A 71,026-nucleotide genomic window follows, 5' to 3' on the forward strand; every position below is an offset into this window, starting at 1 on the left:
TCAGTCTCTCCTGCTGCAGCCTCCACCTACTCCTCCTGCTGGGCGTGTACCCCCCTCCCCCCTTTTCTCCACAGCCTCCAGCTCCCAGCTTCACCAGATAGCCACCACTCCCTCCTGCCCAGCCTTGGCCTTCACAACATCTCAGGTGAGGAACCAGCTGAAGAAGATGAAGGCGAGGAAGGCAGCGGGTCCAGATGGCATCAGCCCCCAGCTCCTCAAAAGCCTGAAGCTGGGCAGGGTCCCCCAGCTATGGAAAACATCCTGCCTGGTCCCGGTGCCAAAGACCCCCCACCCGAAGGAGCTCAACAGCTTCAGACCAGTGGCGCTGACGTCTCACCTGATGAAGACCCTGGAGAGACTGGTCCTTGTCCACCTGCGCCCCCTGGTGAGCTCCTCAATAGACCCACTCCAGTTCGCATATCAGCCTGGCATCAGTGTGGATGATGCCATCATCTACCTCCTCCACACTTTACTCTCCCACCTGGAGAAGGCGGGGAGCACTGTGAGGATCATGTTCTTTGATTTCTCCAGTGCTTTCAACACCATCCAGCCCACCCTACTGGGAGACAAGCTGGAGCGGGCGGGGGTGGCCCACCACCTCACCACATGGATCCAGGACTACCTCACAAACCGGCCACAGTATGTGAGGACACAGGACTGTGTGTCTGACGTGCTCCTCTGCAGCACGGGGGCCCCACAGGGAACTGTCTTGGCTCCCTTCCTGTTCACCCTCTACACCTCGGACTTCAACTACAACACCCCTACCTGTCACCTGCAGAAGTTCTCTGACGACTCTGTGATTGTCGGCCTCATCACAGGCGGAGATGACCGGGAGTACAGAGAACTTACTCAGGGTTTTGTGGACTGGTGCCAGCAGAACCGCCTCCTGATCAATGCGGGGAAATCCAAAGAAATGGTGGTGGATTTCGGTAGGCGCCAGCACTCTTCACCTGCACCAGTGAATATCCGGGGAACAGATGTTGAGAGAGTCTCAACTTACAAGTACCTGGGTGTTCATCTGAACAATAAACTGGACTGGTGCGACAACACAGACGCCCTCTATAGGAAGAGTCAGAGCAGACTCTTCCTACTCAGGAGACTGAGGTCTTTTGGGGTTCAGGGGACACTCTTCAGGAACTTTTATGACTCGGTGGTTGCATCGGTCATCTTCCAGGGAGTGGTCACCTGGGCAGGCGGCGTCTCGGCCCGGGACAAGAAGCGGCTGGACAAACTGGTCAGGAGGGCCGGCTCTGTCCTGGGCTGCTCCCTGGACTCTGGGGGACAGGAGGATGTTGGCCAAGCTGTCATCAATGCTGGGCAACCCGGACCACCCCCTCCAGGGCACCCTAACAGCACTCCACAGCACCTTCAGTGACAGACTGTTACACCCTCGCTGTGCAAAGGAGAGATTCCGCCGTTCCTTCTTGCCTGCTGCTGTCAGACTCGTTAACAAGAACATTGTGTAGTCTCTACAAACTGGCGGACATTAGTGCAATTGTGCAGTCCTGCACCTGAGCTCATATCGTGCAATACCCAATATTCCCCACTACTGTAATACCGTGCAATACTCAACATTCCCCACTACTGTTAGTCTAGTTTTATTTTTATCCAATGCTGTTCCTTACATTTCACTACAGCACTGCAGCACTGTCACTTAGAGTATTTTTTCCTCTGTACTATGTACAGGCCAAAATGAGTGTTCCTCATATTTTTTATGTAGATGTAGGTTGGTGTGTATATACATGTGTATGTACACATGTTACTGCGTATATTTACATAGGTTTGATCCTAAATGTTTGCCGTCAATGTTATACATTAATGGCCCCTGTGTGACCTATATCTTTGCTGCTGTAACAATGAAAATTTCCCCACTGTGGGATCAATAAAGGCATTCTTCTTATCTTATCTTATTTACTTCAAGACAATAATCAACTCCACTCAATCAACAGACTTTGAATGATTGATTAATCAATTACTGCATTCTCTTGTGTTCCTCTAGTCACAAGATGCATCTGATTTCCCATCTGTTTTATTTGTTGCATCTTTCTGTACCACATTTGATAATTCCAAATCCTTGTACAATGTCTGCAACAGTTCCTCTAGCTCGACGTCTGATATATTTTGCTTTGATGGGGAAGATTCTTGGTTTGACGTGGCAGCCTCTGGTTCCGTGTTTGTTTTATCTTTAAATCGCTTCTCTGTAGAGAAACATTAAAACAAAAAGATCAACATACAGAAAAAATAAATATACCGTATATTGGCATTAAAGTAGTGACCGACTAATACTATAAATTACTGAAATTTAAAAGTACACATTTACTAGGGCTGCACAATATATTTAAAAAAATTGACATGTATTAATTTTCCGATGGATTGGAATTTGACAACTCAGATGCAAACTTAAATGCGCATTGCCACCCGATAGTTGGTCATTATTGAGGGGAATTACAATTAATTAGCTAAGAAAACATTGAGCTTGCTTGTTTTGCAGCATAGAAAAAAATACTTCTTTCATTAAATAAAAAAAATGTCATTTCTTTAGGTACGTGTTGAATATTGCATTATAATCAATATCGCGACAGTGAACATATCGCATGTTTTTTCCAATATTGTGCAGCCCTAATAATTACTATTGTGTTAATCTGATATACTTTGTTCCAGTATCACTTAAAGAATTGGTCAGCCAGCATTTTAAAAACGGCTCTTACCCCATTGTTCTTGAAAGAGAAAGAAAACAACTTTGGCATCTGCCTCCTTGTGACACTCTCTGAATTCAATCAGCTCTAATATGTATTTGTTTATAAAGTCGCTGATGTCAGTAGGTTGAGAAAGGATTTTTGCTCTGAAAATGCACTCCACTAAATTTCTCAGCCCGAGTGGATCACAAATTGCAGGATCCATTTGGGTGTGTTTTTCAGTTCTGTTTAACAGTTGGGGTTAGACTACTATTTCAGTGCCAGTGCCTTTAGAGTCAGTCACATGATGTCAGCGTTTCATGATGTCACAGGGCTTTGGTCATACAGTCATCTCTCTCTCGCTCACGCTATATATATATATATATATATATATATATATATATATATATATATATATATATATATATATATATATAAAAAATGAACTCCGATTTATTTACTTCTTTTGGCAGCTTCCCTCTGCTCACTTGACAGCCAAATTTAGACGAGAGTCACTGTCACAAAGATGGACTTTTACGTAGTTTTAGTTTTAAAAAGTTGCTCGACGGCTATTTGGAAAAATCCAAAATAATTTGCGCACTTTGCCAAGCTGAATTCAAATACCATATTAGTTGTACATCTTTGGTGTATCGTTCAACAGTTGTATTTCACAGAAAAATATTATTCAAGTATGAAAGAAAGCTATTAGAGCAGTCTTTGAATGAAAATATACTTTAAATTTTCTCAATATTAATTCCAAGATTTTACTCAAGTGAATATCGGTTCCAAGCTTTTTAAAAAAAATTGTAGTTGAAAAATAAATGTAATCACGATTAATTATGGAATTTTTTTGCAATGAATTACCGGTAGTTAAAAAAATTATAATCGTTTGACAGTACATATACATACACTCTAAAAACAATTGGGTTAAAAATAACACAATTTTGGGTCAAAAATGGACCGACCCTCTACTTGGGTCAATTTGACCCAACTTTCTGGGTTGATTTTGCAGAAAACGAACCCAAAAAACAGATAGTTTTGTACAAAGCAACACTGCAAACTGTGCTGTTTTGTACAAAACAACTGAACATGAACCATGTGTAAATCCAGCCTACTTAGTGATCTCGATTTCAGACAATTCATCAGTCTCTTGTCAAGCACCAACAATGATAATGCTTCATAAACTTGACCTCCAAAGGAAACTACTCAGATGACTTTTTAGCACAGTAAACACTTTAATTGAGTTGGCAGGAGCATCAATGCACTAGTGGTTGCAGTTCTTTCGAGTCGAGGTTGTGAGGGTGGATCTCACCGAGCAAAAGGTTGTTTGATCTGCAAAACACCCTGTGACTCAAAGCGACAATACAGTCGTGCAGGATAGGGTAGAGAAAAGGAGCACCATGTACATTAAAGCATCACTCAGTCATCATAATAGATTCGGAACAGAACAATACTTAGCAACAGTTGGCTTTTTTCAAAACATACAAAAAGCCAACAACAAATGAACAAAACATAATGAAGTTAATTTTGGAGAGCATTTGGTTTGTAAGAAATGACGTTTTAAGACACTAGTATAGTGCCCCGTGGGCTTGTAAACCTGACATTATACAACATCTAAATTCAAAATCTGGTTTGATATGACATTAATAAAATGACTTGTACTACAAATACAAAGAGAACAGATTGCACCTGCCAATTTCTGCTACTGCTACAAGGTCAACTGTCCAAATGCATTTGAGCCCTTATTGGGCAATAAAAAAAAACACAAATAAAAACAAAACCCTGTGTGTATTCACTTCAATCATATATGTTTTATCTTAGTAAAAATAATTAAAATGTTTCATTGTCCAACTAACTGTGCATCAATTTGGAGTTGTGCCAGTTATTTCTAAATGCCATCTTTCCTATGTTTGCTTTAGAAAAGCATGAGTCCATAATAAGTCAGGTCAATATGTCATTTTCTGATATGAAAACTGGTTCAAATTCTCCAAACTTTTTTTTTTTTTTTAAACCAAAGGACGTGAGTCTGTGAATCACTAAGCAGCAAAGGCTCATGTAAGTTCGTCATCCATTGATTGTTTATTCCCGGAAGGTTTGAAGTGTGAATTTTCGGTCTTTGACGCTTCACCCAGCAGCAGTGGGGAAAACCGAACAATAAATCAGTCTTTGAGGGTTCGTATTGCACCAGAATAAAGAAGCAACACTGACCAGCTACCCACATTTCGGCTGCAGTGATCTCATTCCTTCATTGAACATTTTCCTCTTAGTTTCATCAGACAGACGCCCAAACGTTATGCTGCACCTTACTGACTCTTACTATAAAATATGAAGCTACTGTTTGGTTGAAAATGATATAATAATGTTTTGTCATCTATTGGCATTGAGCTATAGTCACAAGTTCAGAACCCTAATGTAAATTAAAGTACAGTGCCATGAATTGAGAAAGGATATTAGAACGCTTACACTTTATATACCTTAATGAGTGGGCTATAATTGAATATAATTGAATTATATCATTTTGTCAACATCATTGTGGCCATAAATCAGAATTCTATGAACAAAAAATATAAATGTTAGCTCATTTACTATTAAATGTTAGTTTAGCTCATGAAAAATGGGAGCAAAACTAAAAGTGCTAGTTTCATGAGCTAAAACTAATTTGTTAGGTATAGATGTAAATAATCTAATTATTGTACTTCTGTATTGTTTTTCTGACAAATGTTCATTTATTTGATTTTTTACTGCAAGGTCAAAGGGGATAGTCAACTCCCAAAATTTCTTTACAATTAGGGCTGTACAATATATTTAAAAAAATATTCAATGTCGCGATATTGGCCCATGCAATATGCATATCACAAACGTTTATTATGGAATTTTATGCTTTTATCTGAATTTGACCTGTCAGATGCCAACTTTAATGTGCATGGCCATCCAATCGTTGAACATTATCTCGGGTAATTACAATTAATCGGCGAAGAATTCATTGCGCTTGCCTATTTTCACGCATGAAAAAAAAAGTATTTCTTCATTAGTTTTCCATTAGTTAATAAAAATGTCATTTCTTTAGGTACATGTTAAATAGCACAAGGGAATTGATATAGTCAACAACAATATCGCATATTGCATGCTTTTCCAATATCATGCAGGCCTATTTGCAATATGTTCTATGCAGGCCTTGTCTAAACTTGACATCTGATTAATATTGTGTTTGTGGAATACGAATTAAGCAGCAAAATCCACCTGTTTTTATCCATCTCAGGGGGCGGCCATTTTGATACTTGCTGTCAACTGAAAATGACATCACAGTTGCTTAGGGCTCATGTAACAACCAATCACAACTCAGCTGTTTTCTGAAGCTGAAGACACACCTGTCCAATCACAGCTCAGCTGTTTTCTAAAGCTGAGCCATAATTGGTGTTATCTGAGACCTGAGCAACTGTGATGGCATTTTCAGCCAACAGCAAGTGGCAAAATGGCCGCCCCCTGAGATGGCTGAATACGAGTAGATTTTTCTTCCTCATTCATATTCCACAAACGCAATTGTCAAAATCAAAATGCCATATTTAGACTAGTGAGGGTGCATACAACATATCATCGTAAAGAAAATCTTTGGGTTGACTTTCACTTTAACATTTGACCCTGTATTGTCTGAAAAAATCTATCAGATAGAGCAGTGATTCTCAACCAGTTGTGCCGTGGCACATTAGTGTGCCATAAGAAATCATCAGGTGTGCTGCGGAAAATTATCCAATGTCAATTATTTGGACAAATATTTATTACTTTCTTTTTTATTTGTCAATTTTATGTATGCCAGGCACATACAGCAACAGGCATAACAATGAAATGCTCTTCCACTAAATGACTGAATGTAGAAAATTAACCTGTATATCTACTTTTTGTGAATCGTTTTGCTAAGTGGTGTGCTGTGATTTTTTTTCCCATGTGAAATATGTGCTTTCGTTCAGTAAAGGTTGAGAAAAACTGAGATAGAGAATGTCCATCCAATGCATAGTAATGGAATTTCAGACTTTGATTTAGGATTACTTGTAGGATGATAAACTGCTCAAGCTTGTGCCTGCAAGTTTGTGCATCCTCAGTGCTTGCCGCGCTGAAAGATGGGCAATGCTTAAAAGCAGAGGAATGTGCTTCATCTCTTGAGCCTTTAATATAAAGTCTAAGGTCATTTTTGCTGACCGCTTTTGATGACAGTGTATGTGCATTTGTTTGCGTTATACTGTATTTACTGTATATGAATCACTTCTAAAAGAGCAACTGTCTATCCTCTCACACTTAAAAAGCGCTAAAAGTACAACATACAATTGCATGACAAAGAATATGAAAAAATATCTCTAGGTCCAAAATATTTTGTTGATACATTTCCATTTCTGATTTAGTAATCCTCTATACACAGCATGGTTAATTCTACACGTTGTCAAACGATGAATAATCGGAGAGAATTTGGGTGGCAGAAAACAACAACTTGGCCTTCATGCCCAAAAATGGGCATGTAGTGCGTTTTGCTTTGAGAGACTTCAAAAGTCAAGATATTCATGGTCTTACAACATTTTACAAATCAAGCTCCCTTTTGTAATGCAAACATTTTCTTTTAAATTTTTGATTTATGCATTTTTTTTTTTGTATGTAAAACACCTGAATTAGGAGAAGAGCTTTCTTGGTGTTTGTGCTCCTTCTAATTGACTGCCTCTTCACAAGATAGGCAGCAGAAGAAAGTCATGGCCTTTGGAGTGCGGGTGCAGTTGGAAAAACTGTCACTCAGTCGTTATCAGCGTTGTTCTTTGTATCTGCTCAACTATCATGAGTCTTTCTGCAAGTCCAGGGGATGTGTGGTACGCTGCTGAATAAAATCGTCTCCGTATCAAGTGATCAGACAGCAGTTAATGCAACGTGGTGCCAGTCTTCTTTTGAGAGCCCCCTTCTTTCTCTTTGGAGTCAAAATGGCGATGATGGCCTCATCAAACACCGTCTTCAAGCCTTTCTGGGTTAGTGCCGAACACTCCACATAGCAACATGCACCAATCTGAGGAGTAGGAAAGAGGATGACTTAGCAGTCAGCGACCAACAAAAACAACCCTCAGTTGTCAACAAGTGAAGTAAACACCCTTCCATGTCCTATAATCAATATTCTTTTCGGGGTCACTGGGGACACGTAGCGCCAGTGGCAGAGTGGCTGTCGCAAGGAAGGTCTGGGTTTTTTATTCTTGGTTTCACCTTTCTATAGCGTCTGTTTGGAGTTTGCATACGCACTTCCATCCACAGTCCACAACAGTTGTGTAAGGTTAATACAATAATTTGAATTGCCCTTAGGTGAGGATGGGAGCGAGAACGCTTATCTGTCTCTTTGTCAGCACAATGGCTGACAAGCAATCAGCAGCTTCTGGGAGACTCTGGACATCATGAGTGCGACAGGAAATGGATGAATGGATGGACATTTGTCAGTGGGGTTGCATAGTGTGTTGCGGGGGTGAGGGCAATTTCCCCTTTCAAAAGGATTTTTTTTTTTTTTTTTAAAGTGGAAGAAATAGCCGAGTGTAAATTATTATTTCCATTAAATTTCGAATGGTGTTTGCATTTTTATGTATGATAATGGATGGGTTATGTGTGATGCCATGGCAACTCACGCTTCATTCATTCCAGCTTTTTTTCTACATGTGCAGCATTTGGTCAATTGACGATTTTAAATTTCCATTAGCACTAGGTATAAATGGTTGTCTGTTTCTTTGTGTTTTATGTACACCGCCTGTCACGGGATAACGTAAAGAATGGATGGATGGATAGACCAGACTGCATATCAAAAATGAATAAAATACTGCTTTATATCATGCTAAAATGACTTTCCTTTACATGGATCTGACTATCAGTGTTTGGAGGATTAGATTGGTTTTCTTTTATTTCTGGATGCAAGGACTGAACCATTTTTTGAGGTAGGTGTGGGCGATGTGAGCTAAAAAAAAAAATCTTGATATTTTATCAAAAACTCGATAACGATAATTCGACAATATGACGAGTGAAAGTTTAGTCGGTTTAAAATTAGAGGCGGACCGGCCTATAGACTGGTACTATTTTATTTACCCCCAGAAAAAAAAGGCGAATGACGGACGACGGAAGGGTACCCACGCTGCAGACAGATGACGAATAATGGACGATCAATTTTTAGTAAAATGCCCAGCTCCGATAACTGGGACTGGCTTATTGTCTGCATGCAACATTTGTTTTCAGGTTCGGTTGAAAACATACAGACCTCCTTAGCCAGTTTCAGGCCTTGCTCGGTCACTATAGGTTTCTCCTTCATATCATTCAGTTTGGCAATGGTCTTTGGGTCATCACGTAGATCAATCTGAGGAATGACCAACACACGTGGTAGTTATTACCATGCAAAATCCAGAGTTTGCCATTTCACACATTTCATCTTATTCAAGTGTGCAGGTGTACCCAATATTATGGCTGGCGAGACTACACACCAACATCTTCCTCACTTGGTTGATCGAAGTCAAGAGAATCATTCCAGCACATTCACTCTAAAATGACTCATACTAAACTAAGCTCCTACATATTTGTATACACGCATTAAGCTCGAATGGTCTTTTAGGATCGACGTCCTGGTTAGGACTCACCTGAGTGCCAATGAGCAAGTAGGGGACATTGGGTGCGTACTCCTGCAACTCAGGCACCCATTCTTCACGCACATTCTGGAAACTGGCAGGATTAACCACCGAGAAGCAGATGAGGAAAACATCGGTCATCGGGTAGGACAATGGCCTGAGTCGATCATAATCCTCCTGGAAAAGGATTCAATGTTAGAAAAAAAATATGTATGCCCATGAGTTACCTTTCTTTACTGTACCTCAGTGAAATGAATCCCTGCGAAATATTTCAGTGCTTACAATTTTGACATTTTCTCTTCAGTGAAGCCAGGTTGGTAAAGTTAACTTCTTAGTTGCTCAAGTGTTTTGTTCCACACACACTGCCGAGCTCCAGCTGTTTTTCCACATATGATGTGACAGGCTTGATGCTCTTAAAACTGTCAGCTGGATTTGAGTTATGAAGAGCAAAGAATGTGAAGACCTTCACGCGGGATTTACTTTCTCCTTCACCTTCACAATGACAGAGGCAATTTGGATTTTTTTTTTTTTTTAACTTGCTGTCCTTCAATGCAAGCTGAGCCACAAAGTGGCCGTGACACATTAGTTGCCATGCCTTCTGTTTTAGGTCAAATGTGTAAGCTCATACACACAAAACCATCCTTTGTGTATGTGATCAAGCTCTCTTTAAAGCATATTTTTTTCAAGAATATGTTCTATGCGGGCCCACTAGTTGAAACAATGCAGTATGATTAATATAAAATATGAGTCAAGCAGCAAAATCCAGTTGTTTTTAGCCATCTCAAGGGGCGGCCATTTTGTCACTTCTGTCGACTGAAAATGACAGTCACAGACCCTCAGGGCTCAGATAACGACCAATCACAGCTCACCTGTTTTCTGAAGCAGAGCTATGACTGGTCGTTATCTGAGCCCTAAGGGTGTCTGATGTCATTTTCAGTCGACAGAAGTAACAAAATGGCCGCCCCCGGAGATGGCTAAAAACGGGTGGATTAAGTCTTATTCCACAAAGGCATTATTTATCAGAATTCCTTGTTTCAAGTGGGCTTGTATAGAACATATTCTTGAAAAATATGTTTGGGTTGACTTCCCCTTTAAGACATTGAGTATCATGAAGATATCAATTACTTACTGACTGAACAAAACCAACACGGACCAAGTGAATCGATCTCAATCGGATGTTGTGAAAATGCTTTCGGATCCCTGAAATCAGAATTAATTGGATAGAAGTCCCACTGTGGCACAGAGACTTGCAACGGAAAAGCTGAGCTTTGGCATGAAAGCTTTCTGTCTGATAGAATCAGCCAAAAATGGGGCCCAGTCCAGTTAGATCAAATCACTATAAAGCCAGCCGCGTCAAAAGGATTCCGGGAGAGTATGCAAATTCAATGAATGGCAAAATATCCCACAATATTCAATCAGTAGTAGCCACAAAAGAATGCCATCAGTGATTCTCAAAGTGTGGTACACGTACTGTAGGTATGCGGTATGTTCCTTTGTCCGAGCTAAGGCAGCACTACATGGCCATGTTGCCACTTTCTGTCGACTGAAAATAATATCACGGTGCCTAAGGGCTCAGCTACCGACCAATCACGGCTCATCTATTTTGGTCACGTGACATACGCAAGCAAGAGCCGTGCTGAGCAATGAATATGTGAAATCTGACATGCCATCTCGTAACAAAACACACTGCACTTACGGGCGAACCAGCAATTTCTTTTTTTTTTTTGAGGGGTAGAGGTGAACTGAAACAGTTCATTATTGAGTCTTGTTGTGGTACAAGAGTAGCCAAAACCAAAAGAAACTTAATCGTTTGATTAAATGTGGGGGCGAGACCGGGCAACGTCATCCTTAGTAAGCCCCACACAGGAACAACTCTGTCTATCTTTTACGCCATAACTTTCTCCTTTCTTTTCTGATCTCCCATTTGTGTCACAAGGCTTCTCTTCACTTGTAGGTATGCATACAGCCTGGTTAAATGTTTCTTTTTATTATTTAACTTTTATGTGCAATACATTTTAATGGAATCATTATTTCAGTACAGACTTTTCATCTTATAAAAATTTGGACACCCACTGCTTGAGTGTGATGCTGCAAATTGCATAATGTTAAAGTGTCTTACATTATGTACTATAATATTAAATAATATGAATTATGAATAAAACCCTGCCTTTTTTGAAACACTGTATTTTTATGTTGGTCGTACTTCAAGAGCTAGGTTTTTTTTTGGGTGCAAAAATGTTGAGAACTTAACCTCTTCTCACAGCGGAGGGCCTACTGCACCAAATGCACACATCCCACCACCCTCAAACAAACACTGATGATTGTGGCAAAAGCAACAGCAAAAAAATATAAAGAGGTTTGTTTTGGCTTGCATTCAAAACAGTGATGTTCTGTCACATCCTCCTCTTCCCTCTCCGCGGCTCTGGATAAGTAGTTGGGTTTGCCGCCCTTGACCTGAAGTCCCAAGTTTTATCCGTCTGATCAAATTGTTACGATAGTAATGCAACAATTCGAACTCTTGTACTGCTGTTATTTGATATTGGATCAGATGTATTTCGTTTTTTTCCCCCTTTTTTTTTATCTCACTAGTGGTCTAATAACAACGTCAACGTCAAGTTCCAAAGACCTCTCAGATCTTACCTTGTGACGCTACGTGCTTATGAATAACATACGGTGCATCTATGTGCTTTCCTGTTTCCATTTAGGATGAAATGCTGCAGAGGCGTGCACATGTAGTTCTTTGCCTGCGACTTTTCCAAGTGAAATTCAATCTTCTGATCATCCATAGTACTGTAGAAACACCGTGGGATCTATTCAGTATTTTTCCTCAGAAACAGGCCCACAGCTTCTCTGAGACCCATCATTGCCTCTCACATTTCCTCACTTTACCTCTGACAATAAACACAATATGTCCTCTAGCCGCAAGTGAGGCGGTTTACACGCTGGATCGGTGCTAATACTCAATCGCTGTTCAGTGCTTGTTGGCCCAGTTATGCTCACTCTCCTGCTACTCAGAGGGCACTTTGTTAGGTTCAATGTTTCTATCTCAGAGATGTCACTTTTATTAGGTCAGTTCAACAATTCATGACATTGCAGCAACACTGCATCACAAGCTTTCTGACACCAAACACTGCGCTATCATCAGTAGAAGGACAAGGGCCAAGAAATCAGGGCAACTGAGTACAAGATCAAGGGCTCACACTATTGAATATTTGAGTTGATTATTCCATCAGTAGTCGTCTTTTTTTCTTTTTTTTTTTTTTGCATTAAAGTGTAATACAAAACATGTTTCTCAAATACAGTCTATTAACCAAGTAAACAAAACACGTAAACAACAAATAAGCAATATCACACGTGCGGGATTGATGTACTCGCCGACCTTTTTGAAACTGATTCGGACATTGTTTTCCAGCGTAAAAGCAGATGTTTGCGATTGGCATATTTTGATTAAACACAAAAGGATCAGTCTGCTTTCATAAAGGTCTACAGGAACCACAATAATTACTGTTGAGGGGCTGAAATTAGAGGATTTTTACTATTTAAAGCTAAGTGATTGCTGTAAACGATTACTTGATATTTAAAATTGTTGTCGATTGTTTTGATAATCGATTAGTTGTCAATTAGTAGATTCATTTTGACACCTGTAATAATATGATCAGTATTTGTAATAAATGCCTGTCTCTTCAAAGCTTGAAGTGTTCATTGGGTCGCTGCGTGAGCTCTGCTGTGTGACTCAGTGACATATGAGCACAATTCCAGTGAGTCATCACCATATCGCCATCTTCATTGTCCTCTGTTTCAGCTTCTATAACCTCCTCGGGGGTCTATAAAGTGGATGGGTTCACAGAATGGAAGCTATCTGTACTAACATGGCCGCCAGGTAAAAATGCAGCGCACAATCGATACCATCGTATCCGTAAAGCCGAGATTTTTACTGACCTTGATTTAATCTCAGAAATCACTCTATTTCATGATGATTAAGAAACATTCATCTCCATCTATTAACTACTATTAATATCTTTACATTAAGAACATCATGCCATACACTCAAATGTAATGTGCTATTTACAGGCAGTGGCACTCATGAGAAACTATCGCTTCAAAAACACTCAAATAAATCAGTACAGATTGTGGTACAGTACGTTAACTATGTTGTCTAAATAATTTGGTACAGTGATGTTATTGTGAGGACAGTTCCACAATACATTCACTTCCTTTTTTTTTTTTTTTTTTTTAACCAAAATAAGGATTTCCAAGGCTTCTCTTTTCTTTCTTATCAAGACACGTTTGTTTTCCTTGGTGAAGTGGAGATGCCCAGTTTTCAAACAAACCTACTAAACACACTTATGAGCTACACTGGTTGACATTCCTCATTGCCATGAACACAAGATAGCCTATTTTTACCCATCCTCATTTGTTTAAACCCACTTGCTGACATAAAGACATTTATCACAGCTGCCCACCACAGAAAAAGTCCCGTTACACCTTCAGTCCAATGAGATCCGACACAAGTGCTTCATCAATTGCCTTTTAATAATAACCATCTCGGGCTTTGATTGACACTTTGGTAGTTATAACACAATACTGAGGTACATATACTGAGGAGAGTGGGCAAGCGTATTATTTGACATCTGGAAAAGAAGAGTCTCCACTGATTAACAGATGTGCAGTTACCTGTAAAGCTGTGATGGGTAACGTGCACTTACATAAAGGCAGAGGGTTAATAAGGCAGCGAGATGTGGCACTCTGTGTGGGTGGCAAGTTCCCCCTTCAAAGATTTCTAAGGGTACCTTAGGACTTTGCACCCACTTCCTGTTGCCTCAAGCTCCTTGAGCAGTGTTGATAGGTTGTTTTGAGTGCAGGCGCAGCGGGTGAACAAATGAATAATTAAATACTTTGCCCTCTGCTTCCTTGTCACATTCAGCAATAAAGACTTTGCTGGCTTTCTTTATGGAATAATTCAATTGGTAGCGGTCGGGATGGGTGAGAACTTAGAAGTGGTTATTTTTCATACAGTAGGTGGCAGACAAAATACTGCAATGAGATGTGATTACGCGGCACGGGGACACACAATGGTGCCACTGATGGACATTTCATAAGAACTAGGGGGGGAAAGACATATAGGAAAATATCTGTCTGAATGTTTTGAACTCCTGTTTCGATGGTGGCTGGTGCCATCTTGGAAACTAGTTCAGACTTAATCAACAGTCCCTCTGCTGGTTAGAGCTACTCAGGGGGCGGCCATTTTGCCACTTTCTGTCGACTGAAAATGACATCACAGTTGCTCAGGGCTCAGGTAACGACCAATCACAGCATTAATCAGAATGCATTGTTTAGACTAGTGGAAGCACATAGAAAATATTGCCAAGAAAAACATTTTTTTTTCCCCCAAGAATATGTTCTGCGCAAGCTCCCTAGTTGAAACGAGGCATTCTGATAAATATTGCGCTTGTGGAATAAGATTTAATCCACCCGTTTTTAGCCATCTCTGGAGGTGGCCATTTAGTCACTTCTGTCAACTGAAAATGACATCACAGTGTCTCAGGGCTCAGGTAACGACCAATCACGGCTGACCTGTTTTCTGAAACTGAGCCGTTGTGATGTCATTTTCAGTCAACAGAAGTGACAAAATGGCCGCCCCCTGAGATGGCTAAAAAGGGGTGTATTTTGCTGCTTAACTCATATTCCACAAACACAATATTAATTAGAATGCTGTGTTTCAACTAGTGGGCTTGCATTGAACATATTCTTGAAAAAAATATGTTTGGGTTGATTTCCTATTTAAGCTCTGCCCAGCTAGCGTTTCTGCGTGTCTGACTTGTGCCACACACCAAGCTAGTCCATAACAAACCATTTAAAATCAAACTTACTATTGCTATGATTGTCTGCCGTTGTTGTGAGCGCCGCATTCAGACAAACTCCAAGCCTCCAACAACAGCCAGCAGCTGTGTTGTCACCAGCGAAAGCACGTAAGCAGTTAACGGAATCAAAACGTGTAATACGATGTTTCGCCTTCAAGGGGCGCTAGACTTACTACAGCCTCTGAAGTGCCGAAGCCAAAACGCGCATTAGCCTTTGGGAGAATGTGCGCTTAGACAGGGAATGCCCACATTTCACGGTTACTCCACCAAAAGTGCATACATGGCAAAAAGTTGATCAGAGAATCTGCACTGACAAAATGCACACATGGGAGAATGCCCCTCAATTCGCAGGAGAGCTGGCGCCTAGCTTACTCTGAGTGAGAGGCAGTGTACACCCTAGACTGGTCACCAGTTGATCACAGGCCACATACACCAACCATTAGTACCCACAGTCATACCTATCAACAATTTAGAGCCTTTAATGAACTTAACATTCATGCACATTTTTATGCAAAGCATCCTTTTGGATAAGACAATGGCAGTTGCGCATAATGTTTCTTTACAAAGAAGCATAACCAACTACTGTTACTACTACGACAACGTTTTAAAAAAATGTTTTTAACAAGCTTGTAATCATTTAAACGTACCCTGAAAGGGACTACTTCTCCCTCATAAGCAGTTTCATTCTCTAAAAACCCTCCTGCCTCACTCTGTTTGTCTTTGCCACATCTGTCTGTCTTCCTCTTTCTATCTCCCCAGTCCTCCTGCCCCACTATTTGGGCCACCACGCTTTGATCACACTTTGAAGCTTTAAACATAACCAGCTGGCCCCCTGCTCCCTAAAAGAGGTCAGCAGAGTCAGGGGCGGCGGGGGACGCATTTTCAACTGTGGAAACTCTACTCTCCCTGGCTGACATCTGGGGGAACTTCTCTGTTTCAGAATAAGCTAAAAACAAACACACAAACACTCACTCACAATCAGCACACCAGAATAGACAATAAGGAAGCATAAGGAAGTGTAACACTTGTTCTGCAGAGTAACACACTAAGCCACAGGTGGATTGTTGGGTAGCAAGAGGGTGGGCTGACTTAACATTGAGAAATTAAGCGCACACGAGGAACAGACTTGAATAACCTCCTGACTTTTCCGTGCCTTGTTTATCTTTTTCCCAGATAACAGATTTGGTTTCAGTTTGTGACTCATTCACACTGTTAAATCTAGCCCGAGCAGTGTTGACTATCCAACATGTGACATGCACATTTTTAGGTTGCTGGAGAGACAAGCAGGTCTTGTGGCAGAGAACGTCCACTTACATCACAACGTCAAAACTATTGTTGTTTTTTCAAATATCAGTAGTAGTACTTATCAGTATCAGTGCTAAATTCAGTAATATTTTATACTACTGGCACTTGGCAGGCTTGGTTCTGTTCAAGTTTTTTTTTCCTTAGAAGGAGTTTTCCTTCTCCACTGTTGCCAGAGTCCTTGTATGGACTGTCCGGGACCTGTTGAGTCTCTCTATAAGTGCAGTCACAAATATGCTCCAAGGGCCTTGAAAAACTATTAAATATTGTATTGTACACTTTTTTCATAGTTTGGCTGGTCCTGTGACTTAACTCTGGTGCAACTTGTACATATTAAAATTAGAGCTCAGACTAGCACCCAAAATCCTCGTTCCCTAATCGTGTCAACTTTCTCCTGCCGGTTGGCAAATACTTTTGATGCATTAGCACCGGTGGCCAGAAGGTGGTGGTAATACAACCAAAGGTTTTTGTCAACTGCCCAAAAAAAAAAAAGAAGAAGAATAGATGGAAGAAGACGTCATGGCAACTAATGTGTGACGTATCGCTAGTTTAGCACGTGGCTTGAATATGCCACAACAAGGATTTACAGCAGCAAAAGGCGCAATAATCACCAGGATTTTACCTTTGGCCATAATGCGACATAGGGTTCTAGTTAAAGTGAAGTCAACCCAAACATATTTTTGTCTAGAATATGTTCTATGCAAGGCCACTAGTTGAAACAAGGCATTCTGATAAATATTGCGTTTGTGGAATAAGAGTTAATCCACCCATCTCTGGGGCGGCCATTTTGTCGCAACTGCTCGGGGCTCAGGCAACGACCAATCACGGCTGACCTGTTTTCGAAGCTGAGCCGTGATTGGTCGTCATATGACAAATGACAGGCATTAATTTCCAAACACAGTCTATGTGGTAAACCAATCAGCAGCTCGCAATTGAACAGTTTCCATCTCAACTGCCTGACGTAATGCGCTCCTTTTTTGGGACACTGAATAACTGAACGGCACATTTGAAAAATGCTCTGAGTTGCCGAACAGTCGGAGTGAAGCAGTGTGCGCTCAGAGCATATTTACGAATTTTTATTCCTCTGGCTGGGAGAAACGTGATCTACCGCACCACTACTTTATAGTGAGGCATACATTTCAAACACTCACTCCACTTACCAGATAATTTTTCAGATTATTTTTTTAACTGGTTTATACAAACACAATATTTGTCTGATTGAGCAGACTCAGTGTTGCCATTTAATGTATGTTATTCATAGAAATTGTTTTTAAGCACATCATTATTTATATTTATTATATTTTTTATGTCTCATTACTCAAAATGTAAACTGATGAAAGATGAGTTTCCCTGAGCATAGCCACTAGCTTTCAGCATTTTCAATCGCTTCTGCTAAATGCTATGGTGGATTCAAAAACTCCAAGTGGGATATTTCCTGCCTCCCAGTTGTACTGAATGCAGCATATGGCCCTCATCACATACGTAATGCCTAAGCATATTTAGAAAAAACTAAAACTTTGCAGCTGGTTTCATTGTGCACGTTGCCAATATAAATCAAACAGGAGCTAACGGTGGAAACATTCCTTTGTAGGCCCCACTGTTTGACACAAACTCCACGGGGCACCATTCATCTTGACGATCATTCAGAGTGACTCATATCTGCTATTTAATTGATTTACAATAAGTCAAATCAAAACTTTAAGAAATATCCACAAAATATAGATTTTAAAGCAAGGCGTGGTTTTTAGGGATTTGTAGCAAGGACAAATACGAGAACACTGTCTACAATCTAGTTTTGCTTGTAGTTAAGATGCTAAATGGGCCCAAGTAATTTGTCAGAACAGGAAGTTGAAATGCCTGCAACCAGACATTTCTCAACATTTACTCATTTTGTGTGTGTTGTTTGTATGGTTCCTCCAGCAAGTGTGTCTGTGTGTGTGCGCACACACAGGCCTTTGTGTTGAGAGAAAATATTGGGTGAGTGTGTGTCTGCGTGTATGCATGTGTAGGCTGCTGGATCAGAGTTTTAACGATTGTGCGCTGAATGGCACATTGAGAAAAAATATCCTAGCAATAGGCAGCCCTATTAACAAATCTGTGACATCATTACTGGACATAGGAAGCCTGTTCTTGACATAATGGAACTATTGAACGCCCCTCACTACCACCACTGTGTTTGGTACTCCGGACTTTTGCAGCAAATACGTGTGAAATCACTGAAATCACCTGTTGCAGTTTAGTGTCTGCTCTGAATATGAAGCCTGCAAGTGTGCTGCAACCAAGACAGAGAGGCAGCCCAGGTGATAATGTTTTTGTAGGTAGGTGTGTGGCACCAGACCAGAGTAACAAAAAAAAGTGTACCTGGCCAGCAGTGTCGTACAGTCCCAACAAGTACTGCTTTCCTCCGACATTGACACTCACTGTGAGGAAATGACAAAGAGCAGTTAGAAAGAGGAAGGCTTGTGGGTGAGAAGGTCTGGGAGGGTGCATGAAGCACGAAGCTTAGGGGGGGTGGGGCTGTGGGTCCCCAACCTCTGTCTGCAATGAAGGCAAACAAGTGGTTTTGATTATAGCAACAGATGCAGGCCAATGCAGTTCGAGTGCAGCAGGAAATAGTGAGTGCACTATTCTCAATACAAGTATGGTATACGTAAACTAGTGCAAAACACAGCAACACGCCAGCATGTCATTATTAGAAATAATATGAAATGTCTATGCCTACCTGCATAATGATCAAAGACTGTTGGGACATATTCCTCCGGAAAGGCGTCATTGGCATAGCTCATTAGAAGACACGTTTTGCCCACTGCACCGTCTCCGACCACGACACATTTTAACATAATAGTACCGGTTCCGTTTGCCATGATCTCGATCTTAAACTCATCATTATCATCATCATCATCATCATCCTCGGCCGCCCTTGTTTTCCGCCCTCCTGCTCTTCGTCTTCCTGCTGTTGCTGCTGCTACTGGCCGCCCGTGATTCCCGCACGGCGGCGGGCATCACCAGCCTCGGTGCCTGGCTGCGAGGCGCACCGAGCGGCTACACAACTGCATCTTCCTCCCTTAACTCACCACCACCACGGGTTAAACTGCTCCCAAATGCAGCGAAAAGCACTTTTCTGTCACTATCGTCTGTGTCGCCACACGCTGACAGGTTGAAATGAAGGCTTTCCAATCCAACATATGACCTTTTCATCGGAGCATTTCCAGCGTGGTTGCTCACATCTCCAGCCGGCCAGGAGTGCGCGCAAGCCCGTGTGGCTCAAGCTGCCGGACGCTCTGGAGCAGCTGGGGCCAGAACAAGGTGTGTGCGCTTGCTGGAGGGGCGGAGCTTATGTTTGGAACCAAGGCACTGGGTGAAAAGTACAATTGCGTTAAAGCGGGGTACCCTACACACGTGGCGATTCTTACCATCTTAACCCATTTTTATAATTCACTTATGTCGCCTTACTGATCCGTGTGTCATTTGTCCTTTCCATTTTCAGTTGGCTGATGATAAAAAAAAGTGACTGTATTTTGTAATGTGATTTTACACAGAAACTGAAAAAAAAGTAAAGGAAAGAAAAAGTAACTGGGAAAAAGAATAGATTTCGATCAAAAATGCAAAATGGAAAAACGGGCTACAGTACGATGTCAGTGTTCCATCAGCCATATTAATTAAATTATGTTCTGTGGAGCGCTCAAAAAAACGAAGGTGGGCCACTTTGAACCTTTATTAAACACAATCAATCCATCAGTGGATGTAAATATACACAAAGCAGTTCTGTATTGTTTTAATATTTATTGTTTTACTTGGAAAAAAAGTGCTGGTTCACAGCTTTTTAAATATTTTTTTTAAATTGCCAATGCATTACAGTGGGCATCAATTATACAGTATACTGATTTTTGCTATTCGTGGGCCGGGCCCAGTCCCTATCCCTGTGAATGGTGGGGGTCCATTTGTAAGCAACCAATATTTAAAGGAGTGTTGCCTGCCTTTGGCTTGATGTCAGCTGGGATAGGCAACCCTGAATAGGACATGTGGAACAGAAAACGGATGGATAAATGTCCATTCCCAGAAATGCATCCTTATGTGCAGTTTTGTTTGTCTTCACTATTATTAAGAGCATTAAATAATGTCCCACAAACCAAAGAGGTCCGTTTTCACCATCCACACAAACACTGCAGATTGGATTGGATGGAAAGTCTTCAGCCTGGCCCAAGGTTTTTTTTGTTTTTGTTTTTTGTTTTTTGTTTTTTAATCAGTTTGTGAGCACACACATAATCTATATTTGTGGTCAAACACCAGTGTGCTTGTGAGCATTTTTTTTTTCAAACTATTAGTGAGCATGACCTCAGTCTGAATAACTTGAAAGGATATTACTGGTTCCAAGTTGTGTACCCCACCGATTGTCCAAGGTCAGTTAAAATCCAGATCACCAATAAGCAGTGGAATATGGATGGATGGCTGAATGACCAATACTGTACGTCCTTATTCCAACCTATAAACTTGTCTGTGTGCACGTATGGGATGGCATCCTGGTCAACAGTCCCTAAACTGCTGTGAGCTGTCCTATCAGTTGCAGGGGGCGGGGCCGAGGATTCTCCTGCTATCATTATATTTGACAGCTGCTGCAGCAGGTCATGTGACCAAACATGAACAATTACCTCATACATGTAGTACCCCAGCTGGAGGCGTTTCATTGGAGTCACTGCTTGCTCTGTGCTGGGATTGACACATCAAGAGACCCAAGTCAGCGTTCTGGGATTTATGCGAGGAAGATGGACTACTAACAGCAGTTACTGCTTTGTGACTGCAATGATATTATTCCCTTTGGCTGATGTAATGAATGCAAATTTGTAATGTATTTATTTATTACTAGTGTTATATTATAAATAAAAAGGTTGTGCAGTTGTAAGACTAATACTTTTAACATTATAGAAAAGCAACTGAATAGCAAGTGGATACTGCAAAGACGCGTGCACTATACAGCAGTATGGTATTTTTCACTATTTTGTGAAACAAATAAAAACAAATGATTAAGAGCACAGCTCAGTGAGCCCACTGCTAAGGTGAATTTAGTTGTTATACTGGTAATTAGTGGGACACTGATGTTTGTTTCTCTTCACTAAGCTGGTCCAAAATGGCACCTCAAGTTTACAGGTATTTCCCATCTGGCATAACTTTGTTTTGATAATCTTACTTTACAAATATAGGATGTTGGAAATGGAAACAAGGTATTAAGTGTTTTGTTTTTGTTTTGCTCTGCATAATATGAAACTTTCAAAGCTGTCATATAATGCACAGCAGGCTTGGTGCATAGACTCACACAAACCTGTATTTTAAGAATGATTGCTGATGTCTCTTAAATGCAGCTTTCTTTTTTGGAAGCTGTTGGCACTTCTTCCCATGTCTCATTATGTGGCCTTTTCCCCTCTCCAAAGAGGCACTCTAAAGAGTTTTTACTAATTTTTGCTAGCTTGTTGGCTTATTTTCAAACTACCATGTCAGGTGACCGACATGTTGGCGGAGGCACAGATGAATGCACTTGATTTTTAAAATAAAACTTCTGTCAGACTCTGATGAGAAATGCAGTAGATTTTTTTTCAGTCTCTCTGCGTGACCTGGTACCAAATGTCTCATAGACTGCTGGTAGTGGTCCGCAGCCCAGTGGTTGGGGACCACTGATATAAAGTACACTTAACTTTAAAAGCATTGAAATGTCTTTTTATTCTCTGAGTTCCCTACGTAGATTAGCTTTTATGTTTGGAATTGTGAGCAGATCGTTTCTTTTTTTAAGATTTAGCCTTTAAATCACTTCAGTCAAGGTGAATCTTTGTCTCATCAGTCCATGAAACATTTTCCGATTCTTTTTTTTTTTTTTAGGCTTTTCGATGTACTTTTTTGGAGGGCAAATTCCATATTGGCCTTCATAGTCACTTAGGAGTCAAAAAAGTTGTAATTTGTAAGTTGTAAATGCCTGCAAATAAAAGCAAAGATTGTTGAACCTTTGACTCATATTCATCTTTTGATGAAAAATCCAAATGTACTTTTGTGCATAATAGTTTTTACACTTATACATTTGGATGACTATTAATATTGTTAAACTCTTACTTAAAGGGGAGGTCAGCCCAAACATATTTTTTTCAAGAATATGTTCTATGCAAGCCCACTAGTTGAAACAAGGCATTCTGATAAATATTGCATGGAATAAGAGTTAATCCACCCATTTTCAGCCATCTCCGGGGGCAGCCATTTTGTCACTTCTGTCGTCTGAAAATGACATCACAACTGCTCAGGACTCAGGCAGCAACCAATCACGGGTGACCTGTTTTCTGAAGCTGAGCATCTGTGATGTCATTTTCATTCGACAGAAGTGACAAATTGGCCGACCCCTGAGATGGTTAAAAAGGGGTGGATTTTGCTGCTTAACTCATATTCCACAAACGCAATATTTATCAGAATACCTTGTTTCAACTAGTGGGCCTGCTGGGAACATTGTCTTGCAAAAAATATATTTGGGTCGATTTCCTCCTTTAAAACAAAAACATTGTCCGTACAATTCATAAAAGTTTGATTTCCTATATATATGTATATATATATATATATATATATACATATGTATATAAACAAATGTTACGAAGACAGAACAAATCAGAGTATGACCAGCATCCTAAAATATTTATTTTGACCTTAAAATTCCACATCAAATGAATTGTTTGACACTCAACACTAACATATAGGCAGTTCTATAAGTCACGCATGCACACATCCTATTCCAATCAACTTTTCACAGATATTTTCTTAACGAAGTCACCTTTTACGCTACTGTTGTCATGAGTTGACAGCTACAATGTTGACTATCGATGCAGTGCAGGTGGTTTGTATAATGTAGGTCAGAACTGGCATGGACCTGCTGCTCAGGATCTCATTAGCGAGCTGCTGGCCTTCCCATTTCGCATGTGAATGACATTTAAATATCAACTATTTTTGTGTGAGGCTATGTGGCTTTATTGGAGTTTTCTTCTCAGCAAATACTGAACAATTACCCATTCCAATCAAAATATGTACATAGCATATGCACACTTTTATATGTGCAATGACATTATTTTATAGGTTTATTTTATCCACATTAGAATATAGGCTATCAAACAAAGTGAAGCTCTTTCACAGTGACGAATGACATCAGTCTATATGAGCTGTCTGCTCTGCAAGGGCTTTAGTGTTCTATTTTAGGAAAGGCAAACAAATGTATTTCCCTCACTACCCCCGTATCCAGTTTCAGGTTTTGTTGTAGAGTCTGCTGTAGCCTATAAATAACATATGTGGGCACATGTACGTTGACACAAACTTCCTTCCCGTCCGTGAGCAACATTCATCACAGTCTGGACACAGGCATGAGATAAGCGAGAGTGGAGCAGTGCAATCACAAAGAGCCCAGATGAGCTCCTAAATTAGAGCATGCGGCCAATGTCAACTCCCTGGGAGGGTTTGGTTAAATTACAGGTTTTATTTTTAGTGATGATAACCTTCATCGCCTGGAAGTGCAAACAGCTGAGGACCATCACTCATGCGTCTGTGTGACCCTAGTTTCCCTGAAATAAAATATGTATATGCATGCATTTGATGAATATGTAGTGAGCGTTAGACATTTTTTGATGAATGTTTGTTGCAATTTTTTGTCATGTGCGTTGTAGTTTGATGTAAACTAGAATAGTTATTACCTTAGAACTGGTTAATAAATCATGTTTGGACATCAATGACATGACGAGTTCCAAAAATAGTCATGTGTGAGTGTGTCTGTGTTTGTGTGTGTTGTTTGAAGAATACACTCAACACTTAAAGTAATGTTAATTTGTTATAGAATACCACAGTTATACTGTATGTGATACGTTAAGATATATAACAGCACAGTCATCAACGAATCCCCTCACCAATTCAGCAATCCATCCATCCATTATCTATACCGCTTATCCTCACCAGGGTCGCACGCGTGCTGGAGCCTATCCCAGCTGTCATCGGGCAGTAGGCGGGGGACACCCTGAATTGGTTACCAGCCAATCGCAGGGCACACAGAGACAAACAAACAACCGCACTCACAATCACACCTAGGGGGAATTTAGAGCGTCCAATCAACTTGCCATGTTTGCATGCATGTTTTTGGAATATGGGAGGAAACCGGAGTACCCGGAGACAATTCAGCAATCATCTTTTTGGAATAAAAAAGTTGTAACTTTTATGACTGTATTAAAAGAAAACACAAGCTAAATTTAACATGGTGATCAACATTGGCAAACATTTGAAAACACACAAGACTAAACTATCTGTACAAGTGAAATATCATCCACATACGTTTCTATTCTACAATGTAAAATAACTAAAATCGTCTCTGATGTTAGTGGTTCAGTTGCTGGAAGACTGGAATCAGTTCCCACTCAGTGACAATGCGAATGTGAATGTCCCGTGAGTGACTGGCAATTCAATGTAATTTGGGGTAGGCTTTAGTTATTATTATTATTATTATTATTATTATTATTAACTGTCCTTTTTGTGCATTTTTTTTCATGTTAATTCCAGAAATTGTCAATTTCTTTGATTATTCTACGCAAGAAGATTGACTCTAAATATGTACATATACATTTTCACTATATTGTGACCAGTCCATTATTTGCATTATGGAGACAAATTATTGTGACGGTGTTTGATGTATGTGTTTGAATTTAAATTTTCATTATAGGAATAGCCACACTGGTGTTATTATTGTATTTATTTTTAACAAAAGTAGTTTATTTATTTAAGTGGTTATCAGCAGTACAACAGGATCGTGGTGGTTAATTCTACTGAAATAAAAGTACTATTTTGTCACACTTTTAGGTTGTCCCCAGGAAGTGATCACTGAATAGCAGCTAGATTTTCTCTTGGACAGGATATTAGTTAAGTGCAAGCAGGAGATTCTTGCTTTGATGACACAAATCTGAAAATTTTGGTTGGTTGAAAACTGGCTGGTAGAGAAGGGAGCATGAAACAATTTGAACTTTGACTTCAGCTGTCTCTACCATCTACTGTCAGTCAAAATCAATAGCGGTCAGGCTTCAGTGATACAAGGAGGACAGTCTCTCAAGGTTTAAGGAAGATAGGTGGAAAATTGTAAGCAGTACCTAAAGTAAAACACAGCCTGTTCTGGGGCAGATTTGTCCAGATTTTAAACAATTTAAAGCAAACAAATAAACAAACATATTTCTAATCGTCTTACAAGTGTACTGTTCATCGTCAGTTAGATATAATGGACTAAAACTACTCTGGAAAGCTGGTTGTTGACCACAGGAGAAGGAGAACACCTGTCCAGCATACATTAGACAGTCTGCACTATTTTCTGTGCTGAGCTATCTTTAGTGAGAAGCACATTGAGGAGTCACACTCCCATTGTGAGTGATTTTCTCAAGGAACCTACACAGAGGCGAACAATAGGACAACACCCTTCCACTCATCTTGCGGAGGAAGGCAGGAGGCCAACATTGAAGGGGGGAAAACAAAGCACATTCCAAGTTTGGAAACAATTTCAAGTTTAAAGCTTCACATCCTAAGACATTGGGCTTCTTCCTTTAAAGGTTTGAAAGAAATATGTAATGTGTCAACAAAACAACCCTGCGCAGACTGGCCTGCAGGCAGAGAAAGAAATGGAATCGAGTACTTTCATAGCAGAGAGTTGCACTTTCCGTTCAATTACAAAATTCGAAACATAAGCACTGCAGATGGAGCAAAGTCCTAAAATGCTATCTTACGCTAATCGAATAAGCTAATGTAAACTAATGCTTAAACCTGCCAGTGCTCTGTAATGACCTAATAACCAGAGCTGGGCATTTTACTAAAATTTTCCAGTCCATTTATTGCCTTCTGCCTACAGCCATCCGCCTATCCACGTTTTCGTCCGGCCGGACAAAATAGTAATCACCTATAGGCCGGTCGGCCTATCCCTTTAAACGGGCTTTTGTTAGCGTTTCCGTCTACCAATTTCGACCAACACCCACAAGCATTTTGCAGAGATCGGGGACTCCAGTCATATGATTCAACTCGTGTTGCTATTTTTTGGACCTGTGACTTGCTTGGCAAAAAGTAGTGAATGACTTGACTTGGTACTTGGTATCTAAGTGACTTGACTTGACTCATACTTGAACTACATCATTTGACAAGTCATCCTGTTTATAATTTGAAATTTGCATTTTGCCTTCTTAGGAAGGAAAGCAAGAAAGACAATATTTTTTTTTTTTGCCAACTTGGCAACCCAGTCACTTGTTGATGTGGAGTGGCGATGCGAGCAACTCCGAGGATCATCCATTTGTATGAATGGATTATTTTGTTGATTATGTTGGCAAAAATAAAATACCGGTAGGATGGCAAAACACATGGTTTGCATCTCACAGAATCAATGCACAACAACGATGATGTCTAACTTCATTTGTCATTACAAAACCCATAGACAGGTAAGCTAATGTCACAGTTTAGCTAGCGATACAAACATTGGTTTGGGACCAATAAAAAATGTGATTGTGAATTTTTAAAGTGGAAATCAATACAAAAACATTTTTTTCAAGAATATGTTCTCAGCAGGCCCACTAGTTGAAACACAGCATTCTGATTAATATATTGCGAAACCACGTGTGGTCTCAACTTGACAGTCACAGTGACGGGACTTGCTTGAGACTTGAAGGCAGGGGTGGGGTGGCTATCTATCTATCTATCTATCTATCTATCTATCTATCTATCTATCTATCTATCTATCTATCTATCTATCTATCTATCTATCCATCCATCCATCCATCCATCCATCTATCTATCTATCTATCTATCTAGCTATCTATCTATCTAGCTATCTATCTAGCTATCTAGCTATCGTAAATATTTTTCAACTTGAACATTTTCAACAGATTTGGTATTGGAGTAATCCAAAAGTAATTGAAAGTATTAAGGTACATTACTTAAATATTAGTGGATAACGTTACCGGAATCGGAATACTTTTTTTTTTTAGTAACCCTCCCGACCCTTTATGCATCATTTCATCTTGACGTGTGGAGGAGGCAATCATTTAAATTTGTGTGCTACTCACAGACACCATTTAGTGGTTTTTTTCAACTTTCATTGTGGCATGATAATAGAATAGGTGATGTGGCGTTTTCCTTTTGTCAGCATGAACCTTACCAGATGTATTGTACTGAATATCCGTAAATACATGAATACAAAATCCGTGGTGTTATTTTAAACGATTTATTTACATAAAAGTGCAGAAAAACATAAATACAGGTAATAAATAGAGTCTGAATCAATAAATACAAGTGATAACATGCAGTGTCAAAATAGCTTCACATTGTTGATCCCATTTGTAACACTGCCATGTCTTTTTTTTCTATGTACACACAACTCAGAAGCAACACATAACAGAAGAAAAACAACGTTTACACATGATTTCAGATTCTTTTAAAATATCCACTTAGTGAGTCATCAGCACAGAGCCATTTTCTCATGGGTACCGTGGCTGTCCAGTCCTCCCCCCCCCAGCCAGTCCTCATCCAGTTCCTCGAGGATTTCCTGCAGGGACAACTCGGGCAAGGGAACATGCTGGACCACTGATGGAAATCCAGCCCCCCTGCAACCATCCACAGCGCTCCACGAATCATCTAGCTGTGAATAGTGACTCTCCGCTGGGGGGCTTTTGTCGAGGCTGGCGTCCCAGTATCCTGAGTCGGGGGTGTTGGGGCTGGCAGAGTGGGAGCTGGCGCGGGCCGCGTAGTTCTGTTGCTCTGGGCACATGAAGGCGAGGGTGCTCGAGGTGTAGCTGCGTCGCTCGGCGGGAGACCACAGCAGGGCCGTGGGGTCCGTTAGGGTGCTTTCCTGGGACCAGCAGCCTCTCAGGTGCGAGCTGGAGCTGTTGCTCAGCGGTGTGCTCTGATGAAGACCGTACATAGAGCCATAGTGTTGATGCTCCTCAATCGCGGGGTACATTGGAGGACAGTGTCCATAAAAGCAGGATTCCTCAATCTCTTCCTTCACCCGGGTGTGGTAGGATGGCGGGGGGCCCATAGAGACTTGCCCACTCTGATGTGAAGCTGTAACATTTTGAGTTGGACTATCAGCCTGCCACAGTCCTTTCTTGACCCCTTTGCACTTAAGCGTTCGAGCTCTCCTGTTCTGAAACCACACCTGGGCAAAGAGGAACGGAAAAACAGGAGGTTATATCTGACAAAAGCAACAGCTAAACAAAGGCATTCTGCTCTGTTAATCATTTTCTGGAAGCGGGGAAGGTTCAAATCAAGGGACCGTCAGCTGCCCGAGCCGCTGTGCCGTCTCGAACCTCAAACAAAATCCTGATAAAAAGCGCTTGAGTCATCTTTTCTTGAAAGAAATGAAGTGATAGCAGTATCAACTCTATGCCATTTGAAAACAGACCTTCCGATGATAAGAATATATAGTACGTGTGGTTGTCATCTGTGCATAATTTAAATCAGCCTTCTCAAACTTTGGGTCGTGAAACTTTCGTGGCTTTTAGGGGTCGCTGATTCTATAGACAAGCATATAATGACAACTTAAAAACCTAACTTCCAAAACCCTACAATTCATTGGCTTTCTTGAAGAACTGAACTGACTACATCGCTCATGTGTAAATCCTTAATAAATATCTTTGATGCAGAAAAAGCTCATACCCTACCTGGATGCGGGACTCTGGAAGGCCCGTCGTCTGAGACAAGCTCTCTCTGAGGCTGATGCCAGGATATGGGTCGGTCTCGAAAGTGACCCGCAGGAGCTCCACGTGCTCTTTGGAGAAGCTGGTTCTCTTCCTGCGGCTTGCGCTGCGAGAGGAGGCGCCGCCGGAGGCCGTTGGTTTGGTGTCATCTGAGTGGAGGGGGAGAAAAAAATGACGGGTCGTCATCAGGCAAGCTCCAAAGCATACCTTCATGTGTCCAACATTTACGGACCATTACGAGATAGAACAATTATGAACATCATGAATCCATAAAAAACGGATCTACTGTAAAACCTAAAGTCTGGAAAGTCACTGAAATGTCAGCAGAAATAACTGAATGCTTGCAGTTTTATAATACAGTAAATAAAAAAGAAAAAAGTTTTGGACACCTAAATATGAAAATCCAAGAATTCACACACATTGTCTACCTGTCCGCCATCCTTATTGAACATCATCTCCAGTACTGTTGTAAAACTAAACTCGCTGGTCTACACTTGAGTTCTACACTGTGCGCGCAAACTAAAGTTTCTCTGCGCTTTGCGAATCAAGAAAGGACAAATGTACTGTATTTGCTCTTACCATTACTAGAGTCCTTCCACATGGCAGCACTTAAATGAATGACGGTCTGAACGCAAATGGATTTCTAACGGCCGTCTGACGTGACAGAGGTCAGTGTGGTCGTGTGTTCCTGCACTGTGTGTCCACTGCTTGTGTCAGGATACCTTATATATTGATCAGCTGAGGACTCTGTAAGGCAGCAACACAGGGTGGGGTTTATTCTTTCAGGAGAGTTGTGTCAGCGGGAGTGTGACCTCCACCCCCCAAACCTTCATCCCCCCGTCCTCGTTATAACCCCATCTTTATCAAAGTGTTTTCAAGGTCAATAGCAAATGTGACATAAAAGAACGTTGAAGGATAGCCTCATCGATACCACTTAACAACAAGTACTCATTGCAGCTGTTGGCTTTTTTTGCTGTGACTGTTTTTGATGCTCTGCACACAACAGACAATAAGGTGGAAAAAGAATTACTGCAAAGCACTTCTGCATTTCACTGAAAATGTCATCTAATTTTGTGAACTATTACTGATAAATGATGAGTATTACATATCTTTTCTGTAAACTTGTTTTCTCAAATTCTTAATGCTGAGCAAACAAATTAATAGTATTAACGTACGGTTTGTCACTGCAAATTGTGCGAATGGTTTTAAGATGGCCTGACGGGCCGCGGAAGGCAAAATTAAACGCCTGTTTTAAAAATAAAACAATGTTTTGAAAAAATAAATAAATATGTGAAATATGTATTATTATTATTAGTAGCAGTAGTCGTAGTAGTTGTACTTGTAGTGGTAGTAGTAGTAGTAGAAGTGTTTATCTCTCATTCAAGCATGATAATTCATATTTGTACATTTGTGATATAGTTTACCATATAAATGTTTGTCTATGTGTCATTCATTCATTCATTATTGCTTTAATCAAAGCTATATTACTCTTCACTACTGTTTTGAGTGTTATCATGGTTAGGATTATCATCATTTCCAGTAGTAGCAGTACAAAGTCAACTTTATAACACTCATTCTTTAGTTTATTTTATCCTTCACAATATTCTTTGCGAATATCGTATATTGAATGTTGGCTTCAGGGGTTGTCATCCACGGTCAAAATGTTAATTCACATAAAGCATTTTGCAACAGTTACATCTTAGTTTTGCAAACGTGAAATAGCTAGAGTCGAAATGTGTGTGTATCAAAGCCATGCCCCTAATTTCCAATATGACTCCTGACAGTCATGTGACAAATTTTAAGCGCAAACACACACTGGAAGATTTGCAAACCGCTGCACGTTAATCAGCGACAATGCTTTTAAAGAAAAACATAGCAAAATGCACATTGTGATCTGAAGCCCATCAGTGGCTTCTCTTTTCTTTTCATATGCAAAGCAGCTGGCCGCTGTCACGAGAGGAAAGACAAAGGTGGCTCATTATTCAATGATTAACTGGATGCTTACCTGGCCCTCCGTGCAGCCTCATTACACTGAGGATCCGCATCCAATTGAGTGGCAAGCTTGTCAAGTGGTTTAACATGTCCAAACCTTGGCCAGGTTGTGTGCAAATGCTTTGGCCTTTAACCCCCATGTCGCCAACCTGCCTGAATGTGCTGAACTGCCAGGAAGTGATTATTGTCATTCATCAGATTTGATGTTTCATGTGTATGTTGTCAACATTGTGTAGCCAGAAAAGCATTACGAAGAGCATTGGAACATGAGGGACATACTATACATTTGAACACAGTGAAAAGCCTCGTAATGCTAAAGGTCAAAGTTGTATTTGCACATGTATTAGAAAACAGTGCAGTGTGAAGGTGACCCACAGTGACTAAACAAACTAAGGCAATCTTGAATCTTTATCTGAGTAAACTGGAATCAATGTCTCTAACTGGGGGTGGCTCCTCAAAGTCCCACCAACTCGCTACAGAGTCCAGCCAAATCCTATCAGAGATCAGAAGCCGCATTTTGCTCAGTTAAGCCTCTCCACAAAACCCTTCAAAACTCATTGCTATGTCATGACATGTCCTCATATTCTCACCTTACTGAAGTAATGGCCTGAATCTTTTTTGGGGGCCTAAATCATCTCCTCCTGGCCTCCTTTGCTAAAATGACCAAGATCACAGATTAAACAGATCATGCAATTCTACCCCTAGAATAAAATCACACAGCTCATCAATTTTTTTATTTTTTTATACCAGAAATGAAAGTACATTTTTCTTGATTAATTTTTTTGCACTGGTTCTGAATCTTCCCTTGTTTTTTCTCTCGCACATCACAATAATAATAATATTAATATGTAATATAGTAACATATTTGGTAATATTTATGAATTAAGGGATAGGTTCAGTAACAGGTGATTTCCTGAAACATCACAACAACGCATGGTTAAATCCGTATTGCGCAAACTTTTATAAGTCAAATTTAAAAACAAAAAAGTAAAATCTCCCAAAAACGGGATGCGTGAGAAAAAAGTAGAGATATTCTTGATATCAGTGTCAAAATTACGCTTAGGGAGACAAAGCCATCTCTGGTTAAAATTTCCAGTGGACCAGTGCTATTATTATTAGATATAAAATATTTGGCATTTGGTTCTTTTTTTTTTAATATACACATAATAAAAAATATTTGTGCCATTATTGGTAACATAGCTATTGTCATGATTTTCTGATTGTCTTTAACTTAGCATGGGAAAGAGCCTTATCAAAGATGAAATAAGTGCTATGGCCAAGCTTACATACAATGATCAAGTGATTCAATATGTGACACTGGTTACATCCGTCCAGCATTTAACAAATGTTAAAGCACTGAAACATTCCCATGCTATTTGCATAGTTCAAGTTTCCATTCCATTTCATGTATCACATTTGCACCAATGTAACAAGAAACATGTGGCAAGTAAAATCACACACATCAATCATCATTATTAATTCAGCCATAGATTTTTATCCATAACCTCAAGAGACCCTAATTTCCCACTGATTCAGTATCTATATTTATCAAATTGTATTTATTTTCTGAAACATAACAGAAGCTGATCTATAGCTATAGGAAAACGCCATTCATGGAAAATAACTTTGCAAGTGAAGCTGTATTTTGCATGCAACATTATTCCAATTCTACACTGTTTAACTTCCTTATCTTAACATCCTGTTACACACTTGCATCAATCAACGGGATAACAACAGCAGGTCAAGCGAAATTAAACAGCCACATACATTTTGTTGCTACATGATACAGAAAGCATTATCAAACCCAAATTCAAGAAATTGTTTGTTTTGGCATAGGAATTGGTCAAATTTGCAACAATGTAAAATTTTTACATTTGCAGCTGTCGTTTTCAGAAACTACAAAGTTTTGACATGGCGTAGCTCATGGTAAATGATAATCTCAACTCAAATTAGTTATTAAATTAGACATTTAGTAAATAATTGATTATAGTATGATTTGTAATGTTCGTAATCTCGAAATGTATGTCATCGTGAACCGAGGACCCCTATCCAAATGCACCTGAATACAGGTGATATTTTCACAACCACAGAGAGGCGTTATTACAGTTGATGGCTTGTATGAATCAAGAAAGCAAAATACTTTTAAATACACAGTTGAACGAATCAATGTTACAGTCGTCGTATATCCCACCGCGTGGTTAAGTGTGTGTCCGTATGTAAATGTAATGTAGGCAGCCCGCTGCAGTGCCGACGGACGGTGGTGTAACACGGACATATTTGACAGTTGCACCAGTAAGCAACAGCAGCAACAATGGCTAAAAGTGATGGAAGTAATTATTTTAAAAGAACTAGCCTCTTCTGGATCGTCTCCATTACGTTCGGATTGGGCTATTTTGCTGTAAGTAAAACTAATTAAATATACTCTAATTTGAAATGAGTCTGATGTTTACTGTTTTTGCGAAGTTCACGTCGACTTGCGTGTGTTGCGTTAACTGTCTCCTGGATACCACATCTCCATTTAAAGCGAAAAAGTTATTTATGAATATTAGGTGGGCTTTTGTATCACGCATATAATTCCTCGAATGCCTGTGTACCGTTTTTATTTTGTGACATTTTATTTCGGGGCAAAAGTGGCTTCCTTGGCCATTGTCATTGTTTGTTGGTCATAAGGGTGTTTATCTTATCGGATTCACCGTGGCGTCCTAAAAAAAAAAAAAAAAAAAAAAAAAAAGATTTTGAGTTTTGCGCAAGGTCCAAACTGCAAGTGAACAAACTGCAAGTCAACCCGGAGCCTTTCGTTTACATTTGAGTCAAACTTCTTTCAAAACTTGACATATTTTAAATATTTGAGCGGTTAAGTGTTTAGTTTGAATGCTCAGCTGTCCTTTAATACCGCACGGTACACATTTTGTCCCCTTGTTGTTGCCACGTTGCACTTTGTCACGTTGAAGTATGTGCTTTCACTGAATCAACTGCTTGGAAATGTAGTTCTTACATCATTAAAATACTCGAACAACTCTCCGTCCTCAATTCATTTATAATCATTAGCTGGATAAAGTTGAATTTTTAGGTGAGTGTTGGAATTTAAACGAGACAAGAGTTATGTGCACAGGGGCCCTAATTTACAATGGACCTTTTGTGATCTTAATGCAGCAGCCATTGTCCACATGGACACAGACCTGACAGGACTCAGGTGGCACACACTGGACATTAAATTAGGAACACCAGCGCAATTAAAATGATAGATGCTTTACTACTATATGTTTAGAGCAAAAGTACTCACACCTATCAGAGTAGAAAAGCAGACACATAAATAAAGGAGGCCAACTGACTTGGAAAAGTACAAAAGTAAAAATGACTTTTAGAGTTCATAGCCGTTTTGCTAATTTGGCACAACCAAGAAAAATACTATACACAAATAATAGCCCTCTTTTTATTTCATAGCGCTAATGATAACACAGGTCAACATAAAGCCATCTATGACTGAAATAAGATGATAACCGGTGTAGTAGTAGTAGTAGTAATAATAATAATGATAATAATAATATTAAAAAGCTAATGCATGTATGCCATCAAAATGTGTTCCGTGCACTTTCATTTGGATGTAATGTCCTGTTTTTGAATAACGGAATGGAAATTAAAACGTGTTTTCTTAAATCTAAGTGATTTATATATAATCGGTTATTAAAATAATCCTTAGCTGCAGTCCTAGTTAATAATGATCATTTATACTGGAGATCATTTCATTCATGTAATCAATAATACAATATGAATATATTTTGCTACACAAATGTCCAAAATCTACAAACATGTTTGTTCTTCAAAAATGGTCACATGCAATAATTGTATAAATGACCAGGATTCTTTGGAGAGGTGCAAAAGATTTTCAGTAAAACATTTATATTAGTATCTGAAGAACTTCTTTTAGTTGAAGCCATTTTCTGGTCGTTTCCAGCAAACATGCTGGAACTGCGTAGCCGTAGCCGTAGCCTATCATGAGCTGATTTCCCTCCCGAGGTGCATCAAATGCAATTTTCAACGGCCTGTCGCAAACAAGGTTTGAACTTTGTTCTATATTCAGCCAATGCAGTCACACTCTACATCTGCACTCAAACGTGTTCAAAGCGTAGCAAAACGGAACAAACGCAGCCAATGTTGTTTTGCCTTCACCATTAGGCGGCTGAGAAGAGGAAGACCATCATATGTTCTGCGGCTTTTCCACTTGTTAAAAAAAGAACGCGAGTTCTGTTGAGCATACAAGCTAACTGTTTGGCAGTTAATTAGTCACGTAGTGATTTCATGGTTTCATAATTTTCTCAGTGTGTGTGTATTTAAATAACAGCATGGGGACCCACTCTTCTTTCTGTTGCAGTGCATTGTGTTTGCGCCTGAAATAATACCATACCATCTCCTGGGCCCATTTGGTACCTTCTGCAGATATCTTGTAGACAACCATGCTAGCGGCTTGTACAAAGGGTAAGAGCTAATTTCACGTTTTGCACCATTCTGACCAGATTTTTATCTAGAGATGGTAAATAACATGCATCAAGTGGTGTTTTGACAGCCAAATACATATCTATCAGGGGTGTAATGGTACGCTAAATTTCGGTTCGGTTTCTTGGAAACTTCGGTTTGGTATATTTTCGGTACAAAAAAACAGATTTTTTTGTACCGAAAATAAAGTCAATAAAGTTGACAAGGAAAATGTACGTTTAAAAAATAAATAAATAAATAAAAGCGGACCATTCGAGTCACATTCTGAGAAATTACACCAGAATAAAAAATACACTAACAATAAAGATCTCTTAATTTTCTAAATTATTAAAACACTGAAATCTTTAAACACTCAGCAGCAACAGCCTATGACACATCTAAGTATCTTGTAGACAACCATGCTAGCGGCTTGTACAAAGGGTAAGAGCTAATTTCACGTTTTGCACCATTCTGACCAGATTTTTATCTAGAGATGGTAAATAACATGCATCAAGTGGTGTTTTGACAGCCAAATACATATCTATTAGGGGTGTAATGGTACCCTAAATTTCGGTTCGGTTTCTTGGAAACTTCGGTTTGGTATATTTTCGGTACAAAAAAACAGATTTTTTTGTACCGAAAATAAAGTCAATAAAGTTGACAAGGAAAATGTACGTTTAAAAAAAAAAATAATAATAAAAGCGGACCATTCGGGTGACATTCTGAGAAATTACACCAGAATAAAAAATACACTAACAATAAATATCTCTTAATTTTGTAAATTATTAAAACACTGAAATCTTTAAACACTCAGCAGCAACAGCCTATGACACATCTAAGTATTCAAGTTAAAGACAAGTTGTCATTACAGTACATATACACTTTTTGTGATGAAAAAAATACATACAATAACAGTTACAAATAATTATTGCTAACTGTATTAAAACATTTTATAATGAAATACAGTAACTTTAAAATCTTTATGAAATTGTTTACACTTTATAGGCATTGAGATCTTTGAATGTTCAACAGCATATTGTGACGAATTGGGTTATCTGTGTTGTGGTCGGATTTGTGTTTTGCTGGGTTGTGATAAGATAAGATAAGATAAGAATGCCTTTATTGATCCCACAGTGGGGAAATTTTCATTGTTACAGCAGCAAAGATATAGGTCACACAGGGGCGGCGGCATAATGTGGCCATTAATGTATAAAATGTTTCCGAGGTTCATGAATGCATCGTACAGCTAGCGAAAGAAGCAGCGGAGAACGAAGGAGAGAGCTGTTGTACTTTGTTTTTGGCTAAAAAGACTGCTTGCTTCCTCGTCTAAGAAACATTCACAGTCGGATATTCGTTATTATGTTAGACGTGTTACCGGCAACGTTGCCGACAATCTCATGTAGCAATTTGGCACACAACTTTGGGACCTTTCCCCACCGGCGATTTTAACAGGAAAGTCAGAATGTTCCCAAACAGGAGACCACAGTGTATGGGGGACCTTCGCGCTCTGGCGTGTTTGCGTATGCCATTATAATGCCATTTATCCATGCATTTATGATTTATCACAGCAGTCAATCGCGCCCGTGTGTAAACTCGTGCTAATAAGTCGACCGCATCGAACGCAAGTGGACCGAACCGAACATGCCATACCAAAATGTATTAATACACTCACGTGTACCGTTACATCCCTAATATCGATCGATCTATATGTCTATTCGTCTATATATGATAACGCTATTAGTTGGTATTGTAAATATAAGATGAAGATGCTTGTTTTGTTTTAAAAGACAATCTTGCATAATTGTACAATGTTTAATCTGTGATGACTCGCCGGTTGTTATCACCACGCCCACTGGCACAATACATGTATGTTGTCATGTGATGGCACAGTGCGGCAATAAGCACAACAAAAGGTTTGCTTCGGGTTTCATGTTGGCTGATTTTACGTGACTTGCAAGACGGCAGCTTTTGCCAGGCAAATTGTCCTCATGTGACTCCTGATGGGCAACTTTTCACACCACACCTCCTCATCGATGGATAGGGAACGTAAATACTATGGTTATTTATTTTTTGTATCTGTAGAGCGTAGGTCTAAAGTCCTCACACCCGTGTTCGAAGAAAAATCATTTCAAACCTTTTTCCACCATTGTCACCTATAACATGTTCACTCAGTTGGGAAAAAACTGCCAAAATATTTTCGAGAGGTGAAGTAACAAGAAACAAGTGAGATCATATATGGTTGCACAAGAGTGCACACCCCCTTCTCTTACAACCACAGATGTGTGTTAAGAAATAACCATCCATATTCAAACATGACAAACTGAAGTCACTTTAAACATTCCACCATTGAAAGTGCAGTGAAATGACCGCAAATAAACTTCAACTGTTCAGTTGTGTTGAGGCCACAGCTCCAGGCATCATATGTTTTATAAATGAGGTATGTTTGTTTTTTCCAGGTGGTGGGCAACCTGCGCTATCCACGTGGTTGAAGCCTTGGTCTCCTTGAAAGTGTGCAGGTAAGAATGAGGAGATTGTCCACTAGATGATGCTGTTGTGTAAAGTGGAGAAACGTGCATTGTGTGATCTCGTGTTTCAGCAACAAAGGCATCACCATGCCAACCAGCTACCTGTGGTTCTTCCAGACTTTTGTGTTCGGCTTTGCCTCACTCGGCCTGCTCATCAGATACGAGCCAAAGCGGCCAAAACAGCACTGAAATGTTCTCTTTTTTTTTCATTTTCTAACCTAGGAACATGACACTAGTGCCTTTTCTTCATCAAGGTTTCTTTTAAATTTTAAAATATTGAAGTGAAGTATTCTGTGAGATGGATCACTGAATTTTGTTAATTCTGAATAACATGTTGTTGCTGTGATTACTCTTACTGTTTGGATTATTTTCTCTGAAGAAATAGTTGCTAATACAGAAAAGGTATTTTGGGAGAGAAATGGCAAGCTTAAAATGCGGTGCAATTTTATGAGACATTTTCATACATTCATGATGTTTACATTCCAGGAATCTTCCAGCTGCTGTGTTCTGATTTAGAAAAATGTTGCACTTGGTGTTCTTGATGCTAACAATTGAAATAAAAGTTCTTACAAACATCATTTTCATACATTCATGATGTTTACATTCCAGGAATCTTCCAGCTGCTGTGTTCTGATTTAGAAAAATGTTGCACTTGGTGTTCTTGATGCTAACAATTGAAATAAAAGTTCTTACAAACATCATTTTCATACATTCATGATGTTTACATTCCAGGAATCTTCCAGCTGCTGTGTTCTGATTTAGAAAAATGTTGCACTTGGTGTTCTTGATGCTAACAATTGAAATAAAAGTTCTTACAAACATCATTTTCATACATTCATGATGTTTACATTCCAGGAATCTTCCAGCTGCTGTGTTCTGATTTAGAAAAATGTTGCACTTGGTGTTCTTGATGCTAACAATTGAAATAAAAGTTCTTACAAACATCTAATTGTGTTTCTCCATGTGAATGTTCTCGCTTTTATTAGCTAATATCCAGAGCTGGACACTTTACCCCTTTTTGCCGGTCTGTCCGCGACCTGCGTACCCTTATGTCCTCGTCCCTCCATCATTCTTCATAAAACGTATCCTCGTCCTTTTAAAGCGCTTCCGTCCTTGCATTCCGTCGGTCCGCCCCCGAAAAAAACCCCACCTCCGTGCACTCAAACATTATTTAAAGATCATTGGCTGGCTAATTTCCTGTGCACATACACTTACCAGCTGGGAGTATCCTGAGTAGATTGAATTGTTTACAACTGTTTAACCAACATAGCATTTAGCGGCAACACAAGACCGTCGTGATGTGATGATGATGATGATGCCGATTGGTGCAAGCCAGGGGACACTAGGAGAATATTTAAAATTGAGTAATAACGCAATGCTATTGCGTTTTATTGCAAAACGTTGGTGTTTTAACGCAAGACGTTTACATTTTTTTTCATGAAATAATTATTGCAAAATAACGCAAGGTTATTTGAAATGGAAACGCAGACTTCCACGCAACACGGGTCGTTTAAATGTATACGCTGGTAGAGATTTTTACGGTCTAAAGATGTACCACACAAGGACATACTTCACATGCAAATGTATGAGGTACTAAATGTTAACACTTAAAAGTTAATTAACAAAACAAAATTGCTATCCTGGATTACTCAAAACAGGCATAGTGTGTTTCTAAATGGCGTCCTGACTCCTGTGGTATTAGCCATGGTATTACATGTGTTGAACCACTGGAGGGCAAAATATGAATGTGCAGTGTGACTAAAGTACTGAGAAGCACATCAAAAGCATTATGCAGGCAATTAAAGAAGGTGGCTTCGTAGAAGAGAACATACAGTGGTCTTGCTTTTTAAAAGAACCCAACACAACGCGTTCAGTCTGTACATGACCCGGTTTAGGGAAGCACAGAGGGACGGACGAAAACCCAATTCTGTTCTTGCTTAGTCCGTCCTTTTTAAAGGACTTCTCGTCCTCCGTTCGGGCGTCCACAAAATGGGTGTTCGTCCGTCCGACCGTTTGGTTCCTGGGACGGAATGCCCACCTCTACTAATAAACAAAACCCCCCCTTTTTGTTTTTAATACATGGAGTATTTGTTGAGTGCAAGATAAAAAAAAAATGTCTGTCAGTAATTAATACTGTAAACTACAATTCTCAAATGTTGTAATGCATTATCAAAATAAATACATTTAAAATGAAACTCAAAAGGTCATGCATGCTAATTGATACAGATGAAACAGGAACTTTTCGAATTTCGGAAGTTTGTTTTATAAATGTAAACTGTAGTTACAGTTATATTTTCCTTGAAGCAATTTAGTTTTGATTTGCTTTCATTAACAAAAATGTTTTTGTTTTTTATTTTTGGTTTTGTTAGTTTTCATTAACGATTCACAAATTCATCTATTGATTTCTGCTTAAGGGCAGCACGGCACGGTGGTCGACAGGTTAGCATGTCCGCCTCACAGTTCAGAGGTTGTGGGTTCAATTCCGGCCCCGGCCTTCCTGTGTGGAGTTTGCATGTTCTCCCCGTGCCTGCGTGGGTTTTCTCTGGGTACTCCGGTTTCCTCACAGATTCAAAAAACATGCATGGTAAGTTGGTTGGACACTCTAAATTGCCCCTAGGTGTGATTGTGAGTGCGAATGTTTGTCTCTGTGTGCCCTGCGATTGGCTGGCTACCGATTCAGGGTGTCCCCCGCCTACTGCCCGAAGACAGCTAGGATAGGCTCCAGCACGCCCGCGACCCTTGTGCGGATAAGCGGTATAGATAATGGATGGATGGATGATTTCTGCATAGTCTTTTGTGCTCTTTCTGAAAGACTATAAAATGCCACAAGATGGCGACTGAATTCAGTAAATAGTAGTAGTAAAAAGTAGTACTTTGGTGCCATCTTGTGGCATCTTAGTGCCAAGGAACTATGTTGAAGTGAGGGGAGTATGTACAGTAGTAATTTAGCCTAGTAGGTGCCGCAAGTGTAAGTTTGAAATGACGATATTAAATCTTTGGCATCATGATTTGTGGAACATGTGTGGTTTAAATTATTAACACAATTGTATAATTAAAAATCTTCTTGGGGGCATCAATTCCTTTTTTTTTCTATTTGTGACGGCTGTCCACCGCCAATACTCGGGATTACTGTGCTACTTTGCATAGGTGGCAAGAATGCAAACTCAGTTACTGCCTAAAACTTTTCATTGATTTTATGTTAACGGCCTAGAAGTATTCATATAAATATTTACTGTAATTATAGTTTTACTATAGCGCTAGAGGTTAGTGGGAAAACTAGCATGTAGCATGTATAAAACAATATTTCATATATGGCCATTAAAACAGTAGGGGGAGTTGAAGCTATTTCTATTTCTATTGTGTTAGCATTTCTACTGTAGTCAGTTCATATTGTAACTTTAATATCTATCATTGCCATGGAGTTGTCTATATACAGTTCAACCATGAAGACACTGTACTACACATTCAACGCAATCAGGGTAAGTATCCCTTTATTATATATTTTTGAGAATGTTTCTGCTTGGAGTGACTATATCACCTAAAACAAGAGTATAAATAATACTGAAACATATTTACAGCAATTCAAAAATAAGAGTTCCAAAAAGAGGCATCTTAATATAGTTATATAATAAACTCATATTAATATACTGTATATACACAGACAAACACTCACTGGTTGCACTTGCGCAATCTAAAGAAATCCAAGATTTGCATCATGAATTCCATCTTTTATAATGGCTCTGCAAAGACAGAATGTTCATATGGCTCTTGAATGGAATTCCAGTGGATTGTGTGAGTGTAACTAATATTGTGCATGACATGCTTCCCTGTGTGCCTATTGGAGACCAGCACTGCAACATTCGTGCCGCTCAACAGAGAGCAAACTACATGAGCTTTACGCAACATCGCTAACCACTCCAATGCATGAATAAATAATACAGTAGATGTAATAAGAATATTATTTGCTCTCTAATTGTGTTGATTTTCTGTACACACACACACACACACACACAATAAACATCCATTGTCTGAATGCGATTTGAGTCCTCTGTCCTCCCACACGTTACAGATGTGTCATTTCATCAACAGATTTCACGTTGTCATTCTGAATAGTTTGAACGGTTTTCTGGCGATCACCGCTCCAGCCAGCATAGAGACGGGTAGCGCTCGCTCAGCGTCTTCCGCAGCTGAGCGCTTTGTGTCTTGTCCCTCGTTTCCACCACACACTCCACCTGGCAACACAAACACACGTACGCGATGTGTGTAATGGCACACGACGCATGCTTATTCCACTCCTGTCACCTTGTGCAATTCAACAATCCGACTGGTCATTTTGTACCATATCATACAGGCCACCTCGACAGTATATACTGTATATTCATATATACGCACACAGTTAAGCACAACATTGTTGTTGTTCCAAAAATATGCATGTTAGGTTCACCGAAGACTAAATTGTTCATAGGTGTGAATGTGACTCTAGCCCATTGTCAGCTGGTGTTGGCTCCAGGCCACGTTGTGTGCAAGAGCTATAGAAAAGCGACGGATGGACGGAAATCATATCTGGCTTTATTCTGAGGTGGACGCTCTGGTTTGAGTTATTTTTGGTCTGTGAATAATCCAGAAAATGCTCACAGGTTTATCTCGTGGATTTCCAGTGGTGGGCGGTACATTTGGTACCTGAGCCTTCAGTGGGGATTTAGCTGGCTTAATCCATTTTTTAATACCTAACAATCACATTGCAATTATCAAAACCATCAGTACTATACAAGCATGCGATACAACAGCACGCAAGTGTGCCATTCATGTCATCGGAAGCGGCTCCGAATCAATATTGATCCAACACGTAATATGAGAAAAACAAAACATTGCAATACTCAGCAGACATGGTGATTATTAGTGTAAATGCATTAACGTGTGGCGAAATGCTAGTGGAAGTTGACTGTGACAAGGTCCACCAATCAGATGACATAATGCCGATGTGTGAGGGCAAATTTGAAATCTAATTGGATATTGGAAGGGACCCATTGCGAATGCATGGTTGAAGTTACAGCTTTACTGTTTCTTAAGGCCTCCGAGAGATTAGATTGACAGGGCAACAAAATCGAATTTGCGCAATCTGAAAGCAGAGCGACCAAGAGAAATATTAAGAAATAAATATGATAGATTGTTGTCTCTCCCGAGTGCTTGCTTCATTGCATGATTTAATTTTCACAGAGGACCAGATGGTCGATCTTGTCATGTGTGTTAATGCATTCCCCAGGTAGCATACTGTGTAAAGTGATGCTACTTGTGGAAGTTGTGGTTGATGTTTACACTCTTCAATAGAACATTACAGTCAATACATTGTGCATCATTTTTGGAGATTTTTTTTCTTCCAAATGCCGACTTCTTTTTCTTCTTCCATAGTGGTGAAAATCGAGGTGACAAAGGAAGGTTGAGCCGACACTTTGACTGCTCACCTTTGCCCTGAAGAGGTCCGACCTGTCACTATGCCTCCGATGGCTGACGTCCAACAACCTGAGGAAGAAGACGACAAAATGAATTGTTTAGTACCTGATAACCGTAAGCAAAAATATTGCAGTATCACAGTATTAAAATGACAGCCTGAAAATGTTTTTTCAAAATATATATTTTGGTAAAATAAATTTAAAAATTAACAAAAAAATTAACATTCTTCTTCTCTTTTTCCACAATGTCACTGGTGAGCTATTTTTAGAAAAGACCCGTGGGCTACTCATGTTGTCCTTGGAGCTAACTAGTACACACTGTTTTGTTTGTTGGATTTTTTAAGGAGAATGCACATTAAGTAACTGCGTCTCTTTTGTCTAACCTCCTTATGTCCCGCCCGCCTCCTCCGTGGGTAACTGCTCACCCCTGCCCTCTGTACTTGCTGAGAAGGAGCAAAAAAAGTTCATTGGAGGCTATTAACTTAAACGAGGAAACTCGTTTACTCAACTCTGCAAGCAGCTAATCATATTGTGCCCATCTTAGATGTCCCCTCAAAAGAAATAAAAGATTCCTGGGATTAAATGGCTGGACTGTGAAAAGACAAATACATCCGCCAGTGGCAGTGAATAAGTTAATTGCCAAGAAACCATAATTTTACTTTGAAATTCATCCATCCATTATCTATACCGCTTATCCTCACAAGGGTCGCGGGCGTGCTGGAGCCTATCCCAGCTGTCTTCGGGCAGTAGGCGGGGGACACCCTGAACTGGTTGCCAGCCAATCGCAGGGCACACAGAGACAAACATCCGCACTCACAATCACACCTAGGGGCAATTTAGAGTATCCAATCAACTTACCATGCATGTTTTTGGAATGTGGGAGGAAACCGGAGTGCCCGGAGAAAACCCACGCAGGCACGGGGAGAACATGCAAACTCCACACAGGGAGGCCGGAGCCGGGATCGAACCCTCACGACCTCTGAACTGTGAGGCGGACGTGCTAACCAGTCGACCACCATGCCGCCACTTTGAAATTCACCCATTCATTTTCTTTAGTGCTTCTCCTCAAGTTTGACAATCAGCAAGCTAGTCCAAAGCGATCATCAACAACAAACATACATTTGTTAAAGGCCGTGCCGTTTATCACAGTAAAAAGAGCTTGATCTTCCACCTGCTCTGTATAAAATTCCTTGCTGTGATTTTACTGTGTACAAATGTGCCGATCTGAATGAAGAAAGTGTCAGTTGCCTCACCTGACGTCCTCTCTGGACAGGACGTCCAGCAGCTTGGCCATGTCTCCCGGCCATTCTCCCAGCTGCACTGAGAACTTGCTGACGCGATCTTCCAGCACCAGGGCTCGGTCCACACACTGCCTCACCAGATCCAGATCCATGTTGGCACTGCTCACCACCACTGCCACCCTACACAAACATATTTCAAAATTGTTTCGTAAAACAAGGCCGTTGTGTTGTAACGAGAAAAGGCATCCCGCACATTGCCTATCCTGTTGACTGTTCCTAGTCAGGCAAGATGTTGAACAAATAGAAGAAGAAAAATGCAGCAGTTGATGCCAGCAAACCTCTGAGAACTGTATCGAGAGACCCTAAAACCCTGTTAGTGACAATCACAAGCTCCAGAGGGCAGGAGTCAAAGGTCAGCATTCTACTGTTCGCAGAAAACCTACCATACCAGATGCCAGGGGCGTAGCCGTCATCTTTCAATCAAGTGCTCCTCTGTAGTGTCCAAAAATTGAAATAACCAAACTGTCTGACAGTAAAGCACAAGGAGCCAGATAATTGGTAAATATCCAATGGAAACACTGAAGAGGAAAATTCATATTTCTTGCCCCGCAAGCCACCGGTAACCCTTAACAGTTACTGTGTTAAAGAGTCCAACTCCCATGATTTCAGCTTGTCCAATTTGAATGCGTTCTGATTTCCTTTGTTCTCCATGAAAGCAGACAAATTGCCTTTATGTTTGAAGCAAATCAAGGCATTTGTGGACATTCACTTGGAGCAACATTCTTTCCTATTTTCTTGACATGTTTCATATACTACCCAGTCGTTCTCAAAGAGAGTGCCAGGGCCCGCTTTGAAAATCTGAAAATCTTCTGAAGTCAAAACTCTGATCAGCACATGCGACTAAGGATCAATAATTGCCCAAAAAAATTTTCATCGGAATAAGTGAACGTGAACATAGGGATGTAAAATAGATGAATAATGATCAATGATGAATTTTCGCCCCCAAAAAATGATCGAGTCAACCTTCAGATTATAACCCTATAGAGTATGAAGTTTACCTGCTAAAGAGAAGATTGAAGAAAGCTCGCAAGAATGGCAACAACGAAAGCTTGGAAAAGCAACAAAGATGCAAAACTTTGGTGCCGTCAGCGGATCACTCGCACTTTTTGCAAGCAAATCATTTGCAACTCAATACTGTATTAACTAGTCTTACTCATTTTAATCAATTTTAAGGTCATCTATCCTGGTACCTCAAAATGTGGTAGTGATTTAAGAATGCTAGTAGTGTCTTTTAAATGTAGACACCCGGAAATAAAGCTGAAATGTTTGTCTCTTGCTCAATTCTATCTTTTAATGTCAAGCCCAAATATTTTCAGCCTACAGAAATAATAAGGGAGTTTGTCTCAATGGTCAAATACTGTACTTGGGAGTGTATCGACAAACAACCGTCAAGTTTTTTAATCAATTAACATTTTGGAATAGCTGCACATGAATGAATGAATGATTTAATGAGTACGTAGTCATTGTTTAGTTTAATCAAATATGTTGGACAATTACTCTCTGCTTCTAACCTTATGGGAACATTTTTTGGAAGACTTTTTTCACAAAGAACTGTATATGGATGGATTGGATGAGTTTGGGGTGTAAGAAATCGCTCAGAACCCTGACCTGAACTCCATCAAACACTGTTGAAATGAACATCAACAAACATAATATTTTCTTCTATTTTCAATTTCTGTTGATTTATAAAATATCCCAATAGCTTTATTCATGCAGTGCAATCTCACCGTCTGAGTCATCAAAACAACTGGAAAACTCAGCACTATTACCATGCACCTTGCAGGACAATTTCACAAACGAAATAGCCAAATAACTCCAATTATGTGCACAGACTTTCAAAGCAACGGCAGGTTAGCACAATCCAATCTGTGTGCACTGTGAGTCAGAAGAGTTTGTTGTTTACAATTCATCATGCAATGTGACAGAATTATAGCGGGTGAAGCGGTCTGATCATTTGAGAAGCTGCTCCGGGGAAAGTGTGGCAGTTCTACACAATATTGCTAAAATATATAATAGTGTTTGCATGCAAATGAGCACTATACCTTCTCCCACACGGAGGGAAGCAGATGGCAGAAACTCTCAAGCAGTCCCATCTGATCAAATGTGAAGGTTTTAACAAATAACCGCACCTTTTCCCTCTCAGTTCTGTCAGTTGTCCAGCCAAGATGGCCGCCAATCCCATGGCTCCTTCCGTGTCCACAGTGGAACGCTCAAACTCTTGAAACCGCAACATTGCCACCAAAGAATCCTCCTCGCTGTGGAGACGAGCATAACGGCTCATTAACGGCAGTTCAGATTCAAGACAACAGAAATTCAGCACACAGCAACACAATTGAGCATTTACAAACACAGTTCTTAACAAAGTCATTTTTCTTTTTTTTTTCTTCTACAAACACTATAATGGCCAAATACTATTATCATTTCAGAAAATGGACAGAAAAAAAACACATCAATGCAAAGTCAAAGTAAATCCTAAATGGAATGAACCCTAATTGTACAACTCTATCCTACCGGTGCAACGCAGGGGATACATTGGATCCGCAGGTATTTTCTTGAAGACAGAAAGTACACAGCTTTTATTTCTTTTCAGTAGAGATAAACACAAAAATATATCTCTTCAATTTGGCTGATTGATTCCATGTCATCCACCACGTCCGCGCAGCGCTGAATTTGTCTGCCTGCGCCGTGATCAAATACATCTAAAATTGCATTCCACCACCTGCGCCCAGAGTCAGAGCTGCTTTTTGCTGAGTCTAAAATCTAAACCACTTTTTGTAAATGAATTTGCAGATGCGCTGGGGGGCGTGGAAAGAATGCCCAGTGAGGCATAGAGTGTCTACCAAATTCACAAACATGCTGAACAAAAATGATAATGAGCGCATTTTAACACCGAGCACAGACTACTTTCTGTTACCAAATTGACGGATGAGTTCAAAGCGAGGCAACTCCGTGCGCCGGAACGCCCAAAAAGGCTCAACGCGGCCCCAAACACAGTAGACTAGACTTGCGCTGGCATGAAAATGAAGTTACGCCTGTTTTTACAGCGAGCGCGCGGGCGTCATCGGAAGACACCACAAGAGGAAGCCATTGCTGTCCAAAAACATTGCTGCGGGTTAAACGTTTGCAAATGAGCACCTGCATGTTTCAAGGTCCTTCTGGCAAACTAAAACAAAATAGAGTTTTATGTATAGAAAAAAAGGCACAGCTCACCACAATCCAAATCTCATCACACAGTGCTAAGAATGGACGCATTGCTACTCAAGTTTATCAACACATTTTGAAGGACAAAAGACCATCTGTCTGCCATTTCAAGCTGAACAAAAGAAGAGTGATGAAACAGGACGACGACTGAAAAGGACAAAAGTAAATCAACAAGTGAATAGATGCAACCAGAAAATAGGCCTTTTGGAGTGGCTCAGTCAGAGTCCAGACCTCAACTGATTAAGATGCTGTGACAATGACCTCAAGAGAGCAGTTCACACAAAGCATCCAAGGAACATTGCTTAACAGAAAGTTTTGTAAAATGGAATGATCTACGATTCCTCCAGAGAGGGCTGTGTGGTATTAGTTTAAGAAAGCAGTTTGAACATTGTGCCTTAGATCAGTGTTTCTCAACATTTATTGAGCACATACTTCACACCGGAACAAATCCCACGACGCACCGCTTATGAAAGCGATTCACAAAAAGTGCCTATACAGGGTCATTATGTACCTTTTGTCATCTAGTGGAAGAACATCAAATTGTTTTGCATGTTACTATTATGTGGTTGGCATGAATAGATGAGCAAAACTGTTTGTTTTTATTAATAAATATTAGGGGTGTGCATCAAAAGACGATTCGATACGGTTTTAATTGTAATTTTTGGGTGCAAATTCTTTACTATTAATAACTGCCTGAAGTCTGGAGCTCATGGCATTTCCAAACTCAAGAGTTTCATCCCAAGAGATGCTTTGTCATGCCTTCACTGCAGCCACTCTCCAAGTCTACATTCCATCATTATTTTTATTTCAATGCATTGCGGTGGTATTTAAAGGCCAAATCATTAAAGCAAAAAACTGCCACTATCCAAATACCCCTGAACCTGATTAGTATACAGCGTTGTACAGTTTTGGTGGATCTGATGGGGCAGATTGTGCACAGCTACAATTACCGCTAATGTGAATTACTAAAGCCTATCTATGAAAAGAAAATGACTCGTGCGAACAATGTATTTTGCCCAGCACCGTACCTTAGCCCATCTTCTAGCGAAGATATTTATATTTGGCCCGAAAGTATAAACTTCAAACTTTAGGTTTGCTGTGGACTACCTGACAGAGATGACTTTATCTACTAGTTTCTTTGCCAGCTGGAAGGTGTTGATACCGAGTGAGCTCCCCATGAGATCTGACAACAAACAAGAGAGCAACATATGCTGCGTTACAAGAGCACCGGCGTACAAACAGGAAACGTGTATGCTTATTCAACCTAGCTCTGATAGAGTTCAACTACAACATTTAATTCATGACTCAAATCTTTTAAACATGGCATGTTTACCTCCGTACAGCTTGGTATTCTGGTTGCAATGAATGTCTTTGATGGGGCCATCTGTCTTTAGAGATTGCAGCAGCAAAGGGAAACCTTCAGGTTCTATTCCCTGTTGAAGAGAGTCCACACACAGAATTAGTATGTGCACTGCAGCACTTTTTGGACCACACAAACATATAAAATAAATATTACAAATATGAGAATATTCTTTCAGGCCGCCCTCATATGCACAGCCCCCTCACAGACACTGAGCAGGGTACTGTAGAATGTGCTGCACAAAGATTCATTTGTGCATCTTTCATTCTTTGATTACAGCAAATGAGTAAGAGCATCCATGCATGTTCACCTCCACCAGCCCCGGTGTGTTATAATGTAAGGCACTTGGTAAATCCAGAAGACTGTATTATATATCTGAGATGAAAAATAAGAGGCTCATCCCCCCAGTGTAAACAGACCTAAAGCTGTCAGACGTTTTAGCAGTGGGCAGATAACAGAAAAAACAGGAAGAAACATCAAATATATTTATCTTGTTAAGGAAAGCCAGGCTCAATGAAAAACATCCTTGGATCCACACCAGAGAAATGTAGGAGGCGAGCAACAACTTGTCTTTGCAATAGGAAGTTCGTAGGGAACGTGCCCTCATTTGGAGGTGCACAATCGAAGCTGTAAATGAGCCATCACATTTTTTAGAGAAGTTTATACAGTCTCCCTTCTTGCGCATCAACTTACTATGACTAAAATGTGTGAGTTGAGATGCTTGATGGCTGCCGCTGTGCCCGCCAGTAGACCGTACTGTCCAGCGGCAGGAACCAGCACCGCATCAAGCTTGGACACTTGTTCGTAGATCTCCATGCCCACTGTGCCCAGTCCTGCCAGGTAGGTCGCACTTTCATCTCTAAACAGCGCAAAAAAGCTGTCTTAATTACATTTTCAAAACAATAACTAACAATGCATACAAAACCCAACTCCAATAAAGTTGGAACTTTGAGTAAAATGGAAAATAAAACAGAATGAACTGATTTGCAAATGTTGTCTTCATTCTACATTCAATTGAATAAAATACAAAGGCAAACTATTTCATGTTAAACTGATGACCATTATTTATTTATTTTATTTATTTTTTATTCTTTCTCAAAAATTGTTTCATCTTGAATTTCGGACGGGCCACAAAAGACTGGGAAGGTTGAGGAATGCTCAGAAAACCCCTATTTGGAACATTCCACAGGTGAACAAGTTAATTGGAAACAGGTGAGTGTCACGATTGGGTATAAAAGGAGCATCGCTAAAAGGCTCAGTTGTTCACAAGCATGGATGTGACGCGCTTCACCACTTTGGAAACAACTGTGTGAGTGAATAGTCCAGAAGTTGCTCTTAGAACAACATTTCTTAATGTAAAACTGCAATCCAAAGCGAAAGGCATATTTCAACAACACCCCAAAATGCCATCGGATTCTCTGGGCTGAAGCTCATCTAGGAAGATGCAAAGTGGAAAAGTGTGTTGTGGACTGACTCGTCAACATTTGAAATTGTTTTCGGCAACACAGTACCAACGTGTTACAACAACAGCGTGGCGTGGTTGTAAAAGAGTGTGAGCGTAAGACTGGCCTGCCAGCAGTCCAGACCTGTCTCAAATTGAAAAGGTGAGGCACATTATGAAGAGCAAAATACAACAATGGAGAGCCCGGACTGCTGAACAACTTAAATTGTACATCAAGCAAGAATGGGAAAGAATTCCACCTACAAAGCTTCAACAATTAGTGTCCTCACTTCCCAAATGCTTATTTGGTCTTGTTAAAATGGAAGGTAATGTAACACAGTGGTAAACATGCCCCTGTCTCATCTTTTTGGGAATGTGTTGCTAGCATCTAATTCAAAATGAGTGAATTTGCAAAAATAAATACAGAAAATAAAGTTAATCAGTTTGGACATTACATTTCTTATCTTTGTAGTGTATTCAATTGAACATAGGTTCATAAGCATTTGCAAATCATGCTATTCTGATTTTATTTATATTTTACCCGATGTCTCAACTTCACTGGAACTTGTACATTTAGTATACATATACTGGGGATGGCATTCAGGAAATTGTTCACTGCTCATCTTTTCATTCTCCATGAGCTACGAAGTAGCCTCTCCCAAAATAATAAATGAATTATTGATCGGTTTCAGAATCACCCAGATTCAAATTTGCATTTTTTGCACCCGAACACTTACATGTTAAGTGAGGTAAAATGAGGATAAATGACTCACTCTTCCAGGTAGAGGTATCCATTGTCTTTGGCCAGATGGCGGGCGTGATTGTGAGAGTCATGACCGGTGCTGCCATAGGAGATGACCATGGCACCATAGTCTCTGTAGATCCTGAGGCGAGGCGAAGAACAACATGACGGCATGATGGCAAACACGGGGATCTTCAGCTCCACTGCATGGTGGGCCACAGCCATGGAGAAGTTACAGTCAGTGGCAACAATCACTCCCTTCCTCTGCTGCTCCTGAAAATACGTACATGGTGGGCATCAATTGTCAGAATCTAGGGACCATTGTTTTTCTTGCTGAAACTGATTTATATACACACAGTGTATATAATATCACAGTGGTGAAGGCATGAGAGGTAAGGGTCAATTCTCTCTGAGATAGCTTTCATCCATTTTCCGTACCGGTCATCACAAAAATATACACAATGATATTGCTCGTCAAATCATCACCTCTATGAACTGGGAAATAGCCTTCTAATGAGCAAACGAATCGCCTGGACTGGTCACCGGCCAATCGCAGTGCACATACAGTATGCTTTAGATAAGCAACCATTCACCCCTATGAGAAATCTAGAGTCTTCCATGTACCTTGAATGCATGTTTTTGGAATGTGAAAGGAAGCCAAGGTACACGGGGAAACCTCATGCAAGCAGTGAGAACATAAAAACTATACACAGGAAGGCCAGGGCATCAAAGCGTTCAGAACTGTGCAGCAGACACAATGACCACAATAAGACAGTGCACATTTGAATTCTTATCATTATGTAATTTATAGGGATGTCACAATATTCAAATGTGATGATAATATCAAGATATGAAGCTCACTATGTGATAATTATCACAATATTGTGGAGAAGTTGGCGATATATGAAAAGCTCACGATACTGTATAAAAGCTCATGATATTGTAAAAAAAACCAGAGCTCATATTTGATAAAGAAAATCACAGTATTCTGTTTTTGTACATAACAGTATTCACAAAGAAATAGGCTTGGCCAGTCATGCATCAAATTAAACTGCACTAATAAACTAACCACCAGAGGGTGCTGGAACTGCACAAATGGAGATTTGCGGCTATTAATATCGTGACATGACGACAGCGACATATCGTGGCAATTTTAATATCGCGATCTCACGATATATACAATACATTTTACATCGCACTTTTGCACCTTCACTGAAAAAAAATGGTTGAATTAACTCAATTTTATTTTGTCAAGTGGTTGCACAAAATAAAATCATCTGTATCCAGTTACATTTTAAAAGTAGATGTATTGTCTGCTTAAAGAAAATCTATATCTATCTGGATTCAGATGATTTTATTTCGTGCAACTACTTGCCGAAATAAAATTGAGTAAATGATGCACAGCGTTTTTTTCAGTGTTGGTTGCTTGACATAGGACCAATCAAATCCAAAGTATATATAACATGTCAGTTGAGCTGTCATGAGCCACATTGCTCCTTTGACGATAAGTTATTGTTGACCACCTTGACCAGTGTAAGAAGCAAATACCGACACTGTCATTGTGAAAATCTGTCATTTCACTTTCCTCTCCACTGTCATTTTAACTCTTGGGTATGAATTTTCAAATGGAATTTTCATAAACTTAAAAGCCTAGTATTGAAGTCTAGTGCAGTAATCACAATACATTCCTGTGAACATTGTTATTCATCCAGGTCATTTTAATTGTCAGGGCATTAAATCGATTTCAACTGGCCCGTTCTGGTGGTCTTAGACGTTTGGTCTCTCATCCGAGCAGGCTTGATTAGTTGAGGTACAACGGTTAGCTAGGACAGCTCTAGCCTGAGTGGAAACCCAACTACATCCCCACCAAGTTCTGCCACACTGCACCCACACAGTACCTTTGTCACATGACCTCAGAGACAGGAAGGGATAATCCTCTGCCTTACCTGTGTGAGGGAGGAGAGCAGGTACAACACTCCTCTCTCCTTCACTGAGCCCGTGTAGTGCAGGTGCTCCTTCTTCAGATAAATCTCCATACCATACTGTTTGGACAGCCGGGAGTACTGAGAAACACAAGGCGGCTTGTAGTGTTTTTATTAATCCCAAGAGAAATTCTATCATAGATGCTGCTGCTAAAATTCAGTGATGCACTTCATACTAAAATGTTTTAGTACAGTTCTGAAATTTGATCTAAAGCTTTCAAAGTTTTGTTATTGTGTTTGTTTACTGTGCAGGGCGTCTTCTGTATCCCTGATTGGATAGTGAAGGCGGCGGCGCTGATGTCCTCAAAACGCAGGTATTGAGCGGCCGGTCTGGGGACGATCCTGAACTCGCTGACCCTTCTGGTTTTTGGTGGCTCCTTTAACGTGGGTACAGGTGCTTCGACCACCACTCTGGTGTCATGGACCTTCACGTCTCCGTTGAGGAGTTCCTCCTCACCAAAGTCCTTCAGCCTCTCTGGTTCAATGAGGGTCGGTCTCCGGCCCACAGTGCCATTGCTGAGCATTGCTCCTTTGTAAGGGTCATCTGGTTTTGCAGGGCCCAGACGCAGCTCCTCTCTAGAAGGTAGAAGTCCTTACATCTTTAGAGCACTGCACAGTTTTTACATCCGGAATATGATATGAATGACTACAAAATATCAAAGCTAGCCCAATATCAAAGCTCACTCGATGGCTAAGTATGAGTAGAAAAAAAACCCAAGATGGGAACAACCAACTGACACAAATTCTGCATGAATGAATTTCCATTTCACTGAAGTTCTTCCATCTTAACGTAGCACAGCAATGTTAAGCATACATTAGTCTGAGATTCCTTTTCAAGTACTTTGTAAAGTGCGCCAAACCACCCTCACAAAACGATGGGCCTCGTTAAGTCGACTGTAAACAATTTCCATCAGACGGCTAAAAGACAAGAGTGTTATATTAATATAGATATTTGTTTGGCAATGAAAACTATGAAGGACAAAAATGTGTCTGTTAAATACAGTTTCATTGGTATTATTTTACATTTTCAATGGTGCAATTTGGACACCATCTTTATGAGTACACTGTCATGACAAAAATGTCAGTATAAGGAGTCATTTTTTTGCACTTGATATGCTGGGACAGTTTAAATGACTAGATTTTTAAAGACAATAAGGGGCATTTTCAGAAACCTCAGACATCAGTGACTTAACGAGTCATATAAAACTCGGGACACTGTAACTGGGACATAAAACCTCAGCCAATGAATTGTTTGAAGGTGAATGTCAGAATGTAAGTGGCAGGTTTAGAATGTTAGCATTTTAAAATTAAGAACATACCTAATTGAAATGAATAAGACCTGGTTTGTAATTCCTGAAAACTAGATGAATAAGAACACTCTCTTCTGTCTAAGATGAATGGATTCACCTTTCATGTCAACACAGTTTCTATTCACTCTGACGGATTTCATCTATAAGCTAACTTACGATTCATTAGTTATCCACTTTTCCTTTTCATAGCTCATCAAACGATTAAAGTGGCAATTAAGGGCGAAAGGCAGGGAAGTTTGATTGATAGCAGCTTGGTAAATTGAGTTCAAATATAACATATAGTATAGTCCTTAAAACAGCCAAGTTTCATTTCATATCATCCGACTATAATGTTAAAACCTTCGGAACAAAATATCAAACTGATGGAGCTGCTTTTACCACCGCCGAGTTAGTTAGGAGGCCTTTCACACAGTATAAACATAATAATAGGCTTATAGCCTGTGGAGATTAACCCTGTCACCTAGACGCTAAAGAAGATCACACTTGGTTAATGGCAAGGTTTGAAACTCCGGGTTTGTGTGCACAGTAGAGCCTGTCCACTGATAATTACATCTACACTGCAGTAAAGGGTGTGGTTGTTAGGAAGTGTGATAAGTATGATTGAATATACATTTGAGCTTTGGTGTGCTTTTGCTGTTTCATTACTGTCACTTACATTAAGGACCACATGGTAGAGTCAGCTTTCCAAATAGCCTCACTGCATTTCATTCAGAGTTGCTTCTTTTTAAACCACAACTCTTTGATCTTTTACTCTTGTCATCTGGCTCCATTATTGCCCTCTGCCCCACTTATCCGAGGCTCGCAGTCCATCATTATTCAACCACGCAGTGTAGCTGTAAACAACACATTGAAAGGAAATGCCCAAGGCTTCAGCTCTGTTCACACAATGTGCTCAGCTAACATTAGAAAGTGTACCCTCAAGTTACAACGACACGGCTATGGTGAATCGGAGTAACAAATGAGTTTCCAGCATTACAGTTTGTTAAAGTCGAAATCAACCCAAGCACATTTTTTTCAAGAATATGTTCTCGGCGGACCCACTAGTTGAAACATGGCATTCTGATTAATATTGCGTTTGTGGAATATGACTTAAGCAGCAAAACCCACCCCTTTCTAGCCATCTCAGGGGGCGGCCATTTTGTCATTTCTGTCGACTGAAAATGACATCACAACTGCTCAGGGCTCAGGTAACGACCAATCACGGCTCAACTTCAAAAAACAGCTCAGCCGTGATTGGTTGTTACCTGAGCCCTGAGCAGTTGTGATGTCATTTTCAGTCGACGGAAATGACAAAATGGCCGACCCGGAGATGGCTAAAAACGAGGGGATTAACTCTTATTCCACAAACGCAACATTTATCAGAATGCCTTGTTTCAACTAGCGGGCTTGCATCGAAGATATTGAAACAAGTTGAAACAAGGCATTCTGATAAATATTGCGTTTGTGGAATAAGAGTTAAACTAAAAAGGGGTGTATTTTTCTGCTTAACTCATATTCCACAAACGCAATATTAATCAGAATGCTATGTTTCAACTAGTGGGCCTGCTGGGAACATATTCTTGAAAAAAATGTGTTTGGGTTGATTTCCGCTTTAAAGTTTTAATATTTATCCTAAAATTGGCTTACCAAAACTAGAATCCTGTGGTGCATTTTAGCCAATAGTACCTTCCTGATGGATTAATGCACTTTTAAACTCTTGTTGTTGTGCAAAGTGAAAGTTAATGTCGTTACTTCTGCTCTTTTTGCTGCTGCTGCTTCTTTGTTGGCTTCTTCTTTTTCTTCTTTGTTGTTGTCTTCTCTCTTCCCTCTTTTCTAAGAGCAGGAAGAAGAAGCACTGTCGCCGGAAGTAGTCATGGCAACTTTCGCTTTGCACAATAACATGGACCTTTGAATAAAATGCAACAGGGGATTCTAGTTAAGGTAAGTTGTTTTAAGACAAACTTTAACATTTTATTTGCTGATGTTTCATCATCCTTGTCGTGCTGTCGGTGGCTGAGGCCCTGTCTACACGTAGCCGGAGTTTTTTAACAACAGTATATCCTCACCCTGCCTGCGTTGGAATACACATAAAAAAAACGCATCCACACGTAACCACAGAAGTGGGTTTTCAAACGCACGCCAAGCCACTAGGCGGCAGTAGCTAGCCAAATACTGTCCATTCGAACTTCCGTCCTTTGACGTCACTTCTACGAAACCAAAAACACGGCGCCAAACTCGTTCGGGAGAACCGACAAAAGGTCAGAATTGCTTTTAAACCTTTCACCGAGAAGCAGTGGCTGGTTGCGGACAAATAAGTAAGCAAAAAGCGCATCGAGAATGGCTACAACCAACGCAGCACCGCGTTGACTCTAATGAAAACACAAGTCGAGCAAGTGACGTCAAAGCATTGTTGTCGCACGGTGACCACGTAAATCTCCGGCTATACCCGTTCAGACGAAAACGCGGATCAGGAGATATTCGGATATATCCGCAAATCTCCACTGCGGCCGGAGTTTTGCGTTTTCACTGAAAAAACTCCGGGGACATGTGGATGATAGGGCTAACCGCAGGCTTATATCCGGCGTTTTCAAAAAACCCTGCTACGTGTAGACAGGCCCTCACAACTTCTGAACACAGCTGTTTACTATCCGCTTATCCGGCTCGACTCGTACTAACAGAACGGCACGTTAATAATACTATGCGTTTCCGAACAGAACGTTGTGCATAAGTGCTGTTTGTTTATTAGCGTGGACAAAACCGGCGAGAGACAACAAGGGAAGATGCTGGGTGAAACCGCGATGATGCGCAGCCAATCAGCTCATGGGATAAATCCACTCGTGCTCTCATTGGTCGATCTCGCGCCGGGAACCAATCATGCGCCTTGTACTGTATGAGTGTCCGCAAGTATGTACGAAGCCTCTGAGTCAACTCATCTCTTTGTTTGGCATGCTGGGAAACCTTCTCTCTTGCGCATCAACATGAAACAACGCGTCTTTCCGTAATACGCAATATTTTTATTTTTTGATGAATATTTTTGAAAACCCTGCAATATACTAAGGCCGCGAATGGCGAGGGATTACTGTACCTTGTTTGGGTGATCAGGGAGGGCAATTAACAACATTCTACCATCATTGCATTAGTATCATTACAGTACTCATTTTTATGTGGGACACAAGCACATATACAGGTATAGATTGCAAAACGCATGCACCAGACAGCAAGCCTTTCGTACAAAGTTTTAGCAATACCTGGCGACAAAGAGGAGAACAACATAAAGTGCCAAACGAAGGAGAATGTCTACAAGGGCATCCAGGGAAGGAAGCAATTTCTCTTGATATGAAGCGGGGACCAAAGGCTTAGAGGCTACGCAAGAGTTTGCTGCTGTTACGGACTTGGATGAATCTGGACAAGAACTGGGGATAGACTTCTGTGGAGAAAGAGACTTTTCGGGGGGAAGCTTTGATTTTGTTAATTTGGAGACAACAGCAGTCAAATCTTGATTTGGAAGACAAGCAGATTGTTTTGTCGATTCTCTTTTGGTATGAGGGGGATTGGTTAGCGAGAGCTGCAAACGTGGAGTACAAACAGGAGCAGGGACTGAGTTCAGAACTGATCTTACGTTTGAAGTCTCATCTTTGTTTTGGACTGGGGGTGGACTTTGGTCACAAAGGCTGAGCAGTGCTACTGGATTGATGAGGGTAGAGGAGCGCTTTGAAGGGCATGAGTCAATACATGTATTCCACCTCTGCCAAAAGATATCATTTTCTTTGCTGTCTTTAAGCAAATTCTTCTGTGAAAACAAGACTCTTTTGGTATGAGGGGGATTTGTTAGAGGAATCTGAAAAAGTGGAGTACAAACAGGAAGAGGGACTGAAGTAGGAACTGCGCTTACACCCGATGTCTCGTCTTTGTTCTGAGCTGGAGGTTGTTTTTTGTCACAAATGCAGTGCATCGCTACTGGATTGATCTGGGTAGAGGAGAGTTCTGATGGGTCTGGGTCACTACATGTTTCCCACCTGTGCCAAAAGGGATCATTTTCCTCGATGCCTTTAAGTGCAGGCTTTGGTGAAAACAATCGTTCCAGTCGCTCACTCAAGTAGCTTGAATAGAATAACTGGGCGGCAAAGTTCATCCTGGTTGAAGAAGAGTCCTCTTAGAATCCAAACAGGTCTGTATTTGTGTGTGAATATTCCTCAGATGGTGAGGTGTAGGATATTGCCCAGTACAGCTCCCACGGTCTAAACCCAAGTTCCCAAACTCTTACCTTGCTCAGAAGCTGTTTAAGAAGGGATTATCCAGGGACACATGCACGGTGACTTGGGAGCGTCTCTCCGGTGACTTGGCCCCTCCCAACATTCTATTCTTGGACCAGACTGGGATTACGTCCCCTTTCTGTGACGTAGACCAAATCAGACGGTCTAAAGGGATAGATGCAGACTTAGGGTTTATCTAAGGAGCAGTGATCCAGAGGCTCAACCACACAGAGGAGACAGCTGTGAATGGGGGTGGATCAGAAATTAATAACTTGCACATCTATTTTTCAACCCAAGGATTAAGGTACCTGCCTGTGCTCTGAGGGTATCTGCAGACAACTTCAGATCTATGCTTTGAAATATCGGTTGTGGTATATATTGGCTTGGTTAAAATACGATCTAGTGCTGATCCTCTGATAGTGATCATACTGAAACAAACATATTTCACAGAGTGCCTCTTACCCTGTTTCAGCCTCGATAGATTCAAGCTTCTCGGTGACCTTGAAAAGACAAGCAAGATAGAAATTGGACGCATGCTATTGGTTCTGATGCTATTTATTTAAGTCTACCCAAAATTATAAGGAGGAGAATGCTTGGATTATATGGTTTACTGTTGTGGTCCATTCTTGCGTGGTAGACCCACAAAGCACCTATAACATCACCTGGAACCCGATTAGGCATTAAGAAGAACCATAATGTTGTACAAATCCCTGCATCTTCCAGTGTTATGTTGTCCAACGGTGAAATCCATCCATCCATCAGCCAACACTTCACTTTATACTATGCACAGAGTATATCTAAATGGTGATGGGAGCACTAAATATGCGTGCAAAAAGATTGTGCAAAGCCTTCAGACAGCCCAGACAGATATACTATATGTGAAATCTGATCAATACAGCAACGCAAAGTCTACCTGGAGTTTGATCATCCATCCAGTTATCAATTTTCTATTCTGTTGATCCTATTCAGGGTGTCGTGGGGAGCCTATCCTAGTTGACTTCAGTCGAAAGACTCAACCCTGGTATGGTCGCTGGTCAGTCACTAAGAAAGAGACAACCATTCACTAAGCAGGAAATGAACCTATGCTGCCTAATTTCAGAACAAGAAGTTTGATAATAACAGCCCACTTTTCGTATTCATTCACAAATAGTGTGTTGAAGAGTTTCAAGGACCTAGCTAAACAAAATGGGGAAAATATTAGAAACAACTATCAGTATGATACAGTGTGGTTCTACACTAAATTGCAAACTGCAAATAATGAACATGTTGTTAAAGTGGAAATTAACCCTACCGTATTTTTAGTAAGAATATGTTCCCAGCAGGCCCACTAGTTGAAACACCGCATTCTGATTAATATTGCGTTTGTGGAAGATGAGTTAAGCAGCAAAATCCACCCATTTTTAGCCATCTCACTTTGTTTGTCACTTCTGTCGACTGAAAATGACATCACAACTGCTTAGGGCTCAGGTAACGACCAATCACGGCTCAGCTTCAGAAAACAGCTCAGCCATGAGCATTTGCGATGTCATTTTCAGTCGACAGAAGGGACAAAACGGCCGCCCCGAGAAATGGCTAAAAACGGGTGGATTAACTCTTATTCCACAAACGCAGTATTTATCAAAATCCCTTGTTTCAACTAGTGGGCCTGCGTAGAACATATACTTGAAAAAAATATGTTTTGGGTTGACTTCCACTTTAAATGAATACCTCCCCGACAGTGCAAATCTAAAGTGCTCTATCCAATTCTATAAATGACCCGTTCATGGCGACCACAACATGCAGTCACATGCGTTGGGCTACATAGAAGGCCCTTCGGAGATACAAGCAAAATACACAATCATCTCTGAGTACAGAAAGCAGACGGACACTCTCACAGTCGTCATGCTTTGTTACGTTATCCTTCCTTAAACCCTAAATTAACTTGAACCAACCTCTAGTATGACCTACACTTACAGGTAATCCTTTTCTTAATCGTCCCCACCAAATACAAGACCGAAACTTGAACTGTAACACTATGTCCTTTCCTGTGGGTGTGATGTTTTGTCATGATGACACACAAGGCAAAGTGGAAAAATGCACAGAAATAGAGAGGTGGCCCCGCCTCCAGCAGTTTGTCACATGACACATGAGCGCAACCAGGTGCCAACAACTTCTCTCTCTCCGCGCGCAAGTGCGGCGTGTCACCTCAACTTTCAGTGGTCACCTGTCACGTCCACTGAAGGATATTATTATCACAGGCCTGCCATATGTCTCACTCTCACTTTTCCTCCACTTTAGTGTTTCTGCTACTTAACCTATGGATCTGCTTAAGAGGGCAGACAAGTGAGCAGAACATGAGGCTGAAGACAGTCTGGCTTAAAGAAGATAACCGTGCTTACTACAGCCAGGTTGTGTGCGCTTGCACGTGCGCACGTATGCATGTGTGTGAGTCAGAAAGAAGAAAGCCGAGTCGGAGCGACTAAAAGGAAGCAATCAATATGACTGCAGAGGGCATTCTTTGCTGCCGAATTGATTTGATTTCACAGATTTCCTGCTGGGAAAAGAGAAGCAGCCTAGAGCTTTTATTCTCTTGATTTTATCGAGCCAAACCATTCCAGAAATGAAACAAAAAGGAGACAACTGAAATCTCAACTTGTTTAACAGACCTTTTTTTTCCTCATGCCCAAAGCAAAACGGACAGTGTGAAGAAAAACATTGTATACACTTAGTACAACTACCACCAGCACAATCGCTCATCGAACCAAACAACCAAAATATTAGAAACAGCTTCCTTTATGACGGACCATAAACATAATGTCAAAGGTACCACTTTACATTAGAAATGAATTTTAACAAGTCGTGTGTGCTCACTATTAGGCAACTACAAGCTCCTTCCACACTTTTCTTCCTGTTGATCAAAAAGGGAACCTTGCTGTCAAGCGTAAGAGCCACACCCGCCAACCACAGCATTATGACCACCTGCACATGATAATAACATCCAATAGAAGCTCTGTTAAACAAAAGCACTTCCTTTGCGAGGTTTGTACAGTTTATTTCGATTAAAACGCTCAGCGAAGTGTTCATTTAATAAGGTGTTTATTATTGCGGGTGTACTCTACTGTACTGCAACATACATAGACAGCTGTTTACAGAAGCAACTAGTGAATGAGCAAACTATGTGCAAGCATTAACCCTCACGGTTGTTAATGAAATACTTACATCAGTTTACAAAATCATTTTTTGAACTGTTAAAAAGTCATTAATAACTCATTTATAAATCATTCATAGGGTATGGCTATGGTAAATGTAAAGTCAAATGAAAAAAATTGAGGACTGTCAAAAAAAAAAAAGATAGTTAATTCACTTGGTATTCAACATTCTCAATAATATGTAAAACACAGGTTTTTGTGTAAACCCGAGATGACAACCACAAATGCACCAAACCAACACCGTACAACGGATGAACTAGGAATTCCTTCTCAGAGGGAAATTAAATTGAGGTGGGGTTTCATCTTTGGAAGTCTATTCCTGTTTAGTTAGACTGAGATGTCAGTCCCCTCCCCAGTGCAAACCTCCCACCCCTTGCCAAATACAGAGCTTTCCGCACTGCATTCCATGTTTTCATTAGGAAACTGGGCGCAACCACTTCGGAGGAGACCTTGTAGAGACAGCAAAGTCGGATAAAGGAAGTATTGACCTAGAAACTAATTGTTCAGTCTCCTCTTTTGAAAACACACCATGATCCACCCCTCCGCCCCCACAATTGGACTCATCGTCCTCTTGATTGGCTACACCGTGGCAGGTAAGAAAAGCTTGGCAGAGGGGGGGGGAGGTGGCGAGTTTGGCAGAGGGTGAGAGATTTCTTTACATGTAGACAGACTGGTGTGATAGTTTGGAGAAAAAGTGATTTTTAGAGTTGTGTGAGGGGATTGAAACTGGTCTGCAATAAGAATGCACTCACATATGAGTCTGTATGGCTTGAGGCACATATGTTTGTAACTCATCGCAGCTGAAATTAAAAAAAAAAAAAAAAGAAAAAGTCAAATTTACCGTGAGCAGAAAAGCAACTCTTTCTTCAATCTATTGTGTTCACATGTTTGGTTGTGATCAGATGTCGTGGCTTTGTTTGGGTAATTGCTTCATATGTTTTGAGTGTGCATGACGATGACTTCATACTGAAAGAATGGTCGGCTGCAGGCAAGCATGCGGCATGTATGCTACTTCACTGGACAGAAAGAGAAGTAGGTTCACAGCGCCAACCATGATTTCATTTACATCCTTATCACAAACCAATCTCAACATTTACGACCACTTCATGATCTAATACAAGTGCTACATCTAAAATGTCGCCATTGCAAAGACAGTAATGCCCAGTTTTTGTTTGAGGATAGTATTTAAACTGTGAGTGTATTTAGCAGTGGTGCAAAACTGTATTGCACCATACAGAGAACGGGTATCTAATGTTTTAGTTACCGAAATCAATTAAATGAGAGTCGAAAAATATCGGGAACAGCTCTTATGATACGGTCCAGTTCTGTGCCACTGCAAATGACAACCATAATGATAAGAAGCATATTATCAAATAAATACCTCTGTACTTTTTCAACGTAGTAACATTTTACAAATATATCAGTATAGGGCAGCTATAACTCATTTAGAAAATTTGGGGCTTTGGAGCAGGAGGATTTACTGCAGACAAAATGCAAAAATAGCAACTAGTTGTTGAAGAGACGCTAGTCCGGACAATGGGTAGATGCTTCCTGGTTACGGTCGCGGTGCCTATGAGCAAGGCGCCATTCCAGCTCAGGAGGACGCTCTTTTCACTTGGACGTCTTTTCTTGCATTCCTGCATGTGTGTGATTCGTCTCTATGTGTGGTGTGCAACACAAACTATTAGCCTTTGAGAAATCATAATAAGTGTAATGAATAAATAAAAATAAAAAATCAATAATTCAATATTTTCGGGCTGACTGGCTGAGAGAAATCTCATGGTTGCAATTCCTTGTTGTGAGGCGAATGGTCTGCTCTATGGTCAAAACGTCTCCACGTCTAAGAAAGGATGGTATGATGGGTTCTCATGTTTTCTGAAATAGACCTATATACGGACCAAAATAATAGGTAATAGAGCTTTTATTATTGAATCGAGAGGGAAGCTATTCTGCAGTCTTTTAGTAGCGTAGTGTGTGCTGCTTTCGTTTGCACCAACTTCTCAATTTTTCAGTTGGGTGAACCCAACCGCGCTTGCGGGGACGAACGCGACATACACACTCAAGCTCATTCACCTTTGTCCTCTGGCGCAGTCACTACGTTACATCACCGTTTGCTTTTCCTCTCTCTTGTTTCCTCTGACAGTGTATGTGTGCATCTTATATGATTTGTCAACTTCCTGGAACATTTGTGACAGTTAAAAACAGCTCTTCATCTGGCTTTCTACAAACATCAGCCAACACGAACAGGATTGATGAATGCGTGCTTGGAAACAGCTGGATGAGGATACATATCAGCGAGTCAGCTATTTCGCAACAATGCGCGCGCTTTCACTCAGTGGGCGAGGAGTTCATCTAGAACATCTGCATGTTGATCTCAGTGGCATTTTTTCCACTTCTAAATTGCACGTGTGCACGCTGATTCGGCAAACACGCTGATATGTAAGCATAGCTGTGGTTTGGGCATGGGACTGGGGTTGTTTTGGTAGCCAATCGGAGGGCCAGCAGCACATTTTGTTCCAACAGCTAAAAAGCGTCCACTTTGATAAACTCACATCTGATCGTATCTTCCGACCCGAACCCGGACATCTCGTCTTTGCTGTCGCACCATCTTTTGTTCAAGGTGATATGATTACATTTGAGTGCCACTGAGCTCAGTAACAGAATTCAAAACAATAAACTTGAATTCACATGATTTTTGCTTTTCATTTCTCCAAACTAGACAATGCTTATACCGTAACTTCTTTTTGAGGCTAAAAATGACAAAGGAAGCCTGGAACATTGTCATGCAGCTTCTCAAACCATGTACCTTGGTTGCCTTAAAAGTGTGATACTGTGGGGAAAGTTGCATTTATGGTGGGTTAAAAAAATTAAAAAAATGGAGCTGTCTTCATTTGCGCATACTTCCTCTTACTCTTTTGATAAAAATCAACAGACACGCAAAGTAACAGAAGTCAATTTCACGTAAGAAAAAACTACGGCGAGACCATACGACGACGACTCAACAAAACAAAACAAAACAAAACAAAACAAAACACAAAAAGATGTGATAATGACCACTGGACTCGCAAGTTGAACATTTTCCTACAAAGAACTGGAGGAAATTACAACTTTTATCACTTAAAAAAAAATACTGCTAATTAAAAGAAACTGTGGAGGGACAAAAGGCATGGGGACATTTCTTTTGTTGAAACAGCAGTAGTTTCTGGGTAACAGTTATCAAAGAAATTATTGATTTTTATGATTGATAATAATATTTTTGGGTGGGGAGGGGGGCAACATTAAGACTTCCAAGGTTTCTTTTTAAATTATTTTGCCACTCTCAGATGCGGTGAGAGAAGTCTTCATTCGCCTAAAAAAAGATAAACAAATCCCACAAAATGAAGTCAGACTTTGCATTTTCTCTGCCTGTTTAGGGGGTAAAACATTGGCTACCACTGGAAACATTAGAAGGCTTTAGAAATTGTTCATACATTGCCACTCATTCGTTTGCATGACCTTCTGCTGGGAGAATTGTCAGCAGGTGTTTAGCTGTCATGAAATGCCTCTGGTGGCAGGCTGGCGGGCGGTTTTCACATCCGCCTCACGGGTCCCAGGTTGGGCGTTAGAATCCGGGCTCCAGCACTTCCGCATATATTCCAAAAGAAGAAGTTTAGAATTTTGTCTTTGCTCTTTCCCACAACAGTCCAGATGAAGCAATTGGGGGTGCACCAACAGCTTGGCCTTGTATGTTGTGATTTTTTTAATCAAACAAGTCAAATGGACATTTTTGGACACAACGTTTTAGCTTTTCTTCCATTTTTACTTTATTGTTTAACCACAGAGAGAACTACATAAATGATTGATGAATTTAAAACAAAAGATGAGATCAGAGTTGAAAATAATGCCCATGAACATCATAAATATTAGGTCTTTATTTCAGGAAAATCATGTTTTGGCCTTGGCTTTTGTTCTCACAATTGGAAAGCAATCTCAATATGTCGGCCTCCTTCCTCTCGGTCCACTGCCAGTTGGATGTTAGGAGGAAGACAGTTTTCGACGACTGAGTAATGATGAGCGTCTCAGTCCGTCAACAGCCTCGCCCGGTGGTCCACATAGCAGGCAAGCCTCCCAGTATGAGCGCAATGATGGAGACCAAAGTAATTCCCTGTGCCTCAATGTTCAATAACAGAAAAGGCAGTTCAGCATCAGCGGGGCAGTTAAAGTTCATCTAACCCACAACAGAACATCCATTGAGATAAAATGATGACAATAAAGGGCCATTTTCAGTGTGACTGCCATGACTAGGAGAGGATATTGGTCGGTTTCTCTTTATTTACTCTATTGAGAACCAGCAAATTGAAAATGAAAATGGAGACCTGTTCTTATCTTTTTCTATATATTGATTCTTTCCATAACACATCTGTATTATAATAATAAAAATTGTATTGCTTTAACTCCATCTCATGTCTTTTTAAAAACACATTGGAATGGGTACAGTGTACTGATGCATGTGAGTTTTTTTAGCAAAATTAGGATTACTATTATGACATTGTACATCATTTTGCTAGGTTTTACAAATTCAAGTAAAAATGCTCTTTTTCTTCAAGTCTGAAAAGTTAAAACAAGAGTAATCTAACACAAACAGATGAATGGCTTTACCCGAAGAAAATGGAGATTTTGGAATGGCCCAGTTGGAGCCCACACCTAAATCTGTGGGGTGACCTGAAAACTGACCGTAAACAAGAAACATCCTTGCTATCTGACAAATCTGGAGCATTTTTGCAAGGGAGCATGTGGGAAAATATTGTCAAGAAAAGATGTGCAATGCTGAGAGACAACTACCAAAGATGACTGCATGATATTATGTTCTGACATTGATCCCCCCCCCCCCCCAAACTAAAAACTGGGCCAGAAATATCCTGATAATTGTTTTTTTTCCTTTCAAATAAGAATTTGATGATTTGATTTGTTTTACTTTTCTTTTTTTTTTAATTCTTTATTTTTTCATACTTTCCCCACTTTAAGATAATTAACAAATATAAGCATCAAAGACAACAGAGGAAACATAGAATCCAGTTTTTAAAAGGTGATTTTATTTATTAAGGAAAACAAAAGCGACCTAGCCCTCTGTGAATAAGTACTTGTGCCCCTTGTTAATACATGAATTAATTGTGGCTAATCAAATTTTTGGGAAAGCTGCGTTCATGTTCACACGTTCACTGACCACACCCAAGCCTGATTAGTGATTACCTCCCACTTAATCACTTAAATAGAAACTGATTGACTAATTGAAATGGGGCCCCCCCAAAAAATCTCCAAAAGCTGCATCAAAAAGTCACAATCCAAAGAAGTTCAGGAACAGATGAAAAATAAAGTAATCGATTATCTGTTTGGAAAGCGTTACTGAGCCATTTCTAAAGCCTGATGACTCTAGAAAACCACAGTGACAGCCATTATCCACAAATGAGGAAGCATGGAACAGTGATGAGTAGCCGACCTATAAAAATGACCCCATTAGGACAGTGACGACTCATCCAGGAGGTCACAAAAGAACTCAGGATAACACCTAAATCAGTTAAAGTCAGTGTTTATGACTCAACAATAAGGACTAGGATAAAATAGCATCCATGGCAGGGTTGCAAGGCAAAAGCAACTTCTGACCAAAACGAAGATAAAGACTCATTTTAGTTTAGGAAAAGAAAAAAAAAACATCTGAGTGAGTCTCAAGACTTTTGGGAGAGTATTTTTTATGGACTGACGAGACAAAAGTTGAACTTTTGTGAGGGTATGCGTCTCGTTATATCTGGCGTAATTATAACAGCATTCCAGTAAAAGATCATACCAACAGTCAAATGTGGTGGCGGTGGTAGCGTGATGGTCTGGGGCTGCTTAGCAACTTCAGGACCTGGATGTGAACGATGGAACCATGAATTCTGCTCTTTTCAAAAGCCATTGGAAGAATGTTCGGCTATCAGTTTATGTTCTGCAGCAGGACTCTAATCCAAAACAGACCAGCAAGTCAACTTTTGAATGGCTAACCCTAACCCTAAAAAAAAAAAAAAGTAGGTTTTGCAGTGCCCTGGTTGAAGTCCAGACTTGCATCTGATTGAAATACATGACCAAAAACTGGATTTATTTTACAATATTTTATTTTTGGGGGTAAATTGGGTCACTTCAGGAAGTCATCAAATTCAACAATAAAAGAATGACATTTAGGCTATTTTTAAAATGGCTATTGGATGTCAAAACAGGTTAAATTTCACCCAAGCAGTATTTAAGGCTGTATTCATCTACTTTATCTACAGGAGACAGATTTGTTTCCGATTTACAGTGTGTGTTTACTCACGTGTGCCGATTGCACTTTCAGAGGTGGATACCGAGCGGTCGCCTCGAGCCATGCCTTCAAGTGCATGTCAGGAACACACAAGTCTTCATAACCGCATGGACGTAGTGGAGAAGGTGATTAATTTATTTTTTTTTAAATTCTGCCCAAAAAATAAGTCAGATTCAACTTACAGTGATTCGAGAACAGGACCGAGGATGTTTTGTATCCCAAATTTGAGAGTCAGGCCTTTCTACGCCACCTAAAAAGAAGCCATAATTATTTTCAAGTAAAAAGAGTGTGGTTTACCACAACATCCTGTCTGTACAGTTTTTAATTCTGAAGTCATTTTTTGCTGCTTTTCTAAGTCTCGAAAAGTCATCAAGAACTCTTATACTTCATCTGACCTTCCCTTACCAACTGCTTTGGGCAACTGTATTATTCATATGAATCAAAAGATTGTATAATTCATAATTGATGATTCCATTCTGCACACTACAGTTTGTTACTGTATTATTTAGTCTCTAAGGACGCAAACATACCCTCTGTATTTTGCAGAAAGTGGAGGACACTGTTGACAAGTTGAAGGTTGAGCTGGAGGATCTCCTGGAGGCCATTGAAGACCCAAAGTGGCGCCCCCAATTGGACAATACAGGAACACCTGTGGACATCCTGGAGGACCCGGTGAACATTATGTCCTAAATCAGACATCTATGGAGGCATTTTTAAAGGATTTTGAACTTTGAAACTGAAACAAAAGAGGAGCCTTGCATTGCTTCCCCTTCCTGTTATACATGACAATTTCAGGCATGTTAACAAAAAGGCTAGAAGATTACTCACCTCCAAGGCCTCATTAGGTTTTATGGACAGAGTGGGCCTAACCTGCATATGCATATGATGTGAAATGCACACGATGTGAGCGAACAGAGCACACGAGCACGCATTTCTCAAAGCGCTAACAAAGGCAGAGGAATTGCTTTTATATGTTTGGGGACAGATTTTTAGTTTTCTAGTATCATTTCAATCTGTATTTAATACACTACACAAACACAAGAAGCATGTTGACAGCATTACTATTATCCTTATGATAATTATTCATTAAAAAAGCATCTTTATGAATCGATTTATGCCAGCAACGTATGGTGACGCACTGACAAGCAGAGCAATAAAATGCTCTTCCATTCAATTGCAGACGGTACAATAAACTTTGTGTTCAATTAAACAGGCCTTCATTTCACATTAAGTACATTTATTAGTTAATAGAGGCAAGATCAGATATTTTTGTTTGGTGGTTTACCGTGACATTATGGGATGTAAAATTGGTACCTTGGCTCTATGAAGTTTGAAGAAACACTGATCAAATCACTAATTTCCTACATAAAAGTTCACGTTAAATAAGCCGTATGTCATGCACACTGAGTGAAATGTTTCATATTCCATATTCAGCAGGAAGGCCTGATTAGGCTATGATAAGTGGATTATTATGCACTGCATGCTGGTAATCATCCATCAATGTGCTCAGCTCGTGTGTAAACTTATCAAATATAAATATATATATATATATACACACACGCACACACACACATACAGTGGGTAGCGAAAGTAGTCAAACGCCTTTGAAACGTTTCACTTTCTTCGTTGTACAGCCATTTGCCAAAATCAAAAAGCAAATTTTATTTCTCATTAATATATTGTACACTCAGCACCCCATCTTGACAAAAAAAAAGAAATGTAGACTTTTTTGCATATTTATTAAAAAAGAAAAACTGAAATACCATATGGTCATAAGTAGTGTTGTTCCGATGCCATTTTTTGGCCCCGATACCGATTCCAATACGCAGCTGTGCGGTATCGGCCGATGCTGTACAGATACCAGACTTTTTGGAAAAAAAAACCAAAAAAACTTGGATGTAAAACCATTGCTATCCTGGCTTGTGAAACAGGAAAAAATAAGAAATAATATACACAAGGTATCTTTGAGAGAGATTGTGTCGTATTAATTACAAAAGCTATAGGACATTATTATAAAAGTTTGTTTTGGGTATTAGTGACCCATCGCAACAACTTCCGCTCCCAAATTCACTTTCAAAACAAGCAGTAGAAAAATCCAACAAGTTCAACTCCAAAATCCAAAATTGAGGGTTTGTTGTTGCGGTCCATTCCCCTTGTTCATGCTGGCTGCTGCTACCGCCGCCGCCGCAAGCTCTTGGTGCTTGTTCACATGTTTCGTCCTCAAATATTTTATCAGGTTTGACGTATTGAACCTGGCCACTTTAGTTCCACCTCTTGCAACTTTCGCACCGCTAATTTTGCACTTAGCTGTTGTACTCGGTGGAGTTTCTATGTTGAAG

The 71,026-nt window shown here is 40.2% G+C and overlaps 5 protein-coding genes and 1 long non-coding RNA gene across 8 annotated transcripts in view; 2 read left to right on the forward strand and 4 right to left on the reverse strand.

Annotated features, from left to right (window-relative positions):
- Window positions 1-3,886: 3,886 nt before the first annotated feature.
- On the reverse strand, window positions 3,887-19,778 carry LOC147139556 (rho-related GTP-binding protein RhoQ). Its single transcript, XM_086046006.1, has 5 exons — window positions 19,181-19,778; window positions 18,820-18,878; window positions 9,308-9,472; window positions 8,935-9,030; window positions 3,887-7,713 (listed from the first exon to the last, which is right to left on the reverse strand). Exons 1-5 carry the CDS (start codon window positions 19,320-19,322, stop codon window positions 7,552-7,554), a joined length of 624 nt encoding a protein of 207 aa, XP_085902132.1. The 5' UTR covers window positions 19,323-19,778; the 3' UTR covers window positions 3,887-7,551.
- Window positions 19,779-27,937: 8,159 nt separating this feature from the next.
- On the reverse strand, window positions 27,938-29,982 carry mxtx1 (mix-type homeobox gene 1). Its single transcript, XM_086045747.1, has 3 exons — window positions 29,757-29,982; window positions 29,142-29,326; window positions 27,938-28,636 (listed from the first exon to the last, which is right to left on the reverse strand). Exons 1-3 carry the CDS (start codon window positions 29,776-29,778, stop codon window positions 27,938-27,940), a joined length of 906 nt encoding a protein of 301 aa, XP_085901873.1. The 5' UTR covers window positions 29,779-29,982.
- A 3,417-nt stretch (window positions 29,983-33,399) lies between these two features.
- tmem254 (transmembrane protein 254) lies at window positions 33,400-39,116 on the forward strand. Its single transcript, XM_086045187.1, has 4 exons — window positions 33,400-33,567; window positions 35,542-35,645; window positions 38,099-38,158; window positions 38,239-39,116. Exons 1-4 carry the CDS (start codon window positions 33,481-33,483, stop codon window positions 38,354-38,356), a joined length of 369 nt encoding a protein of 122 aa, XP_085901313.1. The 5' UTR covers window positions 33,400-33,480; the 3' UTR covers window positions 38,357-39,116.
- A 2,515-nt stretch (window positions 39,117-41,631) lies between these two features.
- Window positions 41,632-59,206, reverse strand: LOC147139559 (uncharacterized). 3 transcript variants are annotated; one of them, XM_086045929.1, is made up of 12 exons: window positions 58,734-59,206; window positions 58,182-58,466; window positions 53,890-54,220; window positions 53,609-53,725; window positions 51,694-51,935; window positions 50,173-50,338; window positions 49,453-49,552; window positions 49,227-49,302; window positions 47,048-47,173; window positions 44,871-45,038; window positions 43,630-43,687; window positions 41,632-42,399 (listed from the first exon to the last, which is right to left on the reverse strand). In XM_086045929.1, exons 1-12 carry the CDS (start codon window positions 59,063-59,065, stop codon window positions 42,301-42,303), a joined length of 2,100 nt encoding a protein of 699 aa, XP_085902055.1. In that variant the 5' UTR covers window positions 59,066-59,206; the 3' UTR covers window positions 41,632-42,300. The 3 variants fall into 3 exon arrangements, with proteins under 3 accessions (XP_085902055.1, XP_085902054.1, XP_085902053.1); XM_086045928.1 differs by lacking the exon at window positions 58,182-58,466 and adding an exon at window positions 55,610-55,787 and having other exon boundaries at window positions 58,950-59,193; XM_086045927.1 differs by lacking the exon at window positions 58,182-58,466 and having other exon boundaries at window positions 58,950-59,206.
- A 3,585-nt stretch (window positions 59,207-62,791) lies between these two features.
- LOC147139560 (placenta-specific protein 9-like) lies at window positions 62,792-69,897 on the forward strand. The gene is made up of 3 exons (XM_086046164.1): window positions 62,792-62,967; window positions 68,721-68,812; window positions 69,234-69,897. The coding sequence occupies exons 1-3, from the start codon at window positions 62,904-62,906 to the stop codon at window positions 69,375-69,377; spliced, it is 300 nt and encodes a 99-aa protein (XP_085902290.1). The 5' UTR covers window positions 62,792-62,903; the 3' UTR covers window positions 69,378-69,897.
- The window catches only part of LOC147139561 (uncharacterized), a 4,108-nt gene continuing 378 nt past the window's right edge, over window positions 67,297-71,026 (reverse strand). The window contains exons 1-3 of the long non-coding RNA XR_015088828.1: window positions 69,218-71,026; window positions 68,870-68,937; window positions 67,297-68,782 (exon numbers count right to left, since the gene is read on the reverse strand). The exon at window positions 69,218-71,026 is cut by the window's right edge and continues 378 nt beyond it. This is a non-coding gene — a long non-coding RNA (uncharacterized LOC147139561). The remainder of the gene's footprint in view (window positions 68,783-68,869; window positions 68,938-69,217) is intronic.

Source organism: Filicampus tigris, chromosome 11, assembly GCF_054856515.1.
Source record: "Filicampus tigris isolate MCC_2025a chromosome 11, RoL_Ftig_1.0, whole genome shotgun sequence".
Taxonomy (NCBI): Eukaryota; Metazoa; Chordata; class Actinopteri; order Syngnathiformes; family Syngnathidae; genus Filicampus; species Filicampus tigris.

Excerpts from the sequence above, each read along its gene's own strand:
- LOC147139559 (XM_086045929.1), bottom strand. The coding sequence starts at position 59,065 with ATGAACTTTGCCGCCCAGTTATTCTATTCAAGCTACTTGAGTGAGCGA. Across the intron at positions 58,467-58,733 it reads CCTCATACCAAAAGAGTCTT|AGAATCGACAAAACAATCTG; the intron begins GTTTTCACAGAA and ends TCATACCAAAAG. Across the intron at positions 49,303-49,452 it reads GAATACCAAGCTGTACGGAG|ATCTCATGGGGAGCTCACTC; the intron begins GTAAACATGCCA and ends GTTTGTTGTCAG.
- LOC147139560 (XM_086046164.1), top strand. The coding sequence starts at position 62,904 with ATGATCCACCCCTCCGCCCCCACAATTGGACTCATCGTCCTCTTGATT. Across the intron at positions 62,968-68,720 it reads GATTGGCTACACCGTGGCAG|AGGTGGATACCGAGCGGTCG; the intron begins GTAAGAAAAGCT and ends TTGCACTTTCAG. Across the intron at positions 68,813-69,233 it reads GCATGGACGTAGTGGAGAAG|AAAGTGGAGGACACTGTTGA; the intron begins GTGATTAATTTA and ends TGTATTTTGCAG.
- tmem254 (XM_086045187.1), top strand. The coding sequence starts at position 33,481 with ATGGCTAAAAGTGATGGAAGTAATTATTTTAAAAGAACTAGCCTCTTC. Across the intron at positions 33,568-35,541 it reads TCGGATTGGGCTATTTTGCT|TGCATTGTGTTTGCGCCTGA; the intron begins GTAAGTAAAACT and ends TTTCTGTTGCAG. Across the intron at positions 38,159-38,238 it reads GTCTCCTTGAAAGTGTGCAG|CAACAAAGGCATCACCATGC; the intron begins GTAAGAATGAGG and ends CTCGTGTTTCAG.
- LOC147139556 (XM_086046006.1), bottom strand. The coding sequence starts at position 19,322 with ATGGCAAACGGAACCGGTACTATTATGTTAAAATGTGTCGTGGTCGGA. Across the intron at positions 9,473-18,819 it reads TGTACGACACTGCTGGCCAG|GAGGATTATGATCGACTCAG; the intron begins GTACACTTTTTT and ends ATCCTTTTCCAG. Across the intron at positions 7,714-8,934 it reads GCCTGAAACTGGCTAAGGAG|ATTGGTGCATGTTGCTATGT; the intron begins GTCTGTATGTTT and ends CCTACTCCTCAG.
- mxtx1 (XM_086045747.1), bottom strand. The coding sequence starts at position 29,778 with ATGTGGAAGGACTCTAGTAATG. Across the intron at positions 29,327-29,756 it reads GTGGAAGGACTCTAGTAATG|ATGACACCAAACCAACGGCC; the intron begins GTAAGAGCAAAT and ends CCCTCCACTCAG. Across the intron at positions 28,637-29,141 it reads TTCCAGAGTCCCGCATCCAG|GTGTGGTTTCAGAACAGGAG; the intron begins GTAGGGTATGAG and ends CTCTTTGCCCAG.